General features: G+C 36.6%; 1 long non-coding RNA gene and 2 pseudogenes across 2 annotated transcripts; 1 reads left to right on the top strand and 2 right to left on the bottom strand.

Annotated features, from left to right (window-relative positions):
* Nucleotides 1–10,649: 10,649 nt before the first annotated feature.
* On the bottom strand, nt 10,650–12,814 carry LOC149149827 (uncharacterized). 2 transcript variants are annotated; one of them, XR_016262587.1, is made up of 3 exons: nt 12,646–12,814; nt 12,087–12,395; nt 10,650–11,303 (listed from the first exon to the last, which is right to left on the bottom strand). It is a non-coding gene; the product is annotated as an uncharacterized LOC149149827 (long non-coding RNA). The 2 variants fall into 2 exon arrangements; XR_016262586.1 differs by having other exon boundaries at nt 10,652–11,298; nt 12,646–12,812.
* A 34,899-nt stretch (nt 12,815–47,713) lies between these two features.
* LOC149149826 (magnesium-protoporphyrin IX monomethyl ester [oxidative] cyclase, chloroplastic-like) lies at nt 47,714–60,123 on the bottom strand (annotated as a pseudogene).
* A 5,579-nt stretch (nt 60,124–65,702) lies between these two features.
* Nucleotides 65,703–66,352, top strand: LOC149149825 (F-box/kelch-repeat protein At5g60570 pseudogene; annotated as a pseudogene).
* Nucleotides 66,353–72,089: the final 5,737 nt, after the last annotated feature.

Genomic DNA, 72,089 nt, shown 5'->3' with positions numbered 1-72,089 from the left:
TCACATACAGAAGGCAACTTGGGACAGCAACTTCCTCATCAACAACACAGCAGGCTGCCGAGGATATTACACACAACAAGGGCAAAGAAAAGCAGGTGGAACAGCCACCTCCTTTAACAGAAGAACAGGTAGAAACATTGCTGCAAGAACAGCAAGAAGAGATGGAAAAGCAAGCAGAAGAGCTGCAGCAAGAACAGCCAGGGCAGCAAGAGCAGCAGCATCAAGAGCAACAAAGGCAGGAGCAACCTGCCCAGCAAGAAAAGACAGTGGAAAATCCTAAAACCACTGAGCAAATAGTGCCTCCAAGGCAAGATATTACAGCTGAGGCATCAATCCTCCAGACCCCTCAGAGGGAGGATACATTCATCTTTAGGAAAAGAGACAGGGAGACTCCCCCCACAGCATCAACAACTCATGGGGAGAAAAGGCAAAGAATAAACCCCTTCTCTGAAGAAGAAATGCCAATGGGGCAGTCCTTTGGCATAGTTCCACCTAGCAGGGAAACATCAGCTAGTTCCTTCCAACAGGAACAAGATAGGACATTGGGAGGAGAGGTCAGTTCCTCAAGGCAGCAAAAGGAAGGTGGACTTGGCATTAAGCAACAGTTCATCGAAATCAAAAGGAGAAATGAGCCTATCAGGATACAGCTGTACAATCATCTGCTGAACATGGCTCCTACAAATCAACAAAGGCTCATGTCTGCCTTTGATCTACAAGAAGGCAAAATGATCATGAGTCATTTTATGCCAACAGCAATTCAGCCACAATCTGCTTCAGATTATCTCAGGACTAACCTGGAAGTCCTTGCTAAAGACATCCACCCGATGGACAAGATTGAACTACACAAACAAACGGGTGAGATGGTCTATGCTTCATTAGCAGACCAAACCTTAGATAATTACAGGCTACATAATAGCCTTAATAATACAGCTGCCCAGTTGGAATTGGAGAAGGCATCATCCTAGGCAAAAGATAACAGAATAAGGACCTTAGAGGACGTTATTATAGAGATTGGGCATGATCCCAAAGATATCAAAGGCATACAAGAGATCCTGAAATTGAGGGATGCAGATTTGGCAGCTTTAAGAAGGAAAATCAAACTCCCAGCCACTATTCACCCTCAGACTGATGATGTAGCCCAACAAAGACATGATGAACGGGCAAACACTCTGCTGCTAACCCTGTACAAGCAGCTGATGCAAACACAGGAAAAGCTAGGAGAGGCAGAAGCAGCACGGGCAGCATTACAGGCCACCTTGGCACAAAGAGAAGAAGGGCAGACTTCCCAACCTCCTCCTGAAACTATCAATCTGGAAGAAGATGCCACTACTACTGCTCCTCCTCCTCAACAAACAGAAGCAACAACACCGACTACATCAACAGCTTCACCAACAACAGAGCAGACTCATAGTCTGGATATGCAGAAGCTGCAAACTGAAATACAAGTCCTGGAAGCTCAAATGAAAGATCTCAATGAAGTCAAAGAATCCCTAGCCAGTGTGAATGACAAGTATGATAAAAGCAAAAGAAATGTGGCTGAGAAAGAAAGGGATGTCAAAACTTTAAAGAGAAGAATAACAGAGCTGGAAAAGGAGCTCACACTGGACAAGGTAACTGCTGAATTAAAAACTGTGCTGTGGGCCAATATTGGCCAATCTATTACTGACCAATGGCAGTATATAGAGACCATCCATGAGCAATTAGAGCTCATTCCAAGAGCACGAGCAGAAATTCACAAAGCAAGGGCTACTCTAGGCAGCACGCCTGAAGTAGCAACAAGGATGATCAATGTGCTCAACCACAAAACAAGTAGTCAGTTGGCTGCCATAGGCATATCTAACAGAACTGAGCACATCCAGTCAATCAAAAGGGTTCTCACACTCAAGAATTTGGTACAGACATTAGACAGAAGAACCCAAGACATGCAGACCGAGGTAAACAAATTTATGGAGAAGTTTCAGGTGTTGGAAAGCAGAGGGCTCCCTGGTTTGCTGAACAACGTAGGGAGATTATACACCCATGACCAATATGCCAAAAGGGTCAACACCTTTGCCACCAGCCAGATCAATGAAAGGCCCAGCAGCTCAGAGGAAACAGGGCCAGCTACAGGACAGACTATCTACAACAAGGTAGAAAGTCTATTTTTAATAATGAATGAGATCAATCATCTTTTTGATGCAGCTCCCAATTTTTTCAAGTACACAGAAGCAGAAGATACCAAGGGTGCAATCCTAAGGCATCAGTTACCTACTCAAGAATGGTGGACCAATGCTATACAAACTATTTTGTGAACAGCGTGCCATTCAGCAACTTTTTGCTCATATGAAAGGTAAAAACTTCCATACACAGGACAGCAGCAAAGGGATCAGCATACAGTCAAGATTAAAAGCTGAGCCAACTCAGCAGAGATTTCGGCCAAAAGGAAAAATAAAAGCTACAGGTGTCCAGGCCGAAAATCTACAGCAACGCAGTTCCAAGAACGCATTATCACAGCAGTTATACAGGTCATTCCAACCGACTTAGTAGCCTCCAAAGGCTAAAAGTATCTTCTGACAAAGCATAAAGACACATTTACTTTATATTCAATGTTGTAATAACTTTCTGATTTTAATATCTTAAGAGTTGTTGAGATTATTAAATCTGAGATAACTTAGAACTCAGATATTTTTGTAAAGACCGAGAGTATATATTTGCCCCTCGCATAAGTTTGAGGGGTTGTTGTTGATTTCTCCTGAAGAAGCTCTTATGCTGTAATCTTTTCAGAAGTTAATAAAGAAAGCAATGGAATTTCTCGGATTTCTGAGGTGTTGGATGCGTTCTGGTGTCTGTTGATAACTGCTGGATTCCTGTGTATTTCACCATACAATAAGTCTCTGTATCTCTCTCTGTCAATTAGTTGTTGTGTTAAAATCCATATATGTTATCTGATTTTCAATACTAAGCAACAAAGAAAAAGAATAACTTACAGGATTTACTCACTGAGTACCCTGGGTTCAATCTGTGTTGTTTATGAATGTTTTTCTTCAGCTGTAATCTATATAAAGTGTAATTCTTGATTGCTGCACTTTCAGAATACACCTTTCACAGTGGCCTTTGTCACAGGAATTCAAGCTTTGCTCCTGTGCAGTGTGTTCACTTTCACCTCACCAACTTAATAGAAAATTCTTAATTGCTTTCTGTTGGTTGACATACATCACCATTAAGCTAATTTTGTTTGTCTGTAATACACAATAGGCCCTGCAGTTTGAACACCACCAATCCAGCGTATCAAATCATTTCACAACTCCAGACTCCATTGCCCAATGGTATTTCACTATCTAAACACTATGTCATAAAACCTGATAGAAATCCTTCAACCAAAATATAAACCAAAACCTGAGCATAATAACTAGCCTAAAACACCATCATATCAGAGACAAATCATAAAGAGAGAGCCCTCTCTGATCACAGTTTGGCTAGAAGCTGTGATCCAAAGATTGGTTAGTGGTTACCCCGGCCGTATTCCCTTGGGAGTCATAGGGAACAACCTGGGTGATAACACACCTCAAAGAGGCTACTTTTGAAGTCGTTGATCTATCTCATTCTTCTATTTTGTGAGTTGGTTGCATAACAATTTTTCTCCTAAAACTACCGATCCCAATAAGAATGTCAACATGATATACAAGATGATGTGACGAAGGCTGCCTTGTGTTAGTGTTGTGCTTTTGCACCATGGTGACATGTGGGAAATGGATACCATGTGTCTACCACATGGAAGCAGTATGGATTCCATGTGGCATTTTAGGTACAATATTCAATTGAACATAATTTTGGATCTATAGCTTGGGTTTTGATGATTTTTATGTTGTTGGAAGGCTCTTGTTGAGTAGAAGACAATGGTGGTTTTAGAAATAAGCTTTGAGGTGATTGAAGGAATAACAATTTTGATAACATCAATTCCTTAAGGTAACCTAGTAGGTTGGGTCTAGTTACCCCACATCCTTAATATGTTATTTAGGCAGCCTGGTAAACACAAATTGGAGTACCTACATATTGGGCACTAGAGATCTGATACCCCTGCCATCAAATCATATTGGTGTATGGGTACCAAAGAGTTGTAGACACATGTTGTACAAAGTAGTTTTATGAGGGCCACATGTCATCCCCATGGTGAATGACATGACATGGTTATGTGGCACGTCGAAAAGGCATGCAGATCAACATCATACATAGTGCACAAAAAAGTAAATTGAAGGCCTATTACTAGGTCAGGTAGAAATGGAATTAGATGAGTTAACATGTGTATTATAGCGAGGGAGTTAGGTGGGTATCAATAATCCTTCCATTGGATCAGACTGGTGTATGAGGACCCGTGAGATGTATAAATGTGGCATACAAAGTGCTTTCAGGGAGGTCACATGTCAACCCTAAGGTAAATGACATGGTATGCACACATCACATACTAACGAGGCATGTGGACCAACGTCAAACATGGTGCTTAGAGGTATTTTTTACATGACATATTGAAGTGGATCCTACATGGTATGGTAATGTGACATGGTGATGTGGCACAAGGCAGATTATGTTCATAAGGCTAGCCAACGTGGCATGAGGATGTCGAAGAATTATGTGGATTAGAGTGCATAATGGTGGTGGCTAGGTGGACATTAAAGTAGAAATGGCATAGAGTGTAGTACTGACATGGAGCCAAAGTGGTGACCATGTGGTACCCAAAGTATTAGGTAATTGTTGGGTATGTGTTATATTCTTTCCACGACTAGCCCCGCACATTGTTACATTGCGTCGAGCACAACACCTTGGGATTTTATTTTATGCAGACCAAATAATGGTTGGGTGAACCCAAGGATGGTGGTTGGAATCACCCATGGTTTTGCGCATGGTTTTGGGCATGATGGTTTTTCCCATGATATTTTGTAATTATGGTCAAGGGAACTAGATTTATGTTCTAGTATAGGGTTAATGGATTGGGGTTATGAATGCTCCATCATGTATATAATGTATTGTAACATTGAAAGGAATATAATGAAAAATCAATCTTATTTTCCTTGTTTTGGGTTCTAGGAGAAAATATCTGTGTATAATTATGTTCTCTCCATTATACATTTTTTCTATTTTTTAAGAATTCGTTTACAGATAATTTGTGTACATGGTTAAAACATACAATAATGTAGATGTTGGCATGTCGTACTTATAATTATCAAGATTTGGTAGCACCTTTAGTTCTTCCCAAGGGCCTGGTGGGCAAGCTATTATCTTACTGAGGTGTCGAGTGTCAATTATCAGCTGAACTTGGGGTGATATAATGTGGTATGTCCTAGTGAACTAGGGGCTTAAGGGCTTGGTAAATAGAAACCAAAGTATTTGCATATAGAACATCAAGGATCTGATACCCTTATCATCAAATTAGACTGGAATACAAGGAACTATGAGATGTAGAAACATGGTGCAAAAAGTGGTCTCATGGGGGCCACATGTTAACTAACATGGCATGTCAATGTGGCATGTGGACCAACATCATACATGGTGCACAAAGGCATTGTTGACTTCACATGCCAATGCGGAGCCCACATGGAATGTTTATGTGACATAAGGATGATTACATTGACATGGCTAACCAACTTAGCCCAAGGATGTCGAAGAACAGAAGGGATCAAAATGTGCAACGATGTTGTGGTGGAAAACAGGTGGCTGCTAAAGTAGAAGTGGCATGAAATGCAGTATCAAAATTGAACTATGGTGGCGACTAGGTCGAACCCAGATATTAGGTAGCATGGATGGTATGATGCCAAAATGACAAGTATCTGGAGTTGGTAACTCCTTTAGTATTTCTCGAGCATTCAATGGCTTAGTTGTCTGGATTTTAAGATACCAAAGTGTCAATTGTCATCTAAAATCAAAGTGATATAATGTGGCATGTCTCAATGGTTCGACGGAATAAAGACCTTGCAAACAAAGCATGCAAATAATGAAAATGTTGGGTTTCGTCAATTGACAACCCAATGTTCGTTGGTGCAAAATTCAAAGGATGAATTTTCAGGTGATTTTTTGTTGGGGGGTTGAGGATTCAACATGACCACAATGGGCTCAACCAACTAATGTGCTTGCATACATAAACCAATGTAATGGTGTCATGTGGATAAGGTCTACCTTGCACATACCACGTGGCTAGGTATTGATGCTAACATGGTATAGGGGAGAAATTTTTTTTATTGAGTAAAACATTGTGCCTTGACTTAATATCGCCTGTTTATGAAAGGAAATTATGTTTCCATAATTGTAGATCATTGACCTTAGGCTATTGGATGAAAAATGTTGATTCATGTGAGAAGTCAAAATTTAGTGAAAGTTTTGAAATTTATGGATTTCACACTTTTTCCTTAGCCCTTGGTCACATGGTTGATACAACGGATGTGATTAAGAGATACCTAGAAAGGGGCTTATTGACTATCAAGTTATCAGTATCATGGAAGCATCAGTTGGTGGTGGCATGAACTCCTAACATTAACATACCCTAATAGACATTAGTTAATTAGCGTGGGTTTTCCACCATCATTCAGTAGTAAAGTGTAAGCACATCTAGTAATGGGTGTATCGAGATGCCAAGTGTGGGAAGATTCTCTATGCATCAGTCGAAGAAAATCTACCGATACTGATGGAATCCGACAACTCCATTTGTTAATGGGAAGGAATACCTTGTTATTAGATAACCTATCAAATTCTTGTTAGCTATTAGTTATCCAATATAAATAGGTACCAACATATGGTTGCTGGACTCATGATTACCATTATACCAAAACACATAGGTGTCAGTCTTCGCTACAATCGCTAATGTTAGGAGCAACAAGAGGTAGTCAGTCCACGTTGCAAAACACATGGGGAGTGCTAGACCCAATGTCCAACAATCTTCCCCCAACATGAGCTAAGGCGAGTTTCGACCTTGAGGCCTATTTATATGATACCAATTTTTGGACTCATGATTGTCGTTGGACCAAAACCCACATGCATTAGTCTCCCTACAATTACTAGAGTTAAGATCCACGAGAGGCTATTAGTCCATGTTGCAAAACATAGGGGGAGTGTTGAACCCAATGTCCAACAATGAAGCATTAGAAAATTCAATATTGGATACTGAGATATCGGTATATTGACATGTTATACTAACTTATTGGAGGAATATGGTATGTCCTAGTGGCATGGAACCTAGAAACCCTAATCACACAACTTCCTCATCTTAAGCACATAATTGCAACCTTTATTGCTAGAAAAACACACAAAATAAAATATACAAATCCATATTCCTATCATGCATACCATCTCATAACCACATTTCCCAAGATGATAAGGTACTTGTGCTTCCTTTTACTTTGTACCACAAGACCTTTGTCAATGGGTTTGTTCCTAGAGTTTAATTATTCATTAGTATTAATCTCCTCCCCATTTTGTGTCTCATTGACCACAACCAACAACAACAACAACAAGTGCAATTGTTGTCCATGAAGAACTCGTAGGATCATTTGTTGCCTTAGCCCTTGGTCACATGGTTGATACAATTAGTCTCCCTACAATTGCTAGAGTTAAGATCCACGAGAGGCTATTAGTCCATGTTGCAAAACATAGGGGGAGTGTTGAACCCAATGTCCAACAATGAATCATTAGAAAATTCAATATTGGATACTGAGATATCGGTATATTGACATGTTATACTAACTTATTGGAGGAATATGGCATGTCCTAGTGGCATGGAACCTAGAAACCCTAATCACACAACTTCCTCATCTTAAGCACATAAATTTGCACATAATTGCAACCTTTATTGCTAGAAAAACACACAAAATAAAATATACAAATCCATATTCCTATCATGCATACCATCTCATAACCACATTTCCCAAGATGATAAGGTACTTGTGCTTCCTTTTACTTTGTACCACAAGACCTTTGTCAATGGGTTTGTTCCTAGAGTTTAATTATTCATTAGTATTAATCTCCTCCCCATTTTGTGTCTCATTGACCACAACCAACAACAACAACAACAAGCGCAATTGTTGTCCATGAAGAACTCGTAGGATCATTTGTTGCCTTAGCCCTTGGTCACATGGTTGATACAAGGGATGTGATTAAGAGCTACCTAGAAAGGGGCTTATACCCTAGAATGTGGAGCTCCAAAGTTTCAATATACCATTTTCTATATCAACTATAGTTTGTTTTTTTGGATTCTTTTTAGTTGTATCCGAAATGTATGCTTGAAAAATATAACGTGCTAAATTTTGTTGACATGTGTGTGTTGATATCCATACATAATTGGTGGCATTCTATGGGAATTGAAGTCCATCAACTAGAAGTGGTTCAAGGTAATTCGATGTCTATATTCATTTAAAGCATTTTGCTTGTTAGAACCCCCTTTAGTTTCACAAGATTCCATTTTCAAATGTTTTTATTGAATATAATCCCCCACGAAGCTAAAATGTAGACGCATATAAGCTCAACTACAAGTCTGAGGAGGGAAATAAGTATACATTATTATATCAATACATCATAGTATCCCATGCTTTTTCTTATGAGATGGACCAATGTTTAGGAACTTATTGCTCAATTTATGACCATAATTTCTCTACTTATTTCTTAATTTGCGGCCATAATTTCTCCTTTTAGATTGCCCCATCTTCATGACATCATATTAAAGGAGTAAACCTTTTTCCCCTACACACATTTTAACAAATTTCAACATTATCCATATTACATTATGTTATGTTTTTCCCTTTCCCAAGTCCCAAGGATTTTAGTTATGCTTTTCCCTTTCCTAAGTCCTGAGGATTTTAGTTCTCAAATTGGGAGGATATTTGTATTCTCTTATATATTGATTGTGAGAATAGACTATCACAAGGTTTCATTTTACCACCTTATATTTTGACCTTTGATGGTCCTATTCCCTAAGATGTTTTCCTATATTAAGTATGGTATCATTTGCTAGATGGTATGGAGTTTTTCCTTAAAAATAGTTGATATCTTGTTTTGGACTTAGCCATGATTTAATAAATCTTATGTCTAATAATGGTTAAGTACTTCATTATTTTGCTCTTTTTTCATCGAAAATTGAGCATAAGTACGATTTGAGTTCTTTCTTATATATGTAGTGCTTTAATGTTCTTGTCAAATTCTTTGCACATTCCTAATTTTTGTGCATATGAAAAACACAGGGATTTGAGAATATATTCTAATAAACAACAAAAAGCTATTGGAGTTGAAACGCGAGGACATGACAATGAAATGCCACTCAATGTGGAGAATGGTTAAATGCAAATATGTTTTAGTTGTGGTCTGGTAAGAAAACACATCTATGGCATGGAATATTAGGTAGATTACAATTACAATTACACTTTGAGAGACATAGAGGAAGTGCTTGGAGTAAAATAAAATCTCACGTAACTTGGCCATTTTCCCGGCAAAATTAAAGCTATGCAAGAGAAATGGTTCCTCCAAACACCAATTTCCCAAGAAATCTAGGTAGCAATATAGTTGTTGCATATCAAAGCCTAACAAGTTGAGACTCAATGTTAACTGGTTGATTCACAAAATTTTAAAAATAACCTCCCCTAAACTTCATTTAGAATGTTGGCCCTACATTTTAAAGTTATAATGGACTATCAAGATAATTTAGTTGCCAAATCAACAAGCAAGCTCTCATAATTAGAACTTTTTATAGGTCTTATTAGCTGTTATTTGATGAATTTTTTAAGTAGGTATTATCAATTGTTGTTGTCCAATGTCTGAAATAGATAATGGATCCTCTATCTTTAGTCCTTCATCGATTGAGTGTTATGCACAAATAAGTGGGAGTATTACATAGAAAGAAAGGTGAAATAATCTTACCAATGTGAACATGCAAGTGACCAATTGTTATATTGATAGCAATTGATGAAACAAATTGTGCAAGGCAGTAGAATAAAAAATAAGGCTATCAATACATTATCACCACTCACTTTACACTTGTGTCATTGCCAGCAATATTAAAACCATATATTTAATAACCATTTATGAGTTGGTGAGAATGGAGCATTAATTTATAAATTATTTAAGAATGTTATAAGTGCAAAACAATATGGGATCTTAACTAGTGATTTGAATTTGTACATAAATATATGTTATAAGTGAGAGATGTAATTTCCTTCAAAACAAGGGGAGCTGCGACGCAGCGAGTCCCTGCATCAAGTTGACATTTACAGCATTGTACTTTCAGTAGATTAAGTTATATGACAAAAACATATACCTAATTATTATGGTTGCGTAGAAGTTGACATTTACAGCATTGTACTTTCAGTAGATTAAGTTATATGACAAAAACATATACCTAATTATTATGGTTGCGTAGAAAAACAGAAAACTGTTGAAAATTTAGATGTCATTGTGTTTTCATACATTTACAGTATCATGCTTTTGGTAGATAATTAAAAAGAAAATTGCAGAAAATTGGTATCGATGTGCTGTCATACATTTGCAGTATCTTGCTTTTGAAAAATATTCAAAAAAGAAAATTGCAAAATTTTGAAAAACAATCCATATGCTTAAGTTATATGACAAAAACATATACCTAAATATTATGGTTGCGTAGAAAAACAGGAAAACGAAACAGGAAAACGAGAGAGTCAAAAGCTATTTTAAAGTAATTTGCTGCCGCGCATATGCAGCAAATAAATGCAAATTATAAAACCCCAGTTGGACCGATAAATATGGTAAATATAACTTTATAAAATGCTTTCTAGAGGTGAAGTTACATCATATGAGCGTAAACAAATTGATCTGAATTAATACAAGAGGATAGTTTAACCCCGTGTCGACAAATGTTACTCGAGGCTTGCATGCAAACCACCTGCCAGTTCTTCAGCCAGCTCAGCTTCAGCAGCTCTGAGACCATCAAATCTAGAAATCGAACGACTGCAAGTTCCTCGACTGGGTTCGAATCCAGCTATGGATAAAGAAGCAGCGATGCCTGCAAGTGCGGACCCGCCATTGCCATGTCCTGAGAAGCCTGAGAATTATTTGATTTACTGCAGGGTGAGAGTGGAGTGGACCAGCTTGTGGAGATTATAAAGGTGATATATATTTCCATCTCTGGTTCATACTAAACTTGCACTGTAGTGTTGCAATTTTTGTAGTTTTTTGAGGGTTGCTTGCAGTAATTAAAATATTACTCTCAGGTCCTTAGGACTCCCACTCGCGAGGAGATTAAATGCATGAATCCTAACCTTCAGAGGCGATAGATCTTCTCTGAAGAATTCTCCAGTACTTACCGGGTCTTCGCTGCACTGCTGTAAGTTAGATACATTTGTATACAAGCAAACTAACAAAACCATAGTCTAATAATTCTTTAACTAAGAAATACTAATCAGTAGATACAAGAAAAGCACACAATAAACTAAGATCTGGTAACAAAAATAACTTGAAGAAATAGCCATACCCACAGGAAGGATTCAGCTCTTAGTTTAGCAACAATATACATTATAGTTGAAACGATAAACCGGCGCTACCCAGTTTGGGTCTTGCAGCCAGAAGCTACCGTGAGGCAGCACGAAAATTACAAGCAAAAAACCCAAATAGTTTGGCCTGCGGCCTCATACTCGTCTAATAATTCTTTAACTAAGAAATACTAATCAGTAGATACAAGAAAAGCACACAATAAACTAAGATCTGGTAACAAAAATAACTTGAAGAAATAGTCATAGCCTCACGAAAATTACAAGCAAATAGTCATATTTAATAGATATTGCATTCCACCCTTCAATAAAGAAAACATAGAATCGACGAGAAATTCCTCATAGTCCCGATACATATCATATTCAAGGATAGCGAGTTATGGACTGGTAAAACATGGCTGCGCTATATGAGTGTAAACAATTACATTAGAATTCAAATGGGAATGGGTCGTAGACCTGTTCCTGGCAGAAAGCCAAAATGTGTACAACAGAGAATGGCAAACTAAAAACCGTGAACCCTAGCTATTTTTTCTCCGTTTCTCGAAGAGACACAACAATGGCTGAGATAGTATTGTCTGGAACATATTTCATGTTGTGAAGGACAAAGCTACTAACCTGGAAAAGAAAAAACAATAAGTCGTTGGTCCGAGATTCCTGTAACCTTAAAACATGATTTCAGTGGCGGAAGTTTCACCTGACAACATACATAGAAAATAAAATGTGAGTAAGGTCGAATAGTAGGTACCAAAAAGGAAAACCCAGTTCCGACATTCAACGGACCCAATCTTTCCATCTTAAAGTTGGTTAGGGAAGGCGATATTTATCGCTGCTCCAGAACTCTCCTCTCCCGGGCGTTCATGACACCTGCCAGCATCCACGGACAGCCGGACACCTGCAAAACAACATTAGCATAATGCCGGACACCTGCAAAACAACATTAGCATATGTATGCGGCTATGCCCATTCGCACTTAACATTAAACGCTGACGATGGCCACAGACGCCGACACCTGCGAAAGAACAAACACCGGACCAACCCATGGCGTTAAAGAACTAAGGCTGAGTGTGAAGAACCGGTGGTAGACTTAACATTAAAGGTTAACAAATTAATGCCAGCATTAATAGTAAACCGCACACAGTCAAGCACAGATGATAGTGGTTAAATATCATTTTACCATATGCTCCGGCCTCTTCCGCCTCGGGAAGAGGCCAAATAAGATGACAAAGGCGAACGGCGGAATCGACTTTGGTTAACTGCAGAGAACAGGTCACTAGACTTTAGGATAAGGGCGGTATAAGAGCACCGAACTAATGTTAAGTCGACCGGAACGATTACAATAGTCCCTGGCCATTGCCAGATGGCAGGGACTAATAAATGACTTCCCATGGAAATGAATAACTCCAAGTCAATAAATTCTCCATCGCCAAGTTGTCAAAGGTCCTAATCATTGACAATGGGAATAGAACCCGCCATCAAGTTTGCAATAAGACTCAAAGTTTTCACCCAATTAAAATCAAGATAAATATAACTAATTGTATTACTTAATACAAAAATTACAACCTTTTACATAAAATTTTGGACATAATACAGAATTTTTAAAATTCAACCCGAACTAATATGCAGTCAACGATGAAATGATTGCTATAGCCTTGGTCTTCTGGCAGGGACTAATAAGTTCCTTTGGTGCAACACATAGAAATCGGTGTTGTACAACTGGGTAGTTGTGATGCGTAAAGGTTCCTTAGTTGCACCAATGGATGTTATAATGGGGTGGGTAAATGTCAATCTGTAAATATTTTTAATATTTTCCTTAAAGCGTTCTAATAATAATTATAATTAAATTATCATTCTAAATGTAGACATATGATTTACTTATTCTATATAATTAATTAATAAGTGCACACTCTAAATTACCGTAAAGAATATGAAAACTTTGATTCTCAACCAATATGTGTCCATGCTGTGTAGCCCTTCAAGGAATAAATGAATATTAGAAAATTCTATGAAAAAGGTATTAACCTTAAATTTATCTTATCCTTGTTACAGAATAAGGTTAAGGAATAAATGAATATTACAAAATTCGATGAAAAAGGTATTAACTTTAAATTTATCATATTCTTGTGAGGGAATAATGTTATCTTAAGGCTTCAATATTTTCAAGAGGGTGCATTTTGAAGCTTTTCCACATTTTCCATTAAAGAAACTTGCTGAAATTATTTAACCTAAATGGCATGCACGACGTTGTATGTCATTGTGAAAGGTATTTTCAACATTTTTGAGCTCACCAAAGTATTCTCTTCTTTGAGGTTTTTTTCACCATTATATTATTTATTATATTCTTTCTTAATTCTGAGTTCTAAGTATAAAGTTATACCTTTTAAAAATTTATTAAAAGCTTTTTGTCTTTTCTATAATGCTATCATCCATGGCAACTTACTTATGTGTCACTTATATTGCATCACACCATACTTTGTACGCGTTTCCCATAGGTTTCACCTTTACTAAGGAAAATGTCATCATCCATACTAGTGACATGGAAAGTTACTTATGTAGTACTTGTATAGTGCCACATCACACTTGTTGGGTCATGTAATTGTTACTTTTTGCATTTATTTTTCTATTCATTTTTCTCCCATTTTGACTAATGAGACCACATTTTACCACTGTAATAAACATTATTCACCTAAGTATGTCCTTTTCTATATGTCATTTAGTCTATTTTTTCTTATAATTTGGCATAAGAACTATTGTCTTGGGCGATTTTTATTATTAAATTGACATATGGGTTGTTTAAGGTTTAAGTGATCTATTGAAGTTCTTCTTACAGGATTGCACTTTTAGTTTCTTTTATCAATTTGGACAAAGACTTTGAGAAATGTTGCTGATACACTAACAATTTTCCTTGGGCATGTTGTTCTTTCCTAATTAATCACATGGATTGAATTGAGGAGTACATCAAGTCAATGCCAACTCAACCATCGAGAGATATTCATGGAGCATACAACTCGAGTAGTTAATATTTTCTACAAAGATCGTTGTAATTAAAGGAAGTTGTTCCAACTTTACCCCTACCATGGAAACTGTTGTATGAATTACCAAAATGTATTCTTATTTTAAGATCACATGAGAATTGAAATATTCTCATGATGATCTTCTTATTGTATGAGCTCTTTGCCCGCAAAGACAACGAATGGAATTAGACAGATAGGATTGGAAAGGAGAGGAAAGCACCAAGCACTGTAATCCTTAAGTTTTATTAATGTGAATTTCAACCTTGTGGCATTCTATCTTTCTCTAAGTAGCATGTGTGGTATTTAGTGCACCAGCCCTTGCTGAGGAGGAAGGGCCCTCCTTCTTAGCAGGGATCACTAGTTAAGTAGAATACAATAATTATTTGTATTAATTATTCTCAGTTATGTGATTGTTGTTACTATCAATTTTATTTATGAGTTATTGATTACAAAAAAGTTTTGAATGGTGTAACAACATAAGTCATGGACCTATCCCTTTTATTAGTGTATCAAAAAATTATTTACTTCCCTATTTGAATGTGTGTGTACAACATTGATTGAGTGATCGAAGGGTTTGAAAGAGTGTTGTTTATGAATAAGAATGGTTGTGTAACAGAGTGATTTATTCTACAATTGTGTGACTCTTTTCTAGTTGTGTTGAATAGTGTAATAGCTTGAGAGTTTGTTGAGAGTGAGTTTGAAATGACCTTGGTTTGAAATTCATTATGCTATTTATCATAGCCCTTGCATAGACTTTGTGTGATAGCCTTAAATGAAGCCTACTCGAATTGATAATTAATGTGAGAGTAGACCTGTTGCCCTGATTTAAAGGAATAATTGTTTCACTTGACACTTTGGCACTATTGTTGGGGAGGCTATTAGAGGTGCATGTGTGGAAATAGCTTATTTCCATGCATTGGTTGGAAGTGTGATAGAGGTGTTCCTGATTCTGAGGTCTTCGAGCGATAAAACGAAAGGTAAGAACTTGTGCATTTGTTAATGGTGCTAGAACCCGCCAACATGCAAGGGGGTCTCCTCGATGGAAAGTCCAAATTAGACTTCACACCATTTGGTATAGGAGCCCTTATGGAAATAAGGCTCGGATACCATTTTCGTAGAGATTTCCCTTGACTGCGATGGTTAGTGAGAGAGAGTAATGTACATGTACTTTTGAATGAAAAAGTGAGTATGCCTTGTGGAATGTTCAGTTGTAGAATGTATCAAGGTTCTTTCACCAGAGGGAAAATGAAAGTGAGCCTTTAAGAGAAGAGTAATATTATTAATCTAATAAATACACATGTGCATATATATGAAAGAATCATTAATCAATTAATGAAATAGTTCACATAAAAGTAACAATTATTAAAACAAGTACAACACACCTTCAACAATCTAAACACCAAGCCATCAAAATAGTTCAATTTCTTTATTACAAATGAAAACAGCATACATTGCAAACATTCAAAGAATAGTCTTGCAACATTTACAATATATGCATTAAAGTGTGCTAGTTCAATGAACTTCAACTATTAAGTGAAAGTTCCAAGATACATTGATACAATAAACACCACTAGCTCCAATAGTGGAGCGTTAGAGATACCACTTTCTCCTCAAAAGAAATATCTTCCTCTCTAATGCCTGGTTAGAGGAGTAAAGGTAAAAATCCCTTTGCTTGAGATATGAGTGTGTGTATATAAAAAATGAGGTGACTCTCCACCTCACTTGTGACTCTTGGACTCCCCTCATGACTCTTGAGCTTCCATCTAACCTTTCAAATTTCAATGAGACTCTTTGTGTCACGCCCCTACACCTGCGGTAGTCTTCCAACCGCTAGTAGCAAGGTGCGGCACCACCGAACGCTTTCTTTTCACCAATACTAACATTCGTGGACTACGCCTACTTTCACATTAACATACTTAGCTTGTGTTTCGCAACTAAGTAAAAGCAATTATCCTTTATAATTAATGAAGCCCATACTCATTTATTATCATCATGCAATTATACCAAGAACAACAACAATTGCAACAAGTATAAAGGGGAGGGGCAACTCCCCGTAATGTGAGTCTGCCCGACAATTTTATTAAGAATATCAGTTTACAATACAAGTGTGCCTTGCCAAACCAAGTCTACACTTAGCCAAATATTACAACCGAGAGGCAACCCTGCCTTTTACAATACATGTGCACCCTTGCACAAAGAGAAGTGCTCACCTGAGCCACTTAAATCCTCTTCACCAAGTCCTGCACAAATCTGCACGTACACCGAACCCTGTGCACATTGCCCACACCTTAACCGGCACAAGACAGCTCCAAAACCGCACCTTAGATAGTGCGCATGAGCTATGTGCAGCTCCTATCCAAATCTGTGCAGTTCTGTTTACCCCTTCCTCTTATGCGTAGAGAAGATGATGAGAATTCGATGATTCAAATGAGCTTAAAGCTCCTCACATATATACCAAACCTTGCGTAGGTTTCAAGGGGTGTGCAGCCCCATGGCCGACCCCCAAAGTTGTCAACGCATGCCCACATGTTTATGTTTACAAGTCGGCTTTGCACATTCTTTAACCATCGTATATATATGCGTTAGTCCAACACTTAGTCGCATAAGTGTCTCATACATCGTCGCATATATCGTCACATTCCTTCGCACAAAATGTCGCACCCGTCGCACATTTCCTCCGCGCGCCCGCTCTCGTGCACGACTCGCCGGTGCCCGTCGCACTCTTCTCCCGAAGGCCTTACATCCTCCTCCACCTGAAATCGTTGTCGTCCTCGACAACATACCATCCCGGTAGCCATCCACCAAGATCATCACTCATCCGTGATGTTAAATCCTCTTTGCAAGGCAAACATCCTTGCAACATATGTAGAGACTCATCTCCACTATGTCCCGGCTTAGTGACCAACTGCCACCAAGATCACCATACCAAGGTATGCTCTCCATCATATATCATCTCGATCCATGATCATCGACCCCTCTGCCACAATTTCCACTGCAACATCTCGTGTCGACCTCATCATGTGTCCCCATGTGAACCTCTGCCATGATACTCCAGCACGATGCCAACATATCTCTGTACACTACGCGTCCCCATGTCTGAACTAGTTGGGTAGCTAATCCAACCATCACGCTCAATCCATGAGAGTGAACATCCTCATGCCATCATCAATTGTTCCTCAAACATCTGCCACATCCTTGACTCATCAAGAATCCATCTCCATAATCCATGCTCAGGTCCATGGAAACTCCATCCATCTCATCTGCAACATGTTGTCCATGATGTTTGGTGTCAATGTGCTACATGAAATCAGCCACATCTATCCCCACATCATCATGTGTGTGTGTGTCTCTTCCATATGAAGAGATCATCTCCTCAAACTGACTCTCGATGTGCCACATCTAGATCCATGAAGCACCCCTTCATCATATCTACAATGTGCCATCCCTCAAATCATCCATAGAAACAAGTATGCACTTGTCTCATCTATCCATGTGCCAAAAGTAGTTGAGTCTCGGCTCAACCCATGCCCAAGTGCAGCCACCAAGGCATCATCATCATCATTGTAACTCCATCACCTCAAAGTGTCTCATATCGATCATCCACATCAAGTCACTCTTCCAAGCCATGCCCATACACGTAATTTGAAAGTATGCATCCCATACTGCATCAAAGTCTCTTGACCTCAGCTCCTCAATGCATCAAATCCTCTAAGTCCACCATGTATGAAGTCCCTAAAAGTCACAACAATCTCATGTCATCATGAGCTCCATAATCTGCTCACAAATCCATCCAAGTCCATGGTCTTGTTGTACAAGAGTGCACAACCTCTCCATCAACTCATAAGTAGTAAGTCTCCATGTCACACCAGCAAATCTACCTGCACAACATCCCTGCCTTGGCACTCCTCATTGGATGTCCATGACACCTCTACAAGTTCTCCCACACAATGTCCCTGCATAATACTGCCATGCTCCATGCCTCCAACCTGATGTCCATGACAATGTTGTCCATGTAGTCCAACCAAGTAGACTCATCACAAAAATCGGTCATCCTCATCCAAGTCTTCAATCTTCGGTCTAGTGAACTCGGTCACCCAACCATATCATCATGTCATGAGTCCTCTTCATCATAGATCCTCCACCAAAGTGTCCACCAAGACTATCTCTTGGTCTCATCCATGAGAAGTCCACCCAAAAGTGTGCCCTCTAATCTGTCCATGAGTCATGCCGGGCACTTAGCCATGTGGCTAAAGCATGACCCATTCATCCACAACGATCATCAAGTTCCACCCTTGCCACGGGCCTTTGTACCTTCTACCATAAGGCTACAAACAACCCCAACAAGTCCTGCAACAATCAACAATCCTTGCTTCTCCATACAAGGTCTCATCCTAGTCATCCATGGCAAGATCCTCCATAGCATAGGCAAACTGGTTTTTCCCTTCACTGCATACGATCCATCTACCAAATGCCCAAATGAAACACAAGTATCAATACTTACTTCATCATCATGAGGCTCTTCCTCATTCATCCATGTCCGCAAACTGCACGATCCTGGTCCAACTTGATCATCCTCAAGTTCATCCTCCATCATGGTCATGTCTGCAACATCTTCAACTATCACGGCTTCCTCTTCCTTGTTAGCACAATCTGCAACTTCATCTTGCTCCATTGTCCATCCAAGTTGAAGAAGCTCGTCTTCAACATTCTTTTCCAAGACTTCAAGTTCCTTCCGGATCCGGGGCTTTCCTTCTTTCAACACCCTTAACCTGTGTAAGGTATGCAAAAGCTTCCTTCCACCTTCTCCCAAACTTGCCATGCCTTGTCGTTCAGCTTGGTCCAAGCACTAAGCTTCACCTCTGCTAAACCTGCTTCCACTGTCACGAGCAACCCTGCTCAAACCGAGTCTTGAAACTACCTTCAAATGCTTCAACACCTGAACCTTGTTCAAGCCTCAATATCACCTGTCATCAACTGTCAAGTGCATCCACACCTGCACTTCGTCACGAGCAACCCTGCTCACCAGCTCCAACCGAGCTCTGATACCAACTGTCACGCCCCTACACCTGCGGTAGTCTTCCAACCGCTTGTAGCAAGGTGCGGCACCACCGAACGCTTTCTTTTCACCAATACTAACATTCGTGGACTACGCCTACTTTCACATTAACATACTTAGCTTGTGTTTCGCAACTAAGTAAAAGCAATTATCCTTTATACTTAATGAAGCCCATACTCATTCATTATCATCATGCAATTATACCAAGAACAACAACAATTGCAACAAGTATAAAGGGGAGGGGAAACTCCCCGTAATGTGAGTCTGCCCGACAATTTTATTAAGAATATCAGTTTACAATACAAGTGTGCCTTGCCAAACGAAGTCTACACTTAGCCAAATATTACAACCGAGAGGCAACCCTGCCTTTTACAATACATGTGCACCCTTGCACAAAGAGAAGTGCTCACCCGAGCCACTTAAATCCTCTTCACCAAGTCCTGCATAAATCTGCACGTACACCGAACCCCGGACACACTTGCCCACACCTTAACTGGCACAAGACAGCTCCAAAACCGCACCTTAGATAGTGCGCATGAGCTATGCGCAGCTCCTATCCAAAATTGTGCAGTTCTGTTTACCCCTTCCTCTTATGCGTAGAGAAGATGATGAGAATTCGATGGTTCAGATGAGCTTAAATCTCCTCACATATATACCAAACCTTGCGTAGGTTTCAAGGGGTGTGCAGCCCCATGGTCGACCCCCAAAGTTGTCAATGCAAGCCCACATGTTTATGTTTACAAGTCGGCTTTGCACATTCTTTAACCATCGTATATATATGCGTTAGTCCAACACTTAGTCGCATAAGTGTCTCATACATCGTCGCATATATCGTCGCATTCATTTGCACAAAATGTCGCACCCGTCGCTGCACGACTCGTCGGTGCCCGTCGCACTCATCTCCCGAAGGCCTTACACTTTGACTTCTACATGAATTTTCACATTCTATAAGTGACTCTTGGACTTCTACTTCACATTACATTTCTCATATTATTGAAAATTACATAATTACATCCACAAATGATGTGGCAAATGATGACTCATATGACACCTTGAAAAGACATGACATGACATTAATGGCATGGAATTGATGATGATGTGGCAATGTCAAGCCAATCTTTTTTCTGCTATCTTTGTGTCTTTTTGAGAGATGATACATGCTCTTCCTCTTCCTCCTCCATAAGGCTTGAGTATAGGGAGTTTTCACTATGATCTTGATCTTCAACTGTTGTCACAACCTAGTGGCCCTTCATATTCTTATTCAATGATTAACTTGTCTTTGTAGCTTCATAAGTGTCCTCTAGTATAATCTCCTCCTTCTCCTTGATCATCATCCTGTCATGTGAATATGTAGTATCTGCAACTGGAAATCATTCATGAAAAGACGACATCAACCTGAAAAACTCCTAGTCTAACATGCTTCATGAAAATAACTGATTGAACTGGAACTAGGTACTGAACTGGGAGAAAGGCCCAGGGATTGTGTTGTGCATAGTTCCAGAGGCCAAGGGTGAGGTGTTGAGGCTTGTTACTACACAATGTGAAACAATGGAGGCCTTGGCAGGAATACTACGCAGTTGAGGGTCACAACGAAGTAGGCTTTCCCATTGCAACTACACAATGTGTAGTTCAGGAGAGAGGGAGGCCAGTAGATTGCATGGTTCTGGGGGTTAGGGGGCCAGGATTGGGCACTGTGACTACGCAATGCACAATCCTTGGAGGTAGGACTATGCATTGTGCAGTTCCAAGAGGTAATGGTGCATGCTTGATGATTTCCATTGCGCAATGCACAGTTGAGGAGGGCATAGTGAGCTTAAGTTGGCCAGGCAGAAAATATTCCAGAATTTGGCTAATTGTGGGTTTAGTGGAGCAGATAAAAAACCGAGGTTATACTTGAACATTATCATACACTTAGAACAATTGGCGACACAAAATTAAGAACTCAACGCTCAGAAACAACATGGTCCCCTTAATTTGATGACAAAACAATATACTCCCCCAAGTGTGACACTTAAGGTACATTTTGTGACGACGATGACGACACTTGTGTGACAGTGCATGAAACTTTGGGAATGGGTCTAATACATGTCTATATGATAAATAGGACCCATTGACACCAAAGTTTCCCCTTGAAATCAACCATAACTCTGTTTTTTTCAATGTGCGACACTTCCCATGCCAAAAGACAACACTTGAGTTTTCTTCACAAGGGGACTAGAAAACTTAGAGAATATACATGGGATGGCTCTTGCTACTGGAAATAACAACTTGCAAGATCAAAGTAGGCTAAAAAATTTGAATGTACGCCAAAATTTTGGAGGGTGTTGTAGCAGTGACAACACTTGGCGACACACTGGTAGAACTTTATCTTCTCTGCCTTGGTCTAATCTTCTATACAAGGTATAGTTTTTCAAGAAGTATTGATTCATTGTGTGGATTACTCTAGTTTTCCCACTTAACCCGGTTATAGATATAGTCCCCTCCATTCCTTTCTCGATTATACACATTCACAAGGTTATTCATATCATAATTGTTTCAATTCAAGAGAAGGGTAATATAGTTCACAAGCTTTAGATATTAAGAGTCTTAGTTTTCATCTCCAGTGTTGCTCCGCTGCCAGCAAGCCTGTTCAGTACCTCAATGAATTCACTATAGGAACACAAGAATTGCTTCGCTACCAGCGAGCCTGGTAAGTACCTCGACGAAGTTTCTTGCTTCACCTCTCTGTGCAAGAAGCCTTTTTCTTCTTTCACCCTTTATTTATTTTATTTATATAAATATGCTTCAACACTTATTATTTCATGGGGGTGGAAGAGGGATCCCGACTTATTGAGAGTATAATAGGTTGTTCCTTCAAAGAAGGATATATATATATATATATATATATATATATATTCTAATGCTATTTAAGGTTAGACTCGGTCTCCGATTGGATATGGCTAGGGAGATGAAACTGTATAAGGAACAGGAAGGGATGTGGGCCAAGTTTGACTCAAAACCTGAGCGACAGCGAGAAGTCGTTCTGCCCGATTTCACACACACAATAGGTAGGCATTGAACCTGACTGAACACCGAAGGGACGGAGTCACTCACTATTCATATGGTGAGGGATTTGACGAAAACTAACTAATAGGTGCGATGAGTCACGGAGCTGCTGCATCCCTGTTCGATCGGTAGCTTCTTCTCCATTTGCCCCTTATCTATATATATATACCTTTGATATTAGTATGCTCGTTATAGATTTTCCCCTTTTCCTTCTCTACTAAATTGGATCAACGTGCAAAACACTGAATCATAAAGAACCGAGCGTAGGAATGAGGTTCCTAAAATAAATATGGGTATCATGGTTCTACACAAAGCTCTCCTTCTACAAGGATCATATTTTCCATCGAAATATCATACCAAAAGGTATGAACCAAGACGAGGAAGAAGGATTAAAGGTTAGCCAAATTTTGTAGTGTCACAAGCCCTTTTCGTTTTGCCACATACATTGGAACTAAACACAACACTTTCACACAAGGCTTATTTACAAGAACGAAAAGTCAATAGAAAAGACTGAACATGACAAGCAAAGAAAAAAAGATGAATAATATGTACATAGGGTAGGGCACAACCCTATACTATTATTGAAAATATTGTTTCAAATCTTGGCCATTGATAGGAAGAGATTGCATCTTCCCATTCAAAGATTGGAGACAATAAGTGTGGTGGCCAAGCTTATCACGAACAACATCTAGTTCGATCCATAGGGACTAGAATTTAGTGTGTTTCCCTTTCTCTTCGTGGGATTTATCCCACTTCAATACTAAGTCTCCCACATTGAACTCCTTTTTCCCCACAAACTTCTTATCAAACCATTTCTTGATATGACTATGATGAATGGAAAATTTTTCTTTTGATTTCCTCCTTTCTTCCTGTAACTTCAAAAGAGTGTTTATCCTACTATGAACCATAATACAAGGATTGCCTCACAACTCTTGAGAAAGTTGAAGGGCTGGGAGATATATGTTTGGAGGTAGGATGGCTTATTTCCCATACACCATAAATTAAGGGGAAGTTTTTAGAGAGGGTTTAGGCGTAACACAATCAGCCCATAGAGAATTCACCAAAGCATTATTCTAGTTCCTTTGTTCAAAGTAACAAAAAATCTTGATAATACATATCATATTTTTATTGGTTGACTCAGCAAGACTATTACCCTATGGATAATAGTTAAATGAATGTTTCAATACAATGCCATTCTCTAATGAAAAATCATACAATTTAAGTGATGAGAAACAGGTTGCATTATAGAAAACAAGTGATGTAGGAACACTGAACCTGGTAATGGTATTATGCCTAAGGAAATTGATGACTTCCTAATCATTCGCTTGTTTGAGAGGAACCACTTTTTTCCACCGTGTGAAGTAATCTATAGTAATGAGAATATAACAATGTTGCTACGATGAGTGTGTAAATATTTCACCGATGACGTCCAATCCCCATTGTTGGAAAGATTCTTCTACAAAAATAGGCTGCAATGGGGCAACTGATCTTCTATCTCGGCCAACACATTTTTGACAAAATGGACATTTACAAGCATAAGCATGATCATCCTTGAAAAGTGTGGTCTAATAGAGACCAACCCGCATAATCTTGTGTGCAACAGTGTCACCCACATAATGTCCACCAACTAGTCCATCATGAAGATTGTGCAATACCCTTTCTGAATCAGGTGCTTCTAGACATCACAACAAGACCCAATTATGGTGCTTTTGAAAAAGCACTCTATGTACCAACTGATATGATAGAGCTTTGAGTCGAGTAGCCCTCTTATGTCTCACCAATAAGTGTGTGGGAAAGGTATCATGCTCAGAATATTGTCGCACATCTGTGTACAAGAGGTAGATGCGTCAGTGGGGGTAGCTTGTTCAATGTTATACATTTCAATTTCCCGTTCCCATCCAGAAGAATCATATTTTAGAGTATTGACCGCTTTTGTTGCTATCTAGCATAGACCATGCCATTTTATCGTGTGAATCAACTTGAACTCAAGATCGTATCATTGTAAACTTATCACCTAGTTCACTCTTCTTTCACCCAACTCTTTTTGAACAAACAACGATCTAACAGTTGGGTAGGACACAAAGATGATAACATGATTTTTTAGAAGATATGGCCTAAAGTGTTTCACCGCCTTATACACTATGTAAGCTTTCTTATCGATGGCTTGATAATTTAATTCAGGTTCTCGCAAGCCAACACTTATGAAGGATATAAGTCGCTCGCTACCATGATTATCCTTTTGAGTGAGAAACGTTGTAAGAAAAGTATCTTAAGCGAAGGTATACAACAATAAATTTTTATTGAAATCTGGACCATATAGTGCGAAATATTTAGTGATTGCTTGCTTAATACAAGCTAAAGCATCCTTTTCCCTTTTATCCCATTTGTATATTGCAACCTTCTTGATCATCTCTTGTAACATTTTTACTATTTGTGCATATCCTGAGATGAACTTACGAAGGAAATTGATTTTCCCTAAGAATGATTACATAAACTTCTTGTTTACTAAAAAGGGAATCTGAGTGATAGATTTGACCCATTATGGGTCCACTTTAATACCACCTTTTATGATAACATGGCCCAAGATATTTCCTTCAGACACTGCGAAAATGCTCTTCTTAGGATTCATAGATATTTTGTACTTGTGACATTGCTCGAAAATTTGATTTAGATGACGCAAGTGATCAAATATCTTCTTTGAAAAAACTGTCACATCATCTAAGTAAACCACAATGGTTTTTCCTATTAAACCACAGAATGCGATTTCCATAGTGTGTTGGAAGGTAGCTCATGCATTGATAAGTATAAAAGGCATTATTTTGAATGCAAAAGTACCCCACTTTGTCCTAAATGTAATCTTATGTCTGTAGGGGTTCCACCAGTCGAACCTGGTTGTAACAAGAAAAATCGTCCAACAACATGAACAGTCATGACCTCAATATTGTTTGAAAAATTTGTTCCATAAACAACACTGGGTAATTATCCTTGTCCGAGGCATTATTCAAATTGCAAAAATCAACGCACAGGCGTATCTCCCCGATATTCTTCCTTATGAGAACGAAATTGGAGACCCATGTTGAATGACGAACTTTAAATATGATATGAGCATGCAACATTTTTCTTAATTATTTTTGAATGAGGGGTTTAAGCGTAGGATGAAATTTTCTCAGTTTCTGCTGGAATGGATTGACCCCTTCCTTAATGAGAATTACATGCTAGATTATTCGCGTATTGCAAGTCTTAAGATCATCATACATCCATGTGAAGACATCTCGATACTGATTGAAGAGGTGGATAAAATATTGTCACTCTTTATGTGTGCAACAAGCACTAAGTTTTACATACTTCAGATATTCTTCCGTGCCAATATTTACTTGTTCATGCAAAAGTGTAGAGTTATGAGTTTTTGCATTGACTGGCCCCTTAAACTGATTTTGCAAGTTGTACAAATTTTCTAGTCATACCACACCCTTGGGAATGGGGTTTAATTTAATTTCTTGTGCCAACCCCTATAATGATTTTTCGTTGCATCCCTAAATACATTAATGTTCTCCATAAAATCCAGTATCTGTTGGTCGTCATTATAATTGCGAAAGCTAGTAATGTTATCAGGAATGAATGGCGTATAAATAATCTCAACTAAAAATCGATCCCTTGAGGTGACAACCTAGAAGAAACATTTGTTAATGTATCATCAAAGATATTTTGAATTCAAGGAACAAAAATAATATTGAAAGCTTGGAAATGTGAAATTAAATTCCATACCTCTTGTTGATAATTTCTTAGATTAGGTGACACACAGTGTATTATATTGCGTACCTGTCGTGTAACAATTTATGAGTCACCTATTGCTTTGAGCGCTTCAAATTTTAGGTTGATGGATTTATTCAAACCCAAAATGAGTGATTCATATTCATAAACATTGTTGGTGCAATCAAATTCTAAGTGACAAGAGATCAGATGTTTGTTCTGTCGCAGGTCTATTAAAATGCAACTAGCTCCAGATCCCTCCTGTGTTTTTGAACCATTGAAATACAATATCCAAATGTTAGCATTACTAGAGCTATGTCCTATACTGCTATTTACATCTACTATGCAAGATTCATTTCCACCATTTGGATTTTCAGGAAGGAGTTCCAACTGTGTATCCGGTGGGATGGATGAAGGCTATGCTAGATAACCCATAAAACAATTTTTGAAAATGACATCTGAAAATCTTACCGGTTTGTTGTGTCCCTTAAGTTGTGTCACAATATGTTTCATATAAATCTCACTTTTAAATTGAATATGGTTATTTTTTCCCTTATACTGAAGCCATAAATGTGTCCAATCAATTGAAAAGAACCCTTGTAACTTGCTGGACCAATCTTTGCTCAACAGTAAAACGACAGGCTTCGAGATTTTCCATAATCATAATTTTTATGCATTGGTGAACTCTATGGTTTGATGAAAAATGAATGATAACATTTCTGAGTTCACCGATGGCTTGGACAAATGAATTGTCTAGCTGTATGATCCATGCATCTGTTTTATCCCATTTAGCATTAATTTTCTTAGCAACAGATAATGGCATGACATTCATGAATGCGGCAGAATCAAATAAACAAATATGGACATTATAAATAAAGACTTCAAATGTTACTTGACATTACCTGAGAAGCAAAAACTTCCTTACCTGCCAAAGAGTGCGATGAGAGTGTCTGGATAATCAATTCTCATTGTCCCTTTATCTTTGCGAGCTCAAAGATTGAAATGTTGGCTCGAGCTCTTTTCATATCGTTGACAATGTTGTAATTAATAATTTCAATCTTAATGGACTGTGATGAAAGATTGGGTGGTGTAGCCTTATTCAAAGCTTCAAGAGTGGTGGACTTGTTCTTACTATTGGCAGAAGTGTTCTTGGAAGAAGGAGCACTTCCAGACTTATTTTGCGAATTCTTATCTAAATTAGAAGGTGGTATAATTCTTTGCAACAATTGCTTCTTAAGTTACTACTCAGAAACAAGTCCCTTGATCCTCAAATTATAATGGCCAGTTGATTGTTGGGGAGGAGCTTCACTCACTAATGGTTCATCAACACTCTGCTTATCAACATTGTATATAAAAGTAAACATATTCGCTGAGTGTCCAACACTTGAACTTTCTTCGGTCGTGACATGTTCAGTGATGTATGATCTCAGGGGGAGCTATACATATGTATATATTGATGATAATTACCATGTTGATTTGATATTCATGTTGTTTATATTACTGATAGTGCATCTGATGTAGTAACAATGAAACAAGAACATACAATACAGGCTTAGGGGGAGTTGTGGCTATGAAATTTCAACATTTGACTTTATGTACTCAGATATTTTGAATTGCATTCACATATATACTTGAGTTTAGATCTACACAGACGCGTATGTTTCTCTAAGATGAAGAAATAGTGGGACAAACTTAGGGAGAGGTTCTGAAATGCTTTAGGAAGTTATGATTTGGCTTTCTAGTTCTAACATTGGATGGGGTTGAGAGTGATGGACCCGCCAACATTGAGGGGATCTCCCCGGTATGAAGTTCCAACTAGACCTCACACAGTTTGGTGTAGGAGTCCCATCCCGTACGATGGCTTGGTTGCCATTATCTTAAATATGTGCCTTAGCTCTTTCTTGTCAGCACGAGAAAGTGGTATGCTTCATCTCTAAATAATGAGGTTCATGTGCTTGGTGAGTGCTAGTGTTACTTGTGTGAAGGTTCTTTCACCACAAAGGGAGAGGGTGGAGGTGAGTCTCTAGTTGAAAGGGAAGAAGTCCCAACTCTGTCAGTGACCCACAACATAACAGGACCTGCACAAATTTTGGAGGAGCAGCCCACATAGATACGATAGTCACAACACACAAGAGAATATAGCACATACAACACCCAGCGGAGCAGTCCGCGCGAGTGTGACGATCGTTATAAAAAGTTTATGAGAAAGGTTATGTCTGATGTCCGGTGAGGCAACCCATTCAGGGAGGACAACGTTAACAACTCATACAACACATTTTCATAAATATATGTATTAGAGCAATCGAAAGAGTTTAGTTGTTTAACACAGGTTAAATCAACTTGAATTACAAGTGTTCAAGATTAGTCTTAAAAACAGTTACAGTACATGTATGAAAACATGATAGCCTGTTATCAGGCTTCTGAATTAGGTGAAAGTTACAAGACACATTGGTACACCATACATTACTAACCCTGTGAAAGGGGCGTTGGAACCACTACTCGATCCTCAAATAAAATACTATAGACACTCAAGGCTATGTGGGAGGAGCCAAGGTGAAAAATTATCTTGCATGTACAATTGAGGGGTATTTATAGCCAAGGGTAAAACTAGCCCTTGTGACTGTTCGACTTCCCTCATGACTGCTTGACTTTCATGACTTTTCAACTTTACATGACTCTTCAGATTACATGTGGGTCTCTTGGAATTCCATGTTACATTACATTGATTTACAATAGTATGGCCCACAGTAGTGATGTGGTCGACATGACTCATGACACGACTCGACACGACAATGTTGGTATGTTCATGCTTTTGGTGGTGTCCATGTCGAACTACAGTGTTGCTGAGTGATGGATGTGCTCTTGGTGTATCACAACTTCACCTTCGCATGGCAAGATGTGTGGAGTATTCGATGGTCTTGGTGCTCGCTTTATGTTGCATGTGCATGTCGCTCCTTTGCCTGTTCTTTGGCATGCTTCACAAGTTCATCCGTTCACGAAAAAAATATCCTCACATGTTCGTCCGTTCTCAAAAAAAATATCCTCGCATGCATCATTCGTTTGCGAGAAAATATCCTTGCATGCATCGTCCGTTTGTGAGAAAATCTCCTCGCATGCATCGTCTATTCGTGAGAAAATCTCCTCGCATGCATCGTCCATTCGCGAGAAAATCTCCTCGCTTGCATCGTTCGTTCGTCCGTTCTTGAACAAATCTCCTTGCATGTGTTCTCCTTGTTCATATCGTCCATCGTCGTGTCATGTATTATCCATATATTTGTATCTACAATCACTCATGACGAGACGACATCAAATCCATAAACCTCTTAGTATACCATGATGAATTGTTGTTCGCTTACAGATGCAGGTGACTGGGAGAGAGGACAAGGCCACGAAATTGCGCAAAGAAGATTTCAAGCTGGGATGCGAGCTTTAGGCACTGCCGGTGAAAATTGTGCAGAAGTCACTGGGAGACTGAGATGGACAATCCGGATTAGTAGTGACTGTCTGCAGGATCTGGCTCGGCTGGCGGGCAGATATGCACAATTTTTTGGAGGAAGCAGTGTAGGAAGCAGAGGGGCTTGGCAACAAAAACTGCACAACTCCTCCGGGGAGCTGGCAGCGGACTGCAAGAGGCTTGTTAGGAAAAAATGCGCATTTTTTCAAGGGGGTTGGCAGCAGGCTGCAGGAGTGCTGTTGGTGAAAACTACACAAATGCTGGGAGGATGGCCTACCGGACATCCCATCGTAATTTTTGAGCTAAGCGGGATGTTGGGATGCTAGACATCCCATCGCAGTTTTTGAGTTGAGTGGGATGTTGCGCTGTTGGACATCCCATCGCAGTTTTTGAGTTGAGCGAGATGCTGGGAAAATGGGTGACTGCTCATGAAAACTGCACAGTTTTCTAGGTGAGCAGCAGGTCGGCTGTCTGGGTGGGTGGCTGGAAAAATTGCGCAATTTTTTGAGGGAGACAGGGTGTATGTCCGTCATGTCAGTGAAATTTCTTCAGTTAGCGGAGCCGACAAGGTCTGCAGCTTTTGCACAATTTTTGGGGGAGTGAGTCCCAAGGTCACTACCTGGTCAAACTCTCTGGTTGACCAACTGGAGGGTTGGTTGATTCGCTTGTGGGCAACACATTGAGATGGCTTGTTGAGAAACTTCTACATTGTTCTGGGTGACAGTTGGTTCGTTTGATTCCAGGATTGTGCAGTGCAAGCTGCCTAGGAGACAGCCTCAATCTCTGTGCAATTCTGGGCAGTAGTACATGTTCAATGAGTGTTGAAACTGTGCAATGCAGCTCAGCGAGGGTCTCATTGTAGGAGGGTGATATGGTGGTCATAACTTCAACAAAATGACTAAGTTTGTGAGTGAGTGAACTTGTGCATACGTGATCTTACGAACACATACTCAACATGACTTGACGACAAGACACCTCAAACCATCAAGACAACATATACCCAGTGTGACTGACCAATGGTGCGAGTGACAAGTGTGACACTTGTGATAGATCGTTGAATGACCACAACGATTCTTGCGTGATAGTGCATACAACTTCGTGTGTGAGTGTGATGGATGTTTACATAGCAAATACAACTTGTACACACGAAGTAGGACCTTGTGCATGATCAGAACATGGCTGCAAGCGTGACATTGTGACCAACATGCAAAAGGATGTCCGTTGAATGGTCCAGCGAGGAGGGTGCAAAGACTCAACATGAGCTCACAGGGTGAGCCCGAGTGCTTGCAAACATCAAGTAAAAACCCAAGGGAGGCTTCGAAATTGGATGCAGGCCAAAATTTTGGAGGGTGTTGTAGCCGCTACAACACTTGGTGACACATTGGTTGAACTCCAGCTTCTCTGTTTTGGTCCATTGACAGCATAGGGCCTTGGTATTTTAGGGAGTATTGAATCATTGTGTAGGTTACTTTGACCTCCCCATTTACCCCATGGACAACCATGGTTCACCTTTCACCAACTCAGTCAAACACAACAACAAGTTTCGGCTTGATCACATTGTTTCGAAAATGGGAAGGGTAGTTTGGCTCGTGAGTTAAAAAAATTCTAAGTATAAGTTTTCATCTCTGGTGTTGCTCCGCTTCCAGTAGGCATGGATAATACCCTGGTGGAGTCACACAGGAACACATGCATTGATCCACTTCCAGCAAGCCTGGTCAGTACCCTGGTGGAGTTGCATGCTTCACCTCTCTGCGCAGGGAGCCTTTCTCTTCTTTTGCCTTTGTATTTTTTTAAAAAGGACTGTGCATAGGCACTTATTTATTTTTAGGGTGGAAGAGGGATCCCGACTTATTGAGAGCATAAGAGGTTGTTCCTTCAGAGAATCATGTAAGACCTCTGACATAGGTTTTCTCGTTTAGATTTTCCCCTTCTCCATGTCTACTAGTTGGATGAGCTTGAACAGTGAGAGTAGAAGGTTGAGTACAGGCATGGGGTTTCCTAGTGTGGACATTGGTTCATGGTTGGACCCAAGCTTCCCTTGCAAACGACTCGTATTTTATGTCAAGACTTCATCAGCCGAATGTTATAACCAAGCACAAAGAAGATGAACACAGTACTAGCCAAGTGTTGCAGTGTCACAAGACTCTTTGGATCTCAGCCACATACTCATTCAAAAGCCAGAACTTAGTAGAGGGAAACACTTATTTACAAAACTAAAAATAGCATGATACTAAGCAAACAAAACAAAATGAAACAAAAATAGTAAGAAAAGCAAACAAGACAACAAGAAAGCAAAGCGAGCAAGCAAACAAACCAAACCAAGTTAGCAAGCAAACAAACATGCAAACCAGAAAACAAGGACAAGCAGGAAAACAAACACTACTCCTACTCCTACGCTAACAGTGCATGGGCCTACTTACGTGAAGTGATATTTCCAATGCAGCCACCAACGCATTGGCTGGCCCATGTTGGTGAAGGCATGGTTTGCGAGAAACACAGTCAAGCGAACCAACAAACATAAAATATATAACAATGAAGACCAACACACTCTGAGTTTAAACGCGTCCACAGAAAAGAAAAGAGTGAAAGTGAAAGACAAACCCTCTGTGGACTTGCCATGGTGTTGTGACACACTACGTACAGATGATAAACATATGCACTCTCTTGACTGTGGCAAACAAGAAAACATGAGAAAAATAGACAAATTACGCCTTGTAAGTGTGCTTGCTATGAATGATTCCTCCAGTGCATAGGCAATGGGATCATGTGATTCCAGTGGAGGAAGTGAAATCTGTGTGTTGGATTGATCTTCAGTGCATATAGATGAGCGATGAGGAGCCTCGGGTGTTTCACAAATTTTCTGATCAGAAGTAGAACTAACCTCAGGACAACAAGGGCCTGACATAACCATCAGCTCAAGCTAAAGTGCCTCGATATCCTGTGGGGTTTCTACTTGGTTAATAGATAAATCATCAGAGACCAGTGGCTTAGATAGATTAACGAGTGAATCAACATCATGATCAGATGAAGAAGTATAGAGATCATGACAACCATGATCATAAAATTCAGGATGTTTGTCGGCATCCTCATGATTTGATGAATCATACAGAGGGGTAGATGAGAAGCAAGAATGTTCACCCTCTGCATTTCTGGAAAAATAAGATGAAATATCAAGTGGATTTTTAATGAATGATTTGTCCTCTCCATTATCAAATGATGGGATGACATCAAGTGTGTTCTACAAATGATCGGAAGCAGATGCATCCATGGATGGATTAACACAAAGATAATAAGGGATAACAGAATCACCAACAATGTCAGGAAAAAGCGGAGGAGGCACGGACAGAAGGAGGTCATCCTTCATCGCGAGTTCATGTTCAGATGCTCGATCATACTCTTCATGAATGACGGTGCAGGTTGGTTGTGCAACATCAACTTTGTCAATGGCTTGATCCTTATTCACAACATATGTAGAGTTCAGAACGGAATAACACAAGACAGTGCAATCCAGAGGATCAACAGAACGTGGAGATGGAGGTTGAGGTAACAAGTGTGTATGACAACCCATGGGCTTCCCAACCAAATCTGCGCAGATATTGAGAGTAGTGAGGGTGGGAGAATGTGACAGTTGAACAGACGTGTGTGCATGTTCTCCCACATCACTCTGCAATGGTGGAGTTGTTTGATGAGGGGAAGGCGGACAGTCACTTGTGACAACGATTGTGTCCATTTGTTATTGCGCAACTCCATCACCGAAGTATGCCGAGCGGGGTTTGAACTTCAACTTCATCTTGGGACAGAGTGATTTGGTAAGGCAATATTCAAATCTGTCCATGAGATATTGGAATTTCATCTGACTTTTCAGAGCTTCAAACATGAATAGACAAAAGCACTATGAAAAATCCATAGGCAATTCATGCGGGGCCTTCTGTTGTTTTAACATTATTTTATCAAGTGCTTCAGGATCAAAATGGTGAAAAACAGATTCAATTAGATCACTGAACTAGCTGAATGAGTACACGAAGTTATGAGGCAATATTCTACACCATCTCAATGGGTGGTCGCGAAGTGTGTGTGCAAGCAACGAACATTCCTCTATTTCATTAAAACCTTCCACATTCTCCATGAGCGCATGGAAGTCATCTAAGTTCTCAGGCTAGGCCACTTCGCCTTCACCATCATACGTGATTTGTGACAAGTCATCCCAGAACTCCCTCACGACATGAAAGATATGTTCATTGGACATACATTTCAGAGGGTGAATTATAACAAACTCCATAATAGATGTGCGAAGATTCAACACAGATTGTGAGGGCTCAACTTGTCATCTGGCCCTCCTTCTAGTGCCAAATTATTGACGGTGTTGGACCCTCCAACATTCAGGGTGTAACAACCCCGATTTTAAAATATACAAATAATTACATCAATTATGCGATTTATAATCAACACACAATTAATTAACTATTTAACATAGAATTTCGGAAATATGAGCAAAGACAACTTACCTGTGGCGATGATATTCCTTACTTGTGATTTTGGAGTTGAACGCTATTTGAATCCTGCTAACCGCAACAAAGTTTTGGAGATGACTCTCCACCCAACCGTAGGCTCAGTTGCACAAAATCTTTCTACAAATGGCCACCCCCGAGCCCTCAATCAATGTACTACTGCCAGGGAATCCTTTGTCTCACAATACGATTCTCCCAAGAGAATGGATTATGGAATCATGGAATGCCTCTCATCTTCCTCACCATCTATTAAATAGAGAAAACATTGGAAGGGGAACCGCATGCACACATTCCATGTGTCAACATGCAACTTTTATTTTTTTATTTTAAGTTTAACTTAATTTAGTAATTCTTTTAATATAATTCTTTCTTATTTTATTCCTTTTTATTTTTTGATAACTTTACTTATTTTTACTATTTTATAGTTCTCTTAATTTAACTCTTTCTTATTTTATTTTACTTTTTGTTAACTTTACTTATTTTTACTATTTTTACAGTTTATTTATATTTATATTTATTTAGAACTCTAGTATTGTTATTTATTATTTTATTTATTTATTATTATTATTATATTTTCTTCATTATTTATTTACTATTATTATCTTTTCTTTATTGTTTATCATTTATTTCTTATATTTTAATATTATATTATTTATTTATTATTTATTATTTTTATTATTATTAGGGGACATTACGTACTCCCCCTCTTTAAGGAACTTCATCCCGAAGTTAAGTTGAATTATTTAACATTTTATTTATTACTTCATGTTTGCCCTACACCCTCTGCTGAACTAGTATAACCAGTAGGCATCGAAAGTTTTCACAACACCTGGGAAATCTCAAGGAATCTCTGTCCTTTTTCCCACTTTCGGAACCAGGCATAAGCCTCCCTGGTCTGTATCCTAGTCCAAGGCTGGCCCCAAGGCTCGCGCCTGACTCAGACCTCATTTGCCCCAAGGCAGGCATCTGGTACAGTACTCAATGACTCTGAGCATCTCGCAAGGTTGGCCCACTCCCTCCACAACTACTAAGGCGCACAACCCCAGGCATCGAAGTCCTTACACCCCCACCAGACTTCGGCATCCCAATCCAATACTAGGCACCTAGCCTACAATATCAGGCACTTGGCCTCCTCAAGATGGTCCCATAGCCCCTCAAGAGCTATCCATCAAGAGCTATACAAGACAAAGGAACCACTGGCATATGTAGTGTTGATTGAGTATGTCCCCAGCCCATATGGTGTTACTTATTCTCCCTCGCAAGTATGGGCTCCCACGAGATCATCAAATAAACCGACCCTCTTGGCCCATTTGTGGATTTCCTGTCAAGCACCCCATCTCAACATGCAACCAATGCATTAGTTATAATCATAGTATCATAGAAATAATCCACCATGCCAACCCTTGCATGCCATCGTGATAACATAACATCCTTGTTAATCACCACATTCTGAATAGTAAAAGAAAACTACATACTCATGCATGTCATAGAATCTTCATGCAATTACCACATTCTTCACGTCAAAATATCCTCATAAGTTATAACATTAACATATATGTATCAAAGATATATCATGACATCACATAGTAAATGAACCACATGTCAATATACATTTTATTGTAACATCATAATCCCTATGCATATCATATCCATCATGAACATAAAACATCATTATCATATGAAACTAAATGAATAAGAACCACATGTGCATCATTGTCCTCATACCATTATATCATGAAACATCATCCAACATTATATTCAACGACCCTATTTTGACATAACAGTTAACTAAACCATAACTGATATCATAGTGTACAATTTATAGGTATCAATAAAATTTAAATTTAAATAATAAGACATGATCTAGATGCTCCATAAAAGTATCTACCTTAGCTAAGTTATGCACTCCTATCTAGTTCATCACACAATTTGTATGCTACAATTATGATATAGTCTATTTATTTGCAAGTTTCAACATCTACAGCCTTGAGCTCTAATTAAGCTATTACTAGCCTTACCATCATTCTATAAAACATTGTTTCACTCCCATTACTTTGACTTATCCAATTACATAACTCATCAATGACACATCTACTAAGGAAATTTCAATATTTTCCTACGTTATTTATGAAAATTGACTTGTTATAGAGAGCGTAATAAAAGTTGATCTTACTTCTTTCTTATCAATTATTTCATACTTTTAATTGCATCTCATGAGTTTTCCTTATCATTGTTAATAATGTGGATCATAAAATAAAACCAATGCAATAGCACAATATTTACATTATTTAGTGCATTAACTATCAATATAAACACAACTTTCTTATGCTAGTTACTACTGAGCAAATGTAGAAAATAAACATCAATGGATATAGAGTAATCAAAGATCAAGGAAATTATGTGTTTCAAGTCAACCAACCTATTATTTTACCTTCTTCTCTTACTGAGAATTAACATCCTTAGATCAAGGTCAACCAAATAATTATTAATTATGACTTAAGATCAGAATCACCTTGAATCAATCAATGATATCCATATGGAATTTTCATTCATTGGGTTCTTTTCATTATCTTTATTTTCTCTTACTTGTACCGGGAATCACACCATCTCTCCATATTTTTCTCATTTTAACTCATCTTATTATTTCATCATTAGTTATGAATTATTTACTTGTTACACCTTATTAAACCAAAAAACCCTTAATTACAATGAAACCAATATTTATTAATGATATTCATTCTATTAAACTTTGAATTTCTAATATTTTACTTATCTCCCTCTAATTACTATATAAAAATTCTATTTTTTTCAGAGACAAAAACCATCATAGATTATATTAAGAAAATATAATAATCTGAATACATAGAAAGAAGCCAGCAGATTCCTGATACTGTTAAGTTTCAGGTGTGTCCAAGCAACTGATTACCAGATACCAAAGAAAGTATTTTCCTGTCAGTCCAATTACTTACAGATTTTTCATTTTCACCAATAAAAATATACAACAATAACATATAACAATTTCACCATATACCATATCGGTTATATATATATATGTATTTCAAACTTTCCAAAATCATTTATATATATTATAAATATTCAAAATAATTTTCAGGTTATATACCAAACATCCCACTTTTATATCTTTCATAAATACTATATTTAAACAAATCATCATATTCTTATTATCTAAGATTTTTTTTTATCTTTGATTTTTTTTTTTACATAAATAAAATAGAATTTAATTAATTACTTTAATATAATTAAAATTTTCACATTAAAAATATACCATCCATCCATCATTAACAAACATTAAGTTGGATAAAGTTAATTAATTTATAGTATAAAAATCACTATTTAATATTTATAACTATTGATTATTTTTGTCTTTTTTTAATATTCTTCATGTTTTAAAAATACAATTTTAATTTATTTAAAAAAGAAAATATTTAATAAAAAAACACGAGAGAAATGTACTTACCCTAATTTTAAATTTATTCCATATTAATTTTTAACTTAAATTTATTCCATATTAATTTTTAATATAAATTTATTGAAAAAACATATAACTACGATACATTTTTACACTAACCAAATGAAACTTTTCCCAAACTTATATATATATGTATTTCAAACTTTCCAAAATCACTTATATATATTATAAATATTCAAATAATTTTCAGGTTATATACCAAACATCCCACTTTTATATCTTTCATAAATACTATATTTAAACAAATCATCATATTCTTATTATCTAAGATTTTTTTTTTATCTTTGATTTTTTTTTCTACATAAATAAAATAGAATTTAATTAATTACTTTAATATAATTAAAATTTTCACATTAAAAATATACCATCCATCCATCATCAACAAACATTAAGTTGGATAAAGTTAATTAATTTATAGTATAAAAATCACTATTTAATATTTATAACTATTGATTATTTTTGTCTTTTTTAATATTCTTCATGTTTTTTAAATAAATTTTTAATTTATCAAAAAAGAAAATATTTAATAAAAAAACACGAGAGAAATGTACGTACCCTAATTTTAAATTTATTCCATATTAATTTTCAACTTAAATTTATTTCATATTAATTTTTAACTTAAATTTATTCCATATTAATTTTTAACTTAAATTTATTGAAAAAACATATAACTACGATACATTTTTACACTAACCAAATGAAACTTTTCCCAAACTTTTGTTCACCTTAAACCTAAATCAAATAGTGACACCTAAGTCAAATTAGTTGCAGTAAATACTTGTTAGCTCTCTCGTCAGTGAAGTAAAGATCTAGTTAATAATGAAAAGAATTAATTAAAATAAAAATAGTTAAACATGCGAACAGTCCTGGGTGATACCATAATTGGTCTATGATTACCAATATTCTCGAGTTTAATAAATAATAACTTACCAATATCATATAAAAGAATCTACCCTACTTTATTAATATGTTGTATATATAACCATATAAAAATAATTAATTAAAAAAAAAAATCAATTTTCAAGCTTTATTACCCACTTTTCTTAACTTTCACTTTACATTACTTATAAAATAACATGTAATATAACCTTCGATAATTTTTTTCCTTCCTAATCTTTAAAGCACGTTGTTCAGTGACAGTATTTTGTAATACCATAAAAGAATATTATTATAATTTAGACATCATGGTCGTTTGGCTCATGTTCTAAGAGAGTCTGCAAGATATTCTCTGTTTGGGAATCTTTAATTTCTCCTAATTTGTTTTGGAAACCACCATTAAACACTTTTCTTTAAGCGAAATGAAATAATGAGGCATTCCCAAGAATTAAATAAGAAAATAATATACGTAGAGTATTTATGAGAACATTAATTAAGTGTTATTTAAGTACTTTCTTAACATGATAAGTAATTGTCAAAACTTAAAATTGGGTTGATTTTACATAGAGGTTACACAAAGTGGAAACTCGCTCTGATATTATATGTAACAGCGTCGATTTTAAAATATACAAATAATTACATCAATTATGTAATTTATAATCAACACACAATTAATTAACTATTTAACATAGAATTTCGGAAATATGAGCAGAGACAACTTACCTGTGGCGATGATATTCCTTACTTGTGATTTCGGAGTTGAACGCTATTTTAATCTTGTTAACCGCAACAAAGTTTTGGAGACGACTATCCACCCAACCGTAGGCTCAGTTGCACAAAATCTTTCTACACTGGCCACCCCCGAGCCCTCAATCAACGTACTATTGGCAGGGAATCCTTTGTCTCACAACACAATTCTCTCAAGAGAATGGATGATGGAATCATGGAATGCCTCTCATCTTTTGTCTATTAAATAGAGCAAACATTGGAAGGGGAACCGCATGCACACATTCCATGTGTCAACATGCAACTTTTATTTTATTTATTTATTTTAAGTTTAACTTAATTTAGTAATTCTCTTAATATAATTCTTTCTTATTTTATTCATTTTTACTTTTTGATAACTTTACTTATTTTTACTATTTTTATAGTTCTCTTAATTTAACTCTCTTTTATTTTATTTTACTTTTTGTTAACTTTACTTATTTTTACAGTTTATTTTTATTTATATTTATTTAGAACTCTAGTATTGTTATTTATTATTTCATTTATTTATTATTATTATATTTTCTTCATTATTTATTATTTATTTACTATTATTATCTTTTTTATTGTTTATCATTTATTTTCTTATATTTTAATATTATATTATATTATTTATTATTTATTATTTTTATTATTATTAGGGGACATTACACAGGGGATCTCCCCAGTATGAAGTCCCAACTAGACCTCACATCATTTGGTGTAGGAGTCTCATTCGGTACGATGGCCAGATTGCCATTATCTTAAAGATATGCCTTAGCTCTTGCTTGTCAGCACGTGAGAGTGGTCTGCTTCGTCTCTGAACAACGAGATTCGCGTGCTTGGTGATTTCTAGTGTTACTTTTGTCAAATTTATTTCACCATAGAGGGAGAGGGTGGAGGTGAGTCTCCAGTCGAAAGGGAAGAAGTCCCAACTCTGTCAGAGGCACACAACACTACAGGAAATGCACCGCTTCCAGAGGAGCAGTCCACACGGATGCAGCAGTCACAACACACAAGAGAATATAGCACGTACAACACCCAGCGGAGCAGTCCGCGCGAGTGCAACACTCGTTATAACAAGTTTATGAGAAATGTTTTTTCTGATGTCCGATGAGGCAACCCATGTAGGCAGGACATCGTTAACAACTCATACAACACATTTTCATAAATATATGTATTAGAGCAATCGAAAGAGTTCAATTGTTTAACACAGGTTAAAGCAACATGAATTACAAGTGTTCAAGATTAGTCTTACAAACAGTTACAATACATGTGTGAAAACGTGTTGTCTTGTTATCAAGCTTCTGAATTAGACGAAAGTTCCAAGACACATTGGTACACCATACATGACTAACCCCGTGAAAGGGGTGTTGCAGCCACTTCTCGCTTCTCAAACAAAATACAATAGACTCTCAAGGCTATGTGGGAGGAGCCAAGGTGAAAAAGTCTCTTGCATATACAAATGAGGGGTATTTATAGCCAAGGGTAAAACTGACTCTTGTGACTGTTCGACTTCCCTCATGACTATTTGACTTTCATGACTTTTCAACTTTACATGACTCTTCAGATTACATGTGGGTCTCTTGGACTTCCATATTACATTACATTGATTTACAATAGTATGGCCCACAGTAGTGATGTGGTCGACATGACTCATGACACGACTCGACATGACAGTGTTGGTATGTTCATGCTAATGGTGGTGTCCATGTCGAGCTGCATGTTGAATGATGGATGTGCTCTTGGTGTATCACAACTTCACATTCGCATGGCAAGATGTGTGGAGTCTTCAATGGTCTTGGTGTTCGATTGATGTTGCATGTGTACGTCGCTCCTTTACTTGTTCTTTGGCATCAGCTTCACATGTTCTTCCGTTCGCGAAAAAAATCTCCTCGAATGTTCGTTCGTTCGTGAAAAAATCTCCTCGCATGCATCGTTCGTTCGTGAGAAAATCTCCTCACATGCATCATTCGTTTGTCCGTTCGTGAACAAATCTCTTTTCATGTGTTCTCCTTGTTCATCTCGTTCGTCATTGCGTCATGTCTTATCCATGTACTTGTATACTCATGATGCAATTCATTCGCTTTCGGACACAGGTGACAGGGAGAGAGGACAAGGCCACGGAATTGTGAAAGGAAAATTTCAAGTTGGGATGCGAGCTCCGAGCACTGTCGGTGAAAATTGCATAGAATTCACTGGGAGACTGAGATGGAAAATTCGGATCAACAGTGACTGCCCGTGGGATCTAGCTTGGTTATCAGCAAGATCTGCGCAATTTTTGGAGGAAGTAGTGTAGGCAGCAGAGGGGCTTGGCAGCAAAAACTACGCAATTCTTACGGGGAGCTGGCAGCGGGTTGTAGGAGGCTTGCCAGGAAAAAATGAGAATTTTTTTCAGGGGGTTGGTAGTGGGCTGCAAGAGTGTTGCTAGTGAAAACTGTGCAAATGCTGGGAGGCTGGCCTGCTAGACATCCCATCACAATTTTTGAGCTGAGCGGGATGCTATGTTGTTGGACATCCCATCACAATTTTTGAGCTAAGAGGGATGATGGGTTGTTGGACATCCCATCGCATTTTTTGAGTTGAGTGGGATGCTGGGAAGCTGGGTGACTGCTCATGAAAACTACGTAGTTTTCCTAGTGAGCAGCAGGGCGACTATTTGGGTGACTAGCTGGAAAAACTGCACAATTTTTTGAGGGAGATAAGGATGGACATAGGGTGTCTATCCTGCATGTCAATGCAATTTCTTCAGTCAGCGGAGCGAACAACTTTTGAGCAAATTTTTGGGGAGTGAGTCCCGGGGTCACTTCCCTGTCAAACTCTCCGGTTGACCAGCTGGAGGGTTGGTTAATTCGCTTGCGGGCAATGTAGATTGAGATGGCTTGCTGAGAAACTTCTGCGTTGTTTTAGGTGACATACGATTAGGTCGATTCCAGGATTGCACAGTGCAGGGTTCCTGGGAGACAACCTCAAGCTTTGCGTAATTCTCGGCAACAATACATGTTCACTGACTGTTGAAACTGCGCAATGCAGCTCAACGAGGGTTCGACTGTTGGAGGGTGATCCGATCATTAGAACTTCAGAAAAATGACTAAGAGTGTGAGTGAGTGAACTTGTGCATACGTGATATTGTGAACACACACTCAAACATGACTCAACAACAAGATGCCTCAAACCATCAAGACAACATCTACTGAGTGTGATTGACTGACGATGCGAGCGACAAGCGCAATGCTTGTGATAGATCGTTGAATGACCGCGATGATTCTTGCACGACATTGCATACAAATTCGTGTGTGAGTGCGGAAGATGTTTATATATCGAATACAACTTGTACACATGAAGTGAGACCTTGTGCATGACCAGAACATGGATGCAAGTGTGACACTATGACCAACATGCAAAAGGATTTATGTTGAATGGTCAAGTGAGGAGGGTGCAAAGACTCAACACAAGCTCACAGGGTGAGCCTGAGTGCTTGCAAACATCAAGTAAAAACCCAAGGGAGGCTCCGAAATTGGATGCAGGCCAAAATTTTGGAGGGTGTTGCAGCCTCTACAACAAATGGTTACAGTCTATTGATGCTCAAATACTAATTAAAAGTAGTATTAGCTTATGATGGTTTATGAGTTGTTGCAATGTCATTGTTGTTTTGGTTCTTTTGATGGCTTTACTGATTAATGAAGATGGATATGATTAGACATGACAATGAATAGGTTTCACAGGTTCATGGGGAGCATTTTCTATGCTTCTAATAGTACATTGTTGGCATTATAATTTCTTGAGCATTCCTTGTTGCATGATAAGTATATATATCATCGATGATGTGTAGTTGTTGTTACTACAGACACTCTATCATGAGTGATGATGGAGTCTTGCATATATATTGGTTAAAGTTGCACTTAGTGGAGTTAAGTCTACATGAAGAGGATATGCATGCCATGGTCCTTACTGAAATTGGTTGATGATGATAAGTTTCACTCACTACTTATGTGCTCCTGTCATTATTTCTTCAATGATGCATAGGTTGCATATGGTGTAGTTATCGATGATGCATGTTGTAGCTCCTATAGACAACCCTTGGGTTGAGGAAAGGGTCAGTGCCTAGGACATCTTAGAGGAGTGCTTTGAGGATTTGCTGAGATTTGTGTTGCACTCTATATTGAATATAATTAGAAATATATTGATTCAGAACTTGGTTCAATCACCATTCACCAAGGTAGACTTATATATATCTATATATATATATATATATATATATATATATATATATATATATATATATATCCATACGTCATCAAATATCGCTCATCCCAAGGTTAAATGTCCTGATATGGTGGCCAACACACAGGAAAATGCAGCTTAATATTTGTCATCATAGTAAAAATGGAGAGAGAAAAGTAAGGAAGGAATTCAATGCAGAGATTTGGATAACAAAGAATCCTAAGCAACGAATCCCGACAGAACTATGGAAAAATAAGGAGATGAAGTGCATAAATTTTGGAGTATATTTTAAGGTTTCTAGCTCTCTATTTTCAAGGGTACATTCTGTCACAAAATAACATTGGTAAATTTGTGATCTCACAGGAACTGTTGGCTACAATATAACACTAGTAAATTTTTAATTTGAGAGTGAATCCAGTAACTTCTTTACACAAATTCAAAGGAAGATACATGTATATGAAATGAAAAACAGAGGGGAACACATACTACACATTACTTCGCTTGGAATCACCATATCAACTTTATTAATATTTGAAAATGGATTCCATATCATAGGTCCAACACATTTGAAATTTGTATAAGCATTAGCACCTCATGAACAAGCCATAGAACCATGGGTTGGAACCTCTTCATGTACATAGAACTAGAAAGACCTGCAAAGACAGATTTCAAACCTATGGGAACAGGATTTTGGAACCTTTAAAATGATTTTCTCCCCCCTATTTATAATGAGAGGGGGAGCTTGAAACAACAATTACAAAATATCTCAGTGATGGTCCAGTTGTCTGATCGAATGATTGTCTCGGCCTGCACATATTCCGATGATTACATAATAAATTGAATCCTTCTTTAAAACATAGAAATTATAAAATAACAAAACAACGGAAAATTGAATGATGGCCATAACAAAATATCTCCATGCCAATTCCTATGATCGCCTTTGATCAGGCCATGTCTCTGCCACAGTGTTCTTCCATAGTTACTGACTGATATGCATGTCGCTTTCTCCTCTTAACTGCTTGAATTCCCCACTTTCTGGAGTAGGAGGTGATCAACTGCGGTGTCATTAGTGGTGCTTTGTAACATAGCCTATGACCCATCCATATGCATACACTCCAAGCTATACCATTGGAACCCGATACATCTCGTAACTCTTATAAAATATCATCACAAAAACACATACCTCCGATCATTCTTAGCTCCTCTTGCTTAAGCTCCTTTATCGCTTCTCAACCATGGGACCATTGCATGTGACTAAAGGCTTAATGCATAGGCGCTGCAATATTAGAGCCTTCTATCCTCATAACTTTATTTGAAATAGCATTATGAAAACATAAAGTTATGATGCCTTCAAGCTCCTCTTCCATTGGCCCTCTTCCTATTTATCCCATGGGACCAGGTGTCGTGACCTCAGGCTCAGTGCTTAGGTGTTAAAGCCTTTGGGATCCTGTCAAGGCCTGTCTCCCTTTGTAATTCGAGCTTCACCCTTGGTTATTTGGATCGTCATGACCAAGCGCCACCACATATCGGATCCCCTCTTCATCGTAACTTTTCCAAAAGGAATTAACACTTGGGTTACGAAAAAACCCACTCCCGATGAGCTCATAGCTCTTGGTGCTCATCCCCAGTTCTACGCCCTTAGTTCTTTTGAGTCTTCATGACCAACTGCTGCATGATTCCAAAGTTCCTTCCATCAGTGGTCCTCCCAATAAAAATTAAACTAAAGTTCTAATGGTCTTTCCCTCTAAAATTCTTTCTAACGCTTGGGTGCTTGGCCTTGGTCTAAGCTCTTGGTTCTTTTAGGTCTTTGTGACCAAGTGGTATCATTTATCAAAGCCCCTCTCATCGAAATAAATTTTGAATGCTAATTAAAACATATTTTCATTGGCCTCTTCCTCCATAATGAAGACCTTTAAAGTGACGTCGTGCTGATGTCCTCATAACCACATGGTTCCTCCTGGGTAGTGACACGTGTCACCCATATTTGCCCCTTTAAGTCCTTAAAAATGCCAAAGCTGACTGCCACGTGTCCCCCATGCCACCACATCATGTTGATTTCATCAGCCATGTCTGCTTTTCGGGACTAATCACCAACTGCTAGGTATCTTCTTCGGAGGAGAGAGAAAAGGTCCCTGAGGTCTTTGGATTTTCAAAAGTCTCCTTTGTATTTCCCTTTCCTCCAAGATTTTAGCATTTTCCAGAAAGGTGTATTTTTTAAGGAGTTCCAAAACTTTGATGCTCTGATGGCATATGTTTCGATGTTGCACCATGTTCTGTGTCCCCTGGTCCTTTGGTATGCTTTGTGATTGAGTGCCAGCCTAAATCATAGCCCTCTTCATCATAAGTTTTTCAAAAAGGGATTCAAAAGAGTTCCAATTCTTTCAATCCTCCGATATCACTTCCTGTTAGCCTTCTCAACATCGGGCCCCGATGTGACCGTGTCCCGAATTTTAGCACTCCTCTTTATATTTCGGCTTCCTTTTAGCTTTGAGACTTAGGCTTTTGATTTTGGCATCTTCCCTACGATTTTGACCTCTAATGTTTTCTCTCCTCGCTGGCCTTTTTCCACTTCGGCTCCCCTTTTTGGCCACCATTTGACATCATTTGAGACAATTGAAAAAAGGTGTGGTAGGTCACAACAATTCCTATAGTGTTGTTCTTGGGTCTCACATATGTTACATGATGATGATACATGTATATGTTATGCTACATATGGTATGTTTCTTGAGGATTGTGGCTCTTTGTATATATGATTATATTGATGATTTGAGATCTAGGAGATGGGTTACTAACAAAGCTTGATTTCACAGTCTTATGCTTGGTTAACGACAATGATTTTATATTGTTATCTCTATGTCATAGGTTATCAATGATGGTTGGTTACTGGAGTTGCATATTGGTGAAGTTGTTTATGGTGTGATATTTCTTCTTGCATGAAGATAATGGTCCAAGAGAATGATATTGTTGCCTATGAATTATAACTCTTCATATATGAGGAAAACACATGTTACATGAAGAAAAGAGGATGGTTATTTATATATTGTTGCTATAACTTCTTGATGCTTGAAAGAATTTCATATTTGGTCACATGTGATATTGATGAAGATTGATGCTACATTGTCCCATATTACTTCATGATGATGATGTTCATGTTGCAGGATCATATATATTGTTGATAACTATCATGGTCATACTACCTCACTATTAAGGTCTTTGGTTTTGGTCATAAATGTTATATATGTCTCTTAATGTCAGGGAAAATTTTAAGAACCCCCCTAAATTTATACGTATAATAAATGGGTGAATCCCCATGAAACATAGGAAAAATGGAAGGCAATTTTATCAATAATATAATATGTATGTATAATTTTTTTTGCGAATCTCTTAGCAAATTATATTATCTTGTAAAATCATGGCGAATATTTCACTAAATTACAAAATCTTGTAAGATCTTGGCAAATATTTCACTGAATAATAAAACATTGTGAAGTCTTGGAAATTTTTTTGATAAAGTATAAAACCAATATGATAATAGGAAAACATATTCATCAAACTGTAATATACTAACTTACATGTTTAGAAAAAAGAAACATAATTTTTTCTTCCTACAAACAATGTTGCAAGCTTTAGTGGGCGTGTTTGTCAAGGTTCTTACTGTACACTCTTGCATATCCCTCTATTAGTTTTGATAATATTCCACCACAAAGTTCTTGTATGTGTTGATATTGACCACCACTTCTGTCAAGGTAGGAGAGATTAATATTTTCTCTACCACTTCTGTCAAGCTATGAGAGATTAATGTTTACACAAATCATGGCATAAAAACACCTATTGAGTTTAAATATTTTGTTTGCTAACAAGACATAGATACTTTCTATTGTTGAGACCTTTAGATCACATAACTCCAATGTTACATATAGAATGTGCATATGTAAAGACAATCTTGTGACATAATATGAATGCTTTTCTAGAAAAGGGTAGGACATCTCAAAAGTCAAACAAATACAAATAAAGACATAGAGTCACAGAGCTCCATTCTCGACGATATAATGCAACCGTGAAGTTTTGCATGTATGAAATGCATCTAGTACACAACCTGTGGCTCAAAATTAGCGTAATCCAAAGAACCAGAATCCACAAGTGGCATCAAATAAGGTGTTATTAATTCTGACACCAAAGCAAATATAAGAGTAATTCTTTGGAGATTCTTCACAAAGCCAGGAGTTTGGCTTTCTCCAATTGTTATTATCTGTTGGTTGATTTCTACCATCCTGTCAAGTTTCTTTTTGAATTTTGGATTCTCAACATCGAAGACAACAGGAAAAATCCTTGATGTAGTTCGGTTTGTCTACATCAGTCAGAAAAATACATTGCTAAAATCCATCACACACAAAAATCAATACAACTCAATTTTAGCCACACAAAATGGCTTCTAAGTATTGTGATCTATATGAAAAATCTAACCCACCTCAGTGATCAGATGCATATCGAACTCTTTTATGTTCAGTCCAATGCCTTCATAAAATGTTGTCCTCTGGAAACCATTTAGGTACATCGTCACATATACCTACAAAGGAAATCAATTTTACCCAGAAGAAATAATTCACACGGAATAAGAAACACTAAAGCATCCAATAAATATTGAATGAAAATAACAGACATCATATTGCCTAGATATTTAGGATATATTAGATGTAATTCAAGATTAACTCACCGAGAGACAAAAAAACCTTAACCAAAGCTTGACCTTCCAGCCAATCAAACATGGTGGTTGTGCTTTAAATGAAGCTGAGAAAAAGTCACCATGCCTATTCTCATCCTAACACCAGTTCTTAAAGTACTTGAAATAAGATACACTTGACACTCAGGGTTTTCTCTTATGTGCCTATATATGGTAATATATCTTTAGTAACCGATCTTCTCAGATAAGTAAGTGGCATAGAATATTAACTTAGGCTTGAAGAAAGTATATTTGCATGCTTTAGCTAGGAAACCGAGGTCCATTTCAAGATTGAAATATGATGAACCATTGTTTAAAAACCTATAATCCAATGGTCAAATGTTGAGTTGAGAAAGTCAACAAACAAAATACAACATAAAATGAAATTACAATGGCAAAAATATACATTCCATATAAATACTTTATCCAATGTAAGTTTCAAATGGAAATATATCCAATCTAGTAAACAACAGTGCCAACAAATGTAGGGAGTTGTGAAAGGGGAGCCATTTTTGCAGCAAACAACTACGACTTTGATCTGATAAACCACACCTACAAAGTAAGATAACATACCCTTCATGGCGAGCTTCATCTTTGGACATGAGGGAAAATATCTCAGCCACAAATAGGTTGGTTTTCTGCAAATGAACATTCGAGTTAGGTCAATTTCCTACATACCCATTCACCAAGTCATCTCATAACATGACACAAATGGATATTCATCAAATCAATTTTTGTATCTCAATTGTTTCTTGTAATTACATATCCATATCACACAAAGTCATCAAAATCTCAAGCCAAGTATGTAATAGAAGTCATCGAACCATGTTGACTTGAGAGGAAAATTGATTGTATTAACCCCTACATTATATCCTATTTTTCAAGATGTATACATATCTGAATTTAATAAAGTTTACTAAACTAATAGTCACTCAATGTATCATTGGCAAGAGGATAGACTCTGCCCCTAGATGTAAGGTGTACAGGAGAGAAGTCACTGTCAAATTGTTGAATGCAACGATTTGTGCTTTTGGTTGCAGCTTGACACAACCAATTTGGTAAGTTTGCATGTTGTTGGTAGGTGTTTGTAATCCTTTAAAGGAATTAAGGAAGCATTACAGGGTTCCCATAAATATCAACTAGTGGAGGGGAATTCAAAGGTGTAGCTTCATGCTACTGTGATGGGGTCCATTTCAGGGTGTAAATGGTGGAGAACTATTGACTGCCTTAGAGAGGCTCAAAATATGTGTTAAGAAACTCAGGCTTCTTCATTCAAAGCATCTAGAGAGAAATCCTTGGAAGACTATCTTACTAACTGAGAAATTTTTTATTTGTAGGTTTGTTTGCTAAATCATGAAGCCTTTTTCTTCTGACTAGAGAAAGAATAAATGGGTTTGTTAAACAATTCTTTCACTTAATACCTCATTTTAAGATTTTTTTGCCATTAAAATTTGTATTTGTTGCAAATATGATAAAATTTATTGAGGAAGGCCCTTGGATTTAGGGAAGTACAAGATATTTTTTCAACTCTGGTTCCCTAATATTTTTCTAGCATCTTTTATCCCTCTTCCATCCCACTATGATCAAGGCTTCCAAACCTGCTTGTGCACCTTTGGCTAGAAAATGTTTTAGAAGAAATAGAGAAGTCCATCAGGAGTATAGATTGAACTGGATCTTCATAAAGGTTGGACGGGGGTTAATTTTCTAGAGTTTCAAGGTAACCACTGGAACAAGACTCACTGAGTCTCCTGGTTACTTGCAAGTTACTCAAGTCAGCAGAAAAACAAGGGGAGGACATGGTTAATCTCATCAAAAGTTCAAACTCTTCATTACTGGGTGAGTTTGTGTAGGGTTTGGTCTATTCCTAAAAGACTAGTTGAGCATTTCAAGGTTTGACCAAGTTCAACCTCATGCACTCGGTCAACAACCTATAGATTGAAAAATTCATTTAAAAAAAATACAACATTTCTTTAAGGGTTTCAGACTTATTTTTTCTTTCGGGCATAAGAATTTATAGAGAGGATTCTCCATCAAAACGCATCACAATTCAATTTTGTTTTGTGGATTTTTAATCCATGTGAAGGGTCTAATTGCTTGGACAACAGATTTTGGGAATTTTGAAAGTATTGTGCAGCCAAATTTATTAAGATCGACACTAAAGATGTGGCCAGACTTGTGTTCTATGCTATTAGCCTTAGCGATAAAATATTTTCGCAGAGATTGGAAGCAGTTTTTGGCTTGTGTAAATTTTGGATTTTTTTTAAAGATTTATTGGTTTTTTTCTTTTTCATAAAGCCTTAAGGAGAAAAAGAATGTTATTTTCCTTTATCTGGGATTAGTTGTAAATTTGTAATGCCTCCTTCCCTCTCTCAAGTGGGTTTAGGCATAATGCCTCCCTCTTGTCCCATGTCATTTTGTAAATCCTTTGTCCTATCCCAAGTTGTTTTTAAGGGGGGATATTAGGATATTAGACCTTAGGATTTTCTTAAGACCAACTTGGTCTAATGTACTATAGTCATGTGTGTTTTGGTTATCTAATGGTCACCATTCTATCTCATGCACAAATGCTTCGATGGTGCTCATGTTCTAGGTATTTATGACAACTGATCTATGTTTTATCACCTAATTGGTCCATGATATCTATTTGAAGATCATGGATGGTCACTTGTCTCACATTATGAAGAGTAGAGTATTGTACTGGAGATAGCCCTTCATTTATTGTGTAGTAATACAAATTTTATATTCCTTCATGGATGTCTCATTTTGAGGGTTTTACCATTTAAATCTTAGTTTCTTAGCTTATGGTCAGCATGAGTTATTCCTAATTGGTATACATCCTTCTGAGTAACCCACTTGTGATTTCCTAATATGGTATCAAAGTGCTTGTGAGGTTCACTCCTCGTTCAAAGATTAAGCTAGTTATGTTGGGTATTTGAATAGCTTCAGATCCCTTCTTTTGGTTTCGAGGTCAGATCTATGGAGCTCATATTATTAGGTCTTGAACAACTGGGGTGGTTGTTCTATTTCAACAAAACCTATGTATTTTTGGGAGATATGACCACTCCATGTATTACAATCAAATTTCAATGCTTTGTTTTTTGCTTATGTTGGGGCCCTCAAGGTTCACTTGCATTTGAGGTTCTTGGGAGTCATGGCACTTCATATGGGCACAACCCTAGATTTGTAGATAGTTGCAAGTGGACCCAAGGTTTGCTTAAGGGTTGGGTCCACCTTAGCAGCACAAGATAGTATGTATAAATGTAAGACTTTGGCCTAGTTTTGGAATCTAATCTAGATAAACAAATGCAAAACAGAGGATATCTCTGTGTGTCCATATTTCATTTCATGAGAAATGATACAACTTTTATGTTGCTTCGTGGGTGTTTCCCTCTTTGAGGGTTTTACCACATAAATATTGGTGTCTCAGTTTTTATTTTTTATTTTATTATTTTATTATTTATTTATTTTTATTTTTATTTTTATTTTTATTTTTTATTTTTTATTTTTTATTTTATTTATTTTAGTAAATTATTTTATTTTATTTTTTATTATTTTTTATTTTATTTTATTTTATTTATTTATTTATTTTTATTTTTATTTTTATTTTTATTTATTTATTTATTTTTATTTTTTATTTTTTTCCAGTTTGATTTATTCCTTTATGGTGTTCATCCTATGAGTATCCCACCTGTGATTTCTCATTATGGTATCAGAGTGCTTGTGTGGTTAACTCCTTTTTTATTCGAAGATTGAGGTAGTTATGTTGAGTATTTGAAGAGTTTTAGATCCTTTGTTCTGGTTTTGAGGTCAGAATTGTGGAATTTTCCTTATTAGCTCTTGAAGTTCTAGAGTTGTTGTTCTATTTCAACAAAATATGTGCTTTTTGGGAAGATCTGACTGCTCCATGTATTACATAGTCAATGCTTGGTATTTTGCTTCCTTGTACTGCAACAACTCTTCAACAACGTTAAACACACCGTCATTTTCACTCACTAACTCCTTCATCACCTCAAGTACACTTAAAAACACCCCAACTAATCCTTGTTGCAACTCTCAACCTTCCTAATCTATTGGGTAGACTTCCTAGGAATAAACATTACATTGCACCATTGGTCCCTTTAGAAACTTAGGCGTCTTATTATATGGAAGAATAAATATGTAAGGCATCATGAACTAAAACTATCTTCTATGTTATCCAAATGAAAGTTGGTTCCTCCGAATACGGTGAATAAGTCTGTAAGTGGACCAGTTCCCGTCAGCTGCAAATGAAAAAACAATCTAGAAAAGTACCCAAAAAACAAGTTGATAAAGCTCCAAAACCCCATCCCCATCCATCCTATTAGGTTCACCTGTGCTATGTTAAGTAGTTCTCCCTTGCATCCACATTCTAATGTGTTGAAGGGGCCATTAACTTCCCCAAATGAAAGAAATTGTTTCCAAATAATCATGTCCTCTTCGATTGTGAACATCCTGATAAAAGTGATTCTTAACTCCACCTCCTAATCGTTAATAGGAATCAACTCTTTATGACTCTTTTGAGAGCACACAGTTTGGCTATTTTCCTACTATTTCCTTGTTTATCAGAAACCATCAAGTTGGGTCCATAACAACTACCTTCAGGTATGCTATGGTGTCTAAAGTCAACTCTTGATTTTTGTATATGGAAGTTTGAAACTTAAATTGTATATGGAAGATATATTCTGTTTAGGGATACCTTCAGGTATGCCATGGTGTCTAAAGTCAACTCTTGATTTTTGTATATGGAAGTTTGAAACTTAAATTGTATATGGAAGATATATTCTGTTTAGGGATACATGTTACCCCTATTTTTGTATAAAAATTGTGCAGGATATATGAATATTAATATGTCATTTCCAGAAATGGTCTTTTAAGTTCCTAAAGTAACTAAGGGATGTGTTAAATGTCTTCTTCTTCTCTTTGTGATTGGAAACAAGGTTTGGTATTATAAGGCCTTGTATTTTGTTTTTTGTACTAATATATATTTTACATTCACTAGAAACAAAATTTGAATAATTTGCTTGCAATTTTATAGTGGATATGTTAGGACAAAATAATTTTTTCAAGGAAAACATCGCAGGGAAACTAAAGGGATGCTTCCCCATATTCATGGATGACACTCCTAGTGAAACCATCCACATAAACTAGTGTAGCTAACCGAATCGATTCAAACCAGGTGTCTGCTAGCATGGAACTAGAAAATGACCAAAAACAATGGCAATAACTGGTTTATATAACCCCTTAGGTTCCGTTAGAATTAAATATAACAACTAACTACAAAAAAATCTGAAATTTTCCATTTTTTTATTAATTTATCAATATTTTCCAGAGTTCACTCTAATTTATTTTTATGAGAATATATTTCGTCTTACTAGAAGATACCATTGGTCCAAAGAATGTATACTTATTAATGTCTTGTATCTCTCCAATGTGAAAAATCTTCTTCATTCATCTTATTGGTCTAGCAGACACTGATTCCACAAATGGATCCAACATTTGATGTAGGAAAAGGATAATTACAAAAACAAATATTGAAGTTGAAATGTTTTCATGAAATCAATTGTTTTATGAAAACTTGAATTTGGAAAATATGTACTTCCATTAAACTTAGGATTTCATATTTATGACTCTCTATAAGATGATTATTGGTAAGGTCCATACCAAGATGGGAAAAACAAATGGAATACACAACACCATACAAGTCAAAGCAAAGATGTCCATTGTCACCCATACTCTTTCAGCTTTATATTGATGAGCTAGAAGATCTCATTTCAAAGTGATACATGTGGTTTCCTTCTCTATGGGATTTCCATTGGAATTATGTTATGTGGATGACCTTGTCCTTTTATCCCACATAATCACAGGACTCCAAAATAATCTAGACACTTTGAGCTCATTCTATGATAGTTTTGGCCTTCAGGTCAACTTCGAAAAATTAAATATTCTGGCTTTCAACATGTCTGAGAAGGATGCATCTAATACTACTCTCACCTATAAAGAAGAGGAGGTAGAAATCGTGACATCCTACACTTACACTGGAGTAGTATCCTCTGGCCCATCCTTTAGTGTAATCCTAACAACAAAATCAAGGTGGAGTAGAGGATACGAAGGATTAGAAACACTATAGAAAAAATGTTTCCAGATCGACTTCCAAGATATTTGGGCTTAGATCTTCCTCTTCCATACCTTAGTGACACCTCTATTTTACAATTGTGAAGCTTGGAACTTGTGCCTAAGTAAAATAGGATGGAAGTTGGAACTACTTGAGAGAGTACTCATTACTATGGTCTCAGAGTATATTCATGCAAGGAAAACTATCTCACACTTTTGGCCCCTCTGCACTTCCATGATTTTCCATGTTATGACCATGTTGCACAGAATTTGTTGCATGGCAAACTCCCACTCAAGCCAAAACAGATATCCTTACGACTATCCAATTCTCTATATAACTTGCTAGCCAAAGTATCATAAATCGCTGGCATGCTAGATCTTCCTCTTTGCTCTAATACTTGAACATTGATATCGAATTTATTATGGCTTAAAGATTTGTTTACAATATAAGGAGATAGATGTATTTACCTACTCCTTCATTAGATGCTTTACCTTTGACCATAGACTCTAAGAGATGGATCTTTCCACATTGTTAATTCTAGGTTCACCACCTATTATTTTTACCTTCTAAATGATTCTGGTCACAATAATCATTATGAGCATATCTACCATATTTATTAGGCAGGTGGAAATTATAAAGCTCATCACATACTTCTTTTCATCCTTGGATGATAGGAGAGATTAAGGTTAATGACATTTTTGGCCTAGGGCTTCCTCCTTGGTGCCCTCTAGACCCTTTCCTAGTTTGATCTTTTAGGTTTCTTGGGGTTTTATTCTCCCTCTCTTTTGGTAGTCTTCATATAATCAATTCTTTTTCATTTCTTCTTAACAATCACCAAATAAATTTGTATTTCAAATGACAACTTCAGAAATTCAATGTAATAGACAAATGGACATTTTCACATTCAAAACTTTAATTTACAGTGAACAGTTTAGGAGGACAAAACCTAATGATGAAGACAAACAACACTACTAGATGCATATACAAAATATCAGCTCATTGGAATAGCCCTCTAGCTCTGGTCTGTGATATACACTGCCGAGAAAATGCATGTATAGGTTCACCTTTGATATCAGCTTTGTGGTTCCAAGCAGAACTATTCCCAGAGGTAGTACGCTGCCCATAATGTGTCTCCAACAATAATGAGTGCACAAGAGTATTATTCCAGTGATCAAAACTAGGGTATTATGAGGTTCAATAACAAAAAATCCTTATTCGAGTGTAAAAAAACCCCTTATTAAGTATTTTCTTTATCAAGAAAAAATTAGGGCCACTTTTGCAACCACATATCTCTTTGCAAATAATATTAGAATTAATTACCTCGAACGATTTGTACATCCATTAAACATCTTATAGGTTTAAAAAAAGGATTTTCCATTCCCTTCAAGCGCCTATAAATTTGCAAAACTTAAACAAATATAAAATTGCACGTGAACATGCACTTCTTTATTAGACAAAGAACAATAAAGAAATGAAACCAAAATCACACAAGGACTAAAACTTCAAATATCCTAATCCAAGGGTGTCTATATTATCTCCAATTCACAAAAAAAAATGAAAAAGGATAACTTACAAATTTTTAAATCAAGCATTATAGAAAGATAATAATCTAAAGTGCTCTAGCTTATTATATTATAGAAAACATTAAATGATGATACAAACTTAATACTCTAGTTTGTTGCAACCAAATTCTACCAATACATATCTAGCAAATTCAAAAAATGAGAAGTGAAAGCTAAATATATTGTTAGAGATTCTATTGAGCCTAGCTGGATGGGATTCTTCAATGTGTGTAGGTTTTATTATTCCCCTATCATGGCATATTGGTGGATTTCATCTTGGGATTGGAGCAGAGACCATTCAACTTGTTTCTTCTCTGCTTTTTCTTCCTTTCTTCATCTGAACTTATATCTATTTATCCTAGTGGCACTAGGTTTGTGTTATGGGACAAAGAAAAACCTAATTACCTTAGGTATCATGAAACATCTGAAATGTAGATTTAAAAGATGTGATTTTATGGACCTTATAACAAGCTTCCTTAATGGTGTAAATACTAAAACCACCTAATTAAGAAAAGAAAAAAATTCATATCTAGGAATGTGATTCACAAATACAAATGCATTTCATTGATAGAAAGCTAGATAAGGGATCAAACTCAACAAACAAAGAAGCTCCACGTATGAATGATGGTGATATTTTAGAAAAAAAAAAAGGAGATTTCAAGAGGACCTTGGTGATCATCTTCCAAATCATAATCTATTTCATGTGTTGTTTATCTTTCTTGTATTAAGTGTCCCAAAAATTGTGGATTGGTTAACAATCACAAATTAAGCCAAGAGATAAGACAATATTTTGGAAAGTTAATTATCCCATCATATAATCCACTTGTAAGAAAAGGGAATTTTCAGTACAATTTCTTCATTTTATTATTTGATGGATTCATCCCATCAAACGCTGCACTTAGAATGACATTCTAATGTACAATGTTGAGAAAGTTATGTTGTACCACTATTAAAATGAGAATATAATATCTATAGATGTCCTAGATAAGTCAACAATTTTAATAATCTAGAAACATAAGAAATAGATCAAAACACACTTTGTCTACAATTGAATCACTCACAATTCTCTTATTGAAGTTTGAATACAAATGTAATAGGGTATAGTGCACATTGTACATTTGTTTTTCCCTTTCCAATATAAAATCTCAACTCATATAACACTAACGAATAAGCTTTATCTCTTAGGCATACATCCGAGTGTGAGTGTTTTTGTTTATACATATATGCACATTTCTATATACAAGAAATGTTCCATATGATACACATCCATATACAAAATATAGTACAACAGTACATTTCTTTCCATTGCACGTAGTAGAGAAATAAGTTGTAAGCTCTTAATGAAGCTTGCAATAGGTCTATAGGTTCTTTACATTGGCTTAATTTTTTATTCTCTGTGTTCAAACTACTCAAACAATTCTCTTGATTGGGGTTTAAAGAAGTCTACCATGGAATCATACAAATTTGTTTTTTCCTGTACACTCAGAATAAAATCAAGGTGAGCGTAGGAGTCCAAATAGACCAACACTGGCTTACTATTCAACTGGGCGAGTGTGTGGTTTACATCCACCAAATATCCCAAAGCATCTTTCCCTCCATTTTCCATCCACAAAGGAAGTGATTATGGGATCTAAGAGAGATCATAATCCATCGGATTTAAGATTCCATAATGCTTCAACTTCCCCCAGAGTCCATAGTCAAACTTTACAAATGTTTCCTTTCGAATCACTACCAAGTTACAACAAACAAATAAATTTAGGAGTCATCTAAAATGTGCTCTAGAGTCTTAAATTCAAATTAGATAATGCAAGCCTACAATTATTATGTAATTAAGCAAGCTCGGGTATTACAAATAAGAGAGTACGACACTCTCTATCTCTCTCTCTCTAAGTGGAATATATTAAAGCTTACAAAAAAGCACTAGACATAAACCTATGCAGAAGCCACAAAAATATAATTTTTTGTAAGATATTTATTATATTATACAGAAAAATAAAGATACAAAGAAACTCAATTACCTCACTGCTTCCAGAGAAGCAATGAGGTCAAAGTAAGCCCTTGTAGAGCATTCCTTGGCATCTTCTTCTTAGCAAATAACTCTTTTCATTGACTTGGTTAGACAAACAATAAAAAACAATCTTCCTAAATGAATCAACAGACCCAGTCACACCCTCAAATACATTTAAAACAAATGCACCAAAAACCATATAAATGAAGTCGATCCTATAAATGACAGAAATTCCTAATTACATATAAAATAACAACTGATTTGAAAGGCACTAATATGTTTGCAGCTTAATTGGTCAGCAAATTATATGGAGAAAAGTAATCTTCACATTTTAAAGTGGCTTGGGTGCCATTGATCCATGAAATCACAGAACGAGGAACTATTTTCAACTGGGCAACCATTCTATCCCATTCTTTGTAGGAAGCTATTAGGAAGGCCAATCCTGGTGTATCTTATCTATTGGATGTGGTTTGTGCTTCTAACTCATTTGTAGGCATGGGTTGGTCCTGGACACCTGACCAACCTCTTGTTCATGTGTATTGCAAGGATCTTTGGGAGCATAAATACATACATAATTATGCTCAGATTTGTGATTACTTTTTTGCACCTTTGTATGAGTTGATCTTTTGCAAACCATACCCAAGATTGTCTCAAGAAGCTATAGAAGTGTTGAAAAATATTGGAGACTAGTATATAGATGAATGGTCTATTTATATCAAGATATATGGGGAAATGAGACCTCCCCACACATTGCCAACTTATGTTCCCAATAGGTTATTCATTTGAGAGATTGGCTATCAAATAACTCTACATGGTTTCAACACCTATCTCTTGAAGCATAAGAATTTATGTCCCCCATATCCAAAGGCCCATTTTAAAAACTTGTTTGGGCTCCATGAGCATTTTCAGTCTCTAGAAGCAATAAAAAGAAGTTCACAAAGGCCTTTAACAATACCTATATGGACCACATGAGCCCAAAAGAGACCTGTAAATAACCTTAGATGATGGAATCCCAAAGATACAACTCCATTAACTGTTGAAATGGTGAAACATAACATGACAACTGATAAAAAATTAATTATCTAGGAAATTACTAACCTTCAAGGTTGCCTCAGTAGGAATACCAGTTGCATGGAACTGGTGACCTTGACAAGATATCCTAGCATCATTGCAAACTGCAATAATTTTTTCTAGAGTTTCTAAATTTTCCTCCATATTATGTGTTGTCCAATTCAATATTCTTCCATCCTCAAGATTATATGTTTTTCCTTCAACATTAAACTCTCTAAGTGAACCAACATTGTGCCCTATGGCTATAAATTCACTAGTAGACATTTGATTGGTTGTAAGAGTGCTTGTGTTAAAAAAGAAAATCATTATGGTGCAACCCTATGTCTCCACACTAGGTAGCTTCTGCACAATAGCATTCTTTTGTGCTAGCTTATGAGTTCTAGGAGCCAAACATGTAGTAATGAAAGTAGGAAATCCCTATGGTATACCAACAACTATCAGAGAAACAACAATCTTAAAGTACTACATACACTTCTCAAATGAGAATATGATTTTTTTGCTACTCATTTATGACTTCCCATGAGAGAAAATATTTATAGCTCATGATCCAGACAAGAATACAAACAACACCAATCACTGGTGTCACTCTTTCACCAAATTCATCTAATTTTATTTTCAAACGGGTATCATGAGCTTCCATTGAAGCCTCCTGAATTTGTGCCTAAATTTTACCTATTTCTATAGACATGCCAATGCTCACAACAATGCAAGTGCAACAACCATTGGTAACTGTAGTTCCTTCAAACACCATGCATTCTTTTGACTACAACTCACAGTCATAGAAAATGACTGGATATGCTCTTTTCACCACAAGCATGTCTTCTCCACTCAGGGAGCTATGCTCCATCCTAAAGGTGGATGTCTTGAGGGGCACAATTCTCATGTATGTAGGAACCTTGCCTCCCACCTTCAGTTCCACTATATCTCCTAGAACAAGTTCTCTGGAGGGGATATCTGGAACATAATGTCCATCTCTCAAGAACTTTGCATGATCAAACTGCATTTCTTTGAGAGCTTCCCCCTCTGCATGATCATACTACATTTCTTTGAGATGATTGTTTATCTTCCCACTATTTCTACCAAGATAGGCATTATGAAGCCATGCCAAAATACAACTTTTGCATCAAATTCATCCTCAGATTAACACTCATACAAGAAAGGCTTCAAAATTATTTTTGGAAAAGAAGATTTGGACATGTTTAGGACCCCACTATGACCAAATTGTTTTCAGAAATCTACAAGTCTCTCTAGTTCAACAAAAAAATATCTTGTGCTCTTTGTTATATAAAATACAACTTCCTATATTTCCTATATCTTCAAGGCATAATGGACTTATATGTTATCTCGATAAAAATGTGCTCACCTGGTATCAACATATAGAAGTTTCTCTGCATGCTCTTTTTGTGCTGGGAAAGAAATGCAACCTTCCCATGTAGGCGAGAATCAATCAAGGATAGACAACTCCTGTGAAAACTATCTGCCATTACATACCCAAGTTTAAATTTATTGTTTCTTAGTGGATTTTAAGTGTGTGTTTTAGTCATGGAACCAAAGACATTTGCTCACCTTGATTGACAACTATGAGAGTGTCCCAAATCAACAAACATAGCCTCGGCACCTATCAATCATGACTGATATTCTTCAATATGATCACAAGAAATAAAGTTTCTTATATAATTAACAACTAAAGAGTTTTTGGTTCCACTATATCTATGAGAAATAAAGTTTCTTATGTAATTATCAAGTTGCAATCTTTATATCCTAACTGCATACTTTCTAATTGAAAACCAAAGATATTTGTTCTTTTGAAAATATTCTAACAATGATGAGGGATACATATAAGTCTAGTAGGGTACTTCTTTAAAAAAAATGAATTAGCTTGTTATTGTCAAAAAGAGGCTAATGTTCCCCAATTTAGCATTACATGGGAAACATTAGCACTATTCATTTCAATGACCTTTAGCTTACAAGTCATGAGTGGGGGGTATATAGTCCACCAAAGTTGCATAGGACTTACACTTGGCCTCAACCATTGTTCCCTACACTAGCACACTAGTTTCTAGATGGAAAATGATCAGACTTTCTATAAAGATGGAAATAATCTGAGTCTTAGCCCAAAGAAGACTAATATTCACTGCAAGCCTATTTTAACAGATAATGTGGAGTACAGAGAGATAGGTTTAGTAGAGAATAACATTAAAGAAAGGCTTCAATGCCCTTTTGCACACATAGCAAATGAAATTGATAAACCCTCAGTTCCTATCTTGGCTAGATGTTCAATGATAGAGAAGAAAGCTCAAGTCCATGGAGATTTGATATCTGATCTCAGGATCAATGAGGATTGCCTGAACTTTATTGGCATATTAGAAGAGGAAAACTCAGTTCTCAAGAATCTTTGGGAACAAATGGAGCATACTTCAGATGGGGATGAGAATAATTCTGATCTTAGTCCAGAGAGGAGTAATATTTGTTGTGGGCCTGTTTTAACAGCTAAAGTGGACTCCACAAAGAAATATTTAGTGGAAAATAACATCATAGAAAGATTTCAACATGATTCTAGAAGCACAATAGTTGAAATTGATGAATCCTCGGTTCCTATCTTGGGTAGATGTTCAATAGTAGAGAAGAAAATGGAGGTCCATGAAGATCTGATATCTGATTTAAGGATCAATGAAGATAGCCTGAATTTCCATGCAATTATAAAAGAGGAAAACTCAGATTTGAAGGGCCTCTTTAAAGAAATGGAACAAATTTCACATGGGGATGAAAATAGTCTCAATCTTAGTACAAAGAATATTGATATTAGTGCAGATGACCTGAATTCCCATGACATTATAAAAAAGGAAAATTCAAATTATGATAATATTTGGAAAGAAATGGAGAATATGTCACATGGGGATGAAAGTTATTTCAATCTTAGTCTAGAGAGGACTAATACTGATTGTAAGCCTATTTTTATAGCTAAAAGTGAGTCCACAAAGAAAAACTTAGTGGACAATAACATCAAAAAAACATTTCAACAGGTCTCTGCAAGCATAGAATCTGAAAATGTTAAACCCTCAATTCCTATCTTGGCTAGATGGTCTACATTAGAGAAGAAAATTGAGGTCCATGAAGATATGATATCGGATCTAAGGATCAATGATGATGAATTGAATTTTGATAGAATTTTAGAAGAAGAAAACTCAGACCTCAACAATATTTGGAAAGAAATGGAGCAGATTTCACCTAGGCATCTACTTCTATCAACAAGCATGGTATGTGATAAAACTACCATATTTATCTGTTTGGAAAGATTCTTCCTTATTTTACTTTGTCAATGGACATTTGTATTTGAATACATTGCTAGTAAGTCTACTGATTTTATCCATGTACTTTAGAATATGAAGACATGTGATATGCTTTATGTGGTTACAATTCATGAAATATAATAGATGCAAAATTCTTCCCACCTTCCCTTCCCTGCCCCCACACCCATAGAAGATAAGATCTTCATGCACTTAAGAATGGAATTTTTCAAACAAAAGATAAGATCTTCTTGCAACCAAGAGTGGATTTTTTCAAACAGTGGTTGGAAAGATGTTCTGGAAATGGATAGAGGAAATTGATTTGTAACTTGCATGGTTGCTTGGATACAAGTGTCCTTAAACTGGCATTATTTCAACTTTCTAGTTATCAATGAACTAAGAGGCAAAAAATCCCATGGGAGGTTTCTATTGTAGCATAGTCAATTACTCTTTTCTAAGCGTCAGCAATTGTATGGGAGGTGATTGGTTTTTCTATTATTGAAGTTTATGATAAATTTGTTCATATAGAAACTGAAATTTCAACAATGCCAAGTGGCACTGAAAGTCTTGCAATGGCTTGAAGAAATGAAGAGATTGCCTCATTTTTTTCTTTTTCCACATTTACTTCCATTTCAATGCAACTCTAAAAACTAGGGATTTCAACAAAGTAGGCTAGAATAAGATTTTCATCTACAATTTGTCTTCAATGTATATATTATCCAATGCATTCCATGTACAATAGCATTTTTTTCTATTTCCTTGAATCTTTTCATATTCATGATCTCATCTATGACTGTTATATTTCATATGTGAGTGTGAAGAATAGGACACGAAGAATATTTAGCAAGACTTCACTAGATAATGTTTGTTCCTCAACATAATTGTAACTCATAGAAATACACAATCATGAACTATTAATTTTCAGCGCTAGACAGGGTTCCAGATTAAAACTTCACTTATTATCCAATGTTCCAACTACTCTAATTAGAAGTGGGTTACTGAGTGCATGGATTCACAAGCATATATGAGTACAATTCAAAATACGATTAAATAGAATCTGGACTCTATGGGACATGAGGTAACATCTATTAAAGAAGTGGATGGAAACAATACTTTAAAATAAATGTGTTTGTTTGTTTCTTTGTTTGTTTGTTTGTTTTTTTTTTTTTTTTTTTTTTTTTTTTTTTTAAATAACATGACTTTGGTTAGGTAACCATACTAATTTAGTTGTGAACAATGGACAAAGTAACTCACCTTTGTTTCAATAGGTGAATTCCCAAGCCAGACATACATCTGGGAAGAAATATTGTTTTCCCTTTGCATCAGTGTTGCACTAATGGGGCAAAGTGTATCAATTCCAGCAACGTGCAAACATAAAGAACATGCCTGTAGAGAACAAAGACAACAAAAGTTTCCCTAATTTACCCTAGGGCTCTTCATAAAAGCATGTCAGTTGGTTTCATCCAGCAACCTCTGCCTCATATGGGTTAATGGAGATGTATCAAAATGGAACAATTACTGTCACTAAAAGAATGTTTAGATATTTTAGAACCCATTGAAGGTAGCACACATATGCATGAACAAATCATAAGTTTAGTTAAAAATGTACCTCTTGTTCCAAGGTTCATTCCTTCTGTGCATCTTGTATCAAATGGGCTCTCTGGAATTTCTACCCCTTCTTGGACAATCCCTAGCAAAGGCAAAAATGCTTCTCTAGAATCCTCTCTTTTGAGAAAAAAATCTCTCTTCTAGGGTACACCATTCCTTGAAGAAAAAGAGAAGGGATTACCATGTACAAGTGGTTACAATGGAAATCTACAGACATATTTTATCGTTCCTCTTGATTCTAATTGTAAAAATGTTGTAAAGGGCTTCAGTTCAACGAAAGGCTTAATATCATATAGGTCAACATCCACTAGTATACGTCTAAATATATATCAAAGATATGATCTTGATATTTATCTTCAAAACTAACACAAATGCCTCCAATCCCCTTGGGTGTTGGGATCTAATCCCACACAAATCTTAAAAAAGGAACCAAATAAAACAAAAGCACTAAACAAAAATATGTGGAATCTACTTTATGAAACAAAAAGGCTTGCAATGTCTAAATATGCACACTAAATCAAAACCCAGTCGAATCAATATAGAAGAAGAGGATGGATACAATTTTGGTTATGATCATTTGGCTTCATCTCATAGAGATTTTCCATATAGTGATAGAAATATAAGTATGGAAATCCCACAAGTGAAAAAATGTCAGAGAACCTTAAAGAAAAGCACTTGCAAGAATTCCTTGTTCAGAAGGATGCTTATGTTGGTGAGCTTTCCAATAGAAATCTGGACAATCTGGACTCTGTGGGATAGGAGGTAACTTTTGTTAAAGAAGTGGATGGAAACAAATTCTTTAAAATAAAAGTTTTGTTTTCAAAAATATAGTAGGACTTTGGTTAGGTAACCATACTACTTCAGTTGTGAACAATGGACAAAGTAATAATTTATTTCAATGGACAAAGTAACTCAGCTTTGTTGCAGCAGGTAAATGCCCAAGCCAGGCAGACATCTAGGAAGAAATATTATTTTCCCTCTGCACCAGTGTTGTGGCTAATGGGAAAAAGTGTATCAATTCCAACGATATCTGTAGATAAAAAGAACATGGCAGCAGAGAACAGAGACAACAAAAATTTCTCTAATAAATTTTCCCAGTGACTTCCTTAGTAGGACTATTGCTCATATATGAAATTTGTAGATTCCTTTCTATTGATGCTTGAAATTCACATAACACTACATCGTTTGGCTTTTGAATTGTTTTAAACTCACTAAGTATCAAATCTAAGCATTTATGGTCTGCACACCTTGCTCTTGAGCTTGATGTCACCCCTCAAATCTGCTCAAGATTTGTAAAAGAGTCATAGAACTGTTGGTTTATGATTTTCTAAGGATATATCTCATGTGCTTGAGTTTTTTATGTTTTTTAAATAACATACCAAACTGGCATAAATGTTATAGTAATTTGAGGGAAAACATTGCCTAGAATGATTTCCTTTAACCACAATCCACTACATAAACTAAGCTAATTCATAAAATCTCATCTTTCTGACAATAACATAAAATAAGCTAAGATCATAAAATAACATACCCATGTTCTCTTTCTAGGATGGTCTCGTGTTTAAACTGAATGGAGATCTATGCTTCTATAAATCCACAAGTCCAACAACTCTGTAATCACTAAAAAAATCAAGCACATCAATTACATACGTGAATCCTACATAATTAGCACTGAATCTATAAAGGGATGGCTAGCCCTCGTTGTTTATTCAGTTCAAGAAACTATGGAGAGATAACCATAGTTGTGGGAGGAAGTGATCAGAATGGCATTGTGCTCAAGTCTACCAAGCTTTACAATTCCAAGCAAGGCACTTGGGAAACTCTGCCTGACATGCATTCTCCACAAAAACTCTGTTCAAGTTTTTTCATGGACATGAATTTTATGTCATAGGACGCATGTCAAGCCCCATAGTTTTCCTGACATGTGGAGAGGAGTATAATCTTCAAACAAGGACTTGGAGAAGGATACATGACATATTCCCTGAAGGGGACATAACAACTCATGCTCCCCCATTAGTTGTAGTCAATAATCAACTATATGCAGTTGAGTATACTAGAAATGAAGTTAAGAAATATAACAAGGAGAATAACGCATGGAGTGTTGTGGGTAGGTTTCCTATGAGGGAATATTCAATGAATGGTTTGGGTCTAGCATTCAAGGCTTGTGGTAATGAGATTATAGTAATTGGTGGACAGAGAACACCTAAAGGTGAATGCATTGTAGTGAATTCATGGAGGCCTACCTTTGATGCTTGGAGGCCAATAGACTAGAAAGTCCTTGTATTCAAGTGACACGCTAAAGTGTTTGTTTACAATTGTTCAGTAATGAGTTGTTGAGTTGGTCATTATTATTGGTCTCATCAATCTATTGGTGTTCTGTATTTTTCAAACTGTATACTTGTCCCAATGATCCGTTATAGAATGAACAATACCATATGACTTTGTTTAACCATAGTTTTTGCAAGAAATTGCCCATAATTACCAAATCCAAATATACCAATCTTCAAATGATTATTAGTTTTAAATTCTTCACTTTCCTTGGATTCATTACCAAGAGGTTGAGTAGCATCCAATGCTTTAACCTTCAGATGTCTGAGAAGGGAACTATATTCTCCATTTTGTTTCTTCCTAATAGAAAACAAAGAAGTTGACCTACTGTATCATACTTGTGTTAGCATCAATAGATGTTTGACACCAAAGCATGGATGTGAAGACTGAAACAAAAAATAGCTAAAGGTTTAAATGAGGCAACCATGCATTGGAATTCATACATCTCCAAACTTTTGGTGTACTTTACTACAACTTGGGATGTAAGCTTAGAAAGATTGATCCCTTGTGTTTTATGACACAGAGAGGAACATAATGCAACTTGTGCTTCTAGAACACCTATTATTCATGGTTAATCTGAAGTCAATTTTTTCTATTGGAAAACAAAGCCCTGCAATTTCACCAATACAAGACAAATTTCTTACCAGCAGAATATTTGATGGTACAACAATATTTGACAAGTCAAGCTACATGTACTAAACCTCAAAAACTTTAAGACCAACATGAAATATGTAAACTAACCCTTTTTTTTATAAAAATTATAACATCACACTGCATCGATTAACAGTATAAAATCCTCAACGACGAGTACAAAATATTCGGAAGGTTAAGATGCTTCAAACCTTGACATATACTCTAGAGTGTCCAGATTCATAATATCCAAAATAATAATTCATTCGGTATACTTTTACTTACTAGGGGACATTATCATTTAAAAACCCTATCACAGAGGATTCACCTAATAACCATATAGAGAATGTCTGATACATCAATTCGTTTACAGGGTATTAATGTCTCATTCCATGATTCACTGATTTACATCCATATTGAGTTGAAAACAAAAAAAAGAGTTGAAATTTCATTAGAATAATTGTGTTTTATATGCTTTTGACCATCCAATGGTATCCTAATGACTGAAAATTCTATACCTCAGTAAAAGAGCCCTACTACAGAAAACTTTGAATGTTCATCGGAAAAACATATATATACACAAAAAATATATTAAAATTAATCCCATTCATCCATATGAGGTCCACCACACAACCCTTGCTCAGGTGCATTCATAGTCCACAAATTAACAAAATACTAACATAATGAACACATGCGCTTACATAGATGTTTTAAACCCATCTTTAAATGCTATGAAGCTCAAAAAATCACATTTAAAAAAAAAATAGTAACATGTATCCTATGCTTGAAAGGCCAAATCCTTCAACAAAGTAATTTGTTCTGAAAATGACTAATGCATGCCTTATAATCCAAAAGGTCGTAATGAGTCGAGATCACATACAGTTGGCATGCCTATAAATCCAAGGAAAACAAGGATTGTTTAAACACCAAAAGCGGGATAGCGCAGGGAAAAAACCTTTAATTCAACAAAGTACTCCAAAAAGGACCAAGATCTAATATGTAAAATCGAAAATAACATTATTTTGAAGCAAACATTTAGGAAATTGAGGAATGTCATGCTTGGCCCTCATTAATTTCAGAAGATATTAAAAATTTAAAAACAGCTAGCTTTAGAAGAAACTTATATGTATAGAGAGATTTTTGACTGTTCAATGTCAAATGCATAGCAAACAAAATTAAACTACACAGAAATTTTGAAATGCTTAGTACTTTCTCATAAATTTGACCACTTAAATGCTTAATCCTCTTTGATTTAAAGAACGCTTAAATTCATAATGATATACGTAGAGATATATTTTCAACGGTTAAATGCCAAATGTGAATCCAAAAACATAGTTAAATAGAGAAGGTAAAAACAAAAAGTTGAAAAACTCTTCTGATGCTTGAAATGCGCAATATCATAGGGATGCGAGACATTCAAATCCATAATATCTGAGTTAAAACAACAAGATTTGATCAGGAAAAACAACTTACTTATTGTTGGAGTTCCCAAATGGAAGATAATTTATTTATAACCACGGGGATTATCAAATTTAATGCCTAATATCTTATAGAGTCACCAAAACACAAATTTAAACATCCAAATTCATCTTCAAGACCAAAGATGGAGCACCTTGAAGCCAAAAATTCATTAAAACTTTAAACAACAGAAAACTCGACAAAGTTTACCAACATTGCAAAGAGAAAATGACGATATTTACCTGAAAATGTTACCAAACCCTTGCACTAATTAGAAAAATGTCTGGACCAGAGAGTATTTAATGAAAATAAAATCCTTTTCAAACATTGAGCTACTATGTGCATACACGAATCTAACAGAACATTGGAGGCATAATATGCATGGTTTATTCTTTAAAATTCATATGGCCATTTTCTAGGCCAAACCAAGTCTTCAGGACGATCTTCCATCTGTTTTTCATGATGAGGTGGTTATGGGATCTGACCATTGATTTCTCTATCTAATTATTCCCAGGGAAATATGCCATGCAAGCCTAAAATCATGGACCTATCCCATTAAAATTTAACCATTAGAGACCACTTGCACCCCACCCTATACTCACAACCTTCAAAACAAATTGCCAAACTCGTATCTTACACGTGAATCAAGATTCAAACTACATAGTGTAAACCCTTGAAATGCAGGGTGAATTAAACCAAGAACCTTATGTGAATCAAATTACAAACCCCTGGCCCTAAAATCAGGGAAAATTCAACCTAGTCTCGATTTTCCAAGAATGGTAGAGGGCGAAATAGCCCCTAACTAGTCCCATATCTAGAAATCAGGTGATCAGAAGAAAAATCTACCTGCAACCTAAGAGAATCGACCTTGGAATGTTTATTCGCCCTATTTTTTATGGGCTAAAATATAATAATTATTTATTTTTTAAATATTTTTTTGGCTAACTATTGAAAAATGGTGTAATTTAAAAAATTTGCCCCTCCAAAATATGAAACCCCTTACATTTATCCTATGGGCTAAGATTCGCCCCTAAAATTTTCTATGCTTAATGTAAAGGTCATGTAAAGACCCATGATGTAATAATTGTAATATTGAGTCATGTTTGGACTATTGGGGTCAATTCAATTATGTATGTAATCCCATTTTGTGCATTTGATGTAATGTTGAGTCAAATATGTAACCCCACTTTGTTGGGTGATCGATGTAAGCATGAGTCCTTGGTGATAGGAAAGGTCATACTTGGTTGAGTCATAGAGTCGTGTACTTCATTAAAAATATTCTAGAAGATTCAACATATGCTTAGGGGGAGAATGGGCAGTGTTCATATTTAGCAAATCAGGCCTACAATGATCCTCTCTACAAATGGAGAAAGAAGTCTTCATTCAGGATTGGTCATCCCTTTACCCTTGATGTTAAAGGGGGAGAGTATCTTGGTGTTTGGAGAAGAATGCTTGGAGAAAATATTTATGTATGTCTTTGTAGGTATTTACAGATGGTGGTGACCAAACACCAACATGGTTGCCATCAAGTCCAAAGGGGGAGATTGTTGGAATTATGACTAATGTGTTGTCCTTGATGGAAACCTACTTGATAAATATGTCAACATGATGGTTATGTAGTGTGACAGAGAGAATGGACACAGGAATATTTGTTCAGAGACATAAGGATGATAAAGGTGAAGTTTAGGAAAGTATTTGTGGATCCTATGAATAAAGTTTGCGTACATATGTCGATATGGTGAATAAAAGTCGCGTACAGTTTCTGCACCATGGTATTGTCAATACCAGGGATCTTTACCATGGTATTGGCCCATAGTAATGAGTGTGACAATGGATATTTGATCTCATCAAAGAATACCATTGGCATTACTAAGGGATTGGCCTAAGGTATTGGCTAAGGATTATACTATATAAGGAGATGGAGATCAAGTGTTAGTGTGTGCATGTGATGGATTATTTATGAATGACTTGATATGAAATAAGTGTTCACCAAGGAGCATGGAGATGGATAAGATCTAATAGATCTGAAATGACCACATATTGAATAATTTTTTTATGGTTTTATAGATTTGTGATGATGATATTATGATGTGTGTCTGTAACGGTTTTCATGTCGAGATTTGGGTTTAATATATCTTTTGTTGTGCAGCGAAGGTATGACTCAATGATTACAGATCTGTATGTTGGTTTTCCATTGAGAAGTCACATACATACACGGATCTGCTTTTGGGTAGTCACATATATATTATGCAGTATGAACATATCTATACCCAAGTGTGGTGAATGATAAGCATGTACATATGCGGATATGCTTTATAAGAGTCATGTACATCTGTTAGGGTTTTGTAGTATGATCTGTTAATGATGTTTGATGAGTTCTGTTATATTTGTTGTTATCTCTCGATGAAGTCTCTTTTATCATAATATGTGTTTGATAGTGTTGGATGGTCGAATTGTTTATGGAATGATATGTTGACTAGAGATGACGTTACTGTGCGATGATCTATATCCGATTCAATGATCTGTGATTGGTTCAGTATGTGATTCAGTATGATAGTGAGTTAGACTCAGTTGTTCAATATTTTGAGATCTATATGCAGGTCCTATTAAGGAGAAAATAATTCATATGTGGGTATGACTCAAACTAATAGCGCATATATTCTAACATATGGTTAATCAGGGTTTGCAATAGCAACATTCAGTTTTTGTGATGGGGAACAATGTTTGGATTGGTATATTGATAAGAAGATGTGCATTGATATGATCTATCCTGGTTTAGTTGTATTGACTGATTAAGGTTCAATTATTTTCTTTGATGATTTAGTTGCTTCAGTGATTGTGTGATTTGATACAGTGATTGGTTTCAAAAGAATTATTTGATATTGGGCTTAACTAATGGCAGTGGGTCCAGTTTAAAAATATGATGAAAAGTGGCCTACAAGTTTGATGTTTTGGGTCAGGTGGAACCAATATGAAATATTATGAAATGTGGTTCAAAGAGGTGTTGAGGGTTGAAGCCTTTAGTGAGGAAGTCGAAGCTTCCTTCCTGTGGTAGCTAGTAAATTTTGATCAGGGGGTAGGAGCTCACTTCTGGTGGGTGTCGGTAAATGAGATCATGAGGTTGGAGCTCCTTTCCAGTGGGTGTTGGAGAATGAGAGAAGGTTTTATCCTTCTGAAAGTGGGTGCCTGTGTACTGGTATGAGTCTACACTCGTACAATATTGTAAGATGTTTTCCTTTATAATAAGATGAAGGCAAAGACAACAATAATGGTGGTTTTCTCCCACATTGGGTTTCCACCTAAGCAAATCTTGGTGTCATCATGTGTTTTTGTGTTGCTTATGTGTGATGGTTTATTTTGTTCTTGTTGTTCATGGTTATTGTTTAACTAAAGGTTAATTAAGTAATGATCCATTGGTTAAAGTAGAACAAATGATGAAATATATGAAAAGTTAGTTAACAGGATATATGTCGTTTTCCTTCATCATAATTGCGTACATATATTGTTTTACTTAATGACATTAGCGTACAAAAATATGAATAAGAAATTGAAAGGTTTAATTGAGTTTTTAAATACTGATTCATCCTCCACCCTCTCAGTATTTTTCCCAACATAAGAACATCCATATCAACAGGTAAATCTAAAATTGTCTACATCA

This window comes from Pinus tabuliformis, chromosome 9 (genome assembly GCF_031772625.1).
Source record: "Pinus tabuliformis cultivar Carrire ecotype Pingquan chromosome 9, CPIR1, whole genome shotgun sequence".
Classification (NCBI taxonomy): Eukaryota; Viridiplantae; Streptophyta; class Pinopsida; order Pinales; family Pinaceae; genus Pinus; species Pinus tabuliformis.
Note: the sequence above shows the minus strand (reverse complement) of the source record. Positions and strands in the feature narration are given on the sequence as shown.